This window comes from Diadema setosum, chromosome 19 (assembly GCF_964275005.1).
Source record: "Diadema setosum chromosome 19, eeDiaSeto1, whole genome shotgun sequence".
Classification (NCBI taxonomy): domain Eukaryota; kingdom Metazoa; phylum Echinodermata; class Echinoidea; order Diadematoida; family Diadematidae; genus Diadema; species Diadema setosum.
This window is the reverse complement of record NC_092703.1, coordinates 26719635-26791723: the sequence shown is the minus strand read 5'-3', so window position 1 is coordinate 26791723 and position 72089 is coordinate 26719635. Positions and strand designations below refer to the sequence as shown.

Sequence of the window (72089 nt, the reverse complement as noted above, 5' to 3'; positions counted from 1 at the left end):
TTTCAGACCTGATATTCAGACATCTGATGCACCCTATTGGTGAAATATTAGATTTTTGTTTCCATCAAAAACGGAACAAAAAGATATACAATCATGGAAGTGCGCGGTTATAGGGTTGCCTGCTCCCACACGAGGGAAAATTTCGTATTTTCGGACTAGAAATTCACAGAGCTGTTGCATCCATTTGGTGAAATACCCGATATTTGTTTTCTATTTGAAAACGTTAGGAAAAATATATATTCATGAAAGTGTCGGGGAGGGAGAAGTGTGAGAGGAGAATACTCCTTCCCATACCTCGGAAATTTTTGGATTTTCCAATTTGAAATTCAGAGATTTAGCGCACTCTTTGGTGAAATATCTGAGATTTGTTTTTGTCCTAAAAGTAAGAAAATATGAAGAGTTTGTTCGCAAAAACCGATAAGTCTATATTTGCCAAATGGAGATATTTGCGATTAAAGGTCAAGAAAAATAAAGAGAATAATGAAAAAAAATTGCTTCTTTTTACCATAACTTCAAAAATGTACCTTTATATGTAGTCACCAATATATCATTTAAAAGGTGTTATTTTGTACTTTATTACAGAGACCGTACTTCAAAATCTTCAAAAATTGACTTATCGGTTTTTGCAAACAAACTCTTCATATGTACTTATGGAAATATGCGGGGGAGGTGTATGAGGTGATGCACCTTCCCACAAAATGGAGATTTTTTTTTCAGGTTACGAGTTTCATGGTGCGCTCTGTTGATGAAATACTACATTTTTGTTTCTATTAAAAAGCAAAATTATGAAAAAAAAATCAGGAAATGGCGGCCATTTTGGACGCCATCTTGGATTACGGTACTTGTGAGCTTCAACAACTTTTAATAATGTACTTTATTGAGTTCTTCATCCTTCAAAACATATATGGAGACATTTAAATTTTGTATTTAGGCTACCTGGCTGAAAAGTTATAATAATTTCAGAAAATGGCAGCCATTTTGGACGCCATCTTGGATTTCGGTACTTGCGTGCATCAACATCTCTTGATATGTATTTTATTGAGTTCTTCATGCTTTAAAACATATATTTAGACATTTAAATTTTGTATTTGGGTTCTTTGGTTGAAAAGTTACAAGAATTTCTGGAAATGGCGGCCATTTTGGACGCCATCTTGGATTGCGGAAAACGCTCAAGGTGGATTTATGAGGACTTTTAGTATGTTATTCTAGACAATTTTCTGGACTTATCCTGAAAAAATCAGCTTGTTACCAAAAATGTCCAGGTTAAAACTAATACTCTTGGACTACACATATATACCATTAAGAGGTTCAAGAGATGGAGTTACAACTGGCTGTAATTACTCAAATAGTTGTCAGTTTGCTATAGGCATGATAAGGATGCACGAAACAATGCCACATCAGGTGCATTTGAGCCTTTGATGATCGGGGTTTGATGTCACCACCTTTCTGAGCAATCTGGAGAAAGAACATAAATCGGGTATATTTGGTTTGTTTATTCATTAAACGAAATGAAATGTCCCTTGATGATAAGAAAAAATTAGAGCAAAACGTAACCCCGTCCAGAAGTTGTAATGTGCAAAAGTGTTAATCAGAGCTGTGTTTTGTGTAAGCGTACCCTTTTGCATGGAAAGCTGATTTTATCACTTTTCCTATTGATTTCGTAAAATATAACAGACAGGGTATAATCTTCAAGTACAGTTCTTTATAGAATGGTTACGTTAAATTAGTGTCTGGAGATGTCCAGTCGAATGATTTTGATCTTTACTCTATCAATCTTTGTGCAATTTCTATTCGCGCATCGCCGTGATTACTATTTCGTACGGCTAAATTATTTTTTACATTAAATAGCGATGACGATAAGTAATTACCATCACAAAGATATGTTTTCTTTACCATGTTTACAGAGATCTGCTGGTCACAATGCAATAAGACGTTAATTACCTGTCTGCGTATGAGTGAGGCAGACCATGGGCACATTCAGTTTGGCACATACCTAAGATATATATATATTTTTTTTTTAGTGGCGGCATAAAACATGGATTCAAAGGAAGTAAGATTGCTGTGACTCCATCTCTTGAGCCTCTTAGGTCGGACAGTTCTCGTGAAATCCATGGCTCAGAGGTGAATCACCACTATGAGGGCAGGAAGAAAATTATTCTGCCCTTAGACATGAGTCCTTTCAATATTTCAGAGGAAGAAAAGGAAGCCTTCAAAGAAGAGACACAGAGATAAGTCACAAAATTGATCAGAAAGATTTGACCACAGAAATGAGAGAAAATCCCCGAAGACTCCTGACTGTTTGTCCGTCATGTTTGAAGATTTTGCATGCAAATTGAACACCGATACTTCAGACAGTGCGTCTGGAAATTTGCGGTTGACCCAGAAGTTTGGAGCTTCATGACCAAAATGGCGAATTGTGCACCTATAATGGAATGGAAATTATATACACGACTCTGAATGCATTATTACTGAATCCACATTTCTTTTTTTTTTGTCAGAGACAAACAATGAATAAAAGAAACGTTCCCCTTACATTACAGCACGAGAAGTCGCGAAATATGTGACAGCAAACAGAAGAATCAGTTTCAGTTCAGTTTCAGTTTATTCTATTTAATCACGGCAATTTACTTCAGCAAAGCTGTTCTTCTGCAAATCCGTGAACAACATAAAATAACAGAAATACATACAAACTGCATATACAATAATAAAGAAAGGAACAAGTGTCAGGTAACAACAAAGACAACGAAACATTAAAAAAAAGTACGGCAAAAAAGGAAAACGGAGCAAATACCATAGAATAACTTCATGTTTTAAAGCATATAAAATGCCATTTGAATATATTTTCGTCTATATGGGTACTTCTCTGCTTGTGATGTAGTACTACTCTGAGCAAAGTTCAGCTCACAGTTTAAGCACGCTTCTGCATAAAAAACGTCGACATTGCTTAAAAATATAATTTCTATGATATACATGTAACTAAATTTCTGCTACTTGAGTATATGTTTATAACCGTGACACGTTTGTAAAGTGTAACTCCCATATTACTCCCATTATTTCGTTAGTTTAGATTTCTTCAAGTGGATTAATTTTGATTGCTCGATAACTTCAAAAACAACACTGTGTTTCTCCATGTTTCTCTCTCGCTACCGCCATATTACCCCATGCAGTTATCAAAGTTTTCGTCTGGCCCCACAAAACTTGCAAAATCTTGTGTTAGAATAGGTTCCTTGTAGAAATTCTCGCTATAGTGCTAAACCTATAAACGATTAATAATCCAAAGAACTATCTCAACTCTTGGACAAAAAGCTTTTGTTTCTACAGCCCCGTCTCTCTGGAAAGCTCTTCTGCTGGCATGACTGGGGATCCAATCTGCAGAATCCATAGAAACATTCAAAAATAATTTATAAGGTCATGAATGCATGTTTATCACGTCTTGCTTCAGATGAATATTCTAAGACTAAGTTGTTCATAATATACATATTTATACGTATTATATACATGCGTATTCATCTCTCCCTTCTCGTTTTCAGTTCTAATATTTCATTCGTATGTCAGTATGCGTATCATATTTCACAATAATATTTCATTCACATGTCATAATGAACTCGCTCTAGTTATGTCCTTCTGCGTTTTAGAATAGGTCACAGAATCAAATGCTGTATTTACTATACTATTTGAAATAATAATGACAATAACCGATTTGTGTATTCAACATGCAAACACTATACAGTAGTATACCATACTTCGCCACATTTGTCTTTCTCTCTGGTTAGATACGAAGCGTGTACATATTATACATACTGTGTAGATTATTATGCATTCCAAAAAGAAAATCTGTCGTGATATTAATGATACCGGTACGTAATTTTCTGTATTCAGTGTGATATTGGCCATCATACCATCAGTGCGTGCATTCGCCTAATACTGTAATTAACCGATGGTTAAGTAATGAAGCAGGTTGCTTGATTGTGCGAGATATTCATATGAATCACATATTGAGTGATGAATGAAAACGTTTGAGTACATAATTACAATGAATACGAGTATTCAAAACGGTAAGCACTGACACACACGCGCACACACTCACATATACAACTAATTTCTAAGTAAGTAATGGTGTATAATGTTATTGTGTATTGCATTTGCCCAGAATCTATCATGTATATAATTCATATGAGTAAAAATAAAACACGCTTGGATATTCATTGCCTGTTAAAGGGGAGTTCGCCTCAAACATAATCATAACGAGGATTCTAATGCAAAACTATAACTAACACGAATCAATGAATTTTATGGAAAATCAGAGAATCCATTGCAAAATTATGAATTTTTAAGTTTTTGGTTATATCCATGCATGTATACTGTCGTCGCTGAACTGGATTGTTTTGACTGAGGAGAGTTGCACTTTTTTTTTTTTTTCGTTATGAAAAGCACTGTTTTTTTTTCCCCTCTTTTTTTTTACTGCACCTGCTTTAGTAGGAATAATATTTACAAGGGAGAATGCCATTACGTATACCCTTAACATTTGTCATTATATAAACTTAACGGAAGGTGTAAGTTAACAAAAAATAAAGTTGAAATTCTCTCGTACTCATCTGGCAATGACCAAAGACGGCCTTTAAGCAACATTTTGCAAATTCACCATTTTGGACACATTGCTTTTATTTTCTCAAGATTTCTCAAGCGACGTGTTCTATACTAATTCATCTGCATGCATGAAAGGAATCTGATAAAACATACGTGTTTGAAGCGGGATCCTCTTTAAAAGTTTTTGTCATAGTGTAAAATACTCTAAGTATACAAAGAAATAAAGGATATTTAAATCCTTATTTTTGGGGTGGATGCTCAGGATATTTGGTTTTGTTATCATCAATAATTATTTGTCTTACACAATTCATATAAATACAATGTATGATGTCACATGCGTACAACGCTATAAGGAAAATATAAAGAGAATTTCACAAAATTTTACTTTTTGAAAAAAGTGCACATTAATTTTCCTCGACTCGTCACTGACGTATGTTGAGGCTAACATTATTCCCTCTTGCATACCTTCTGAAAGAGGGATGTCAAGTGTTCTTCTGTTATTCGAGAAAAGTTCAAATATGTTGAATTTTCTTTATATCTTCTTTATATCGTTGTACACATGTGACGTATCACAGGCTGTAGTAGTCTCCTCATCCAGCAGTGACTAAGCAGAAACTTCAAAAATTTATAACTTTGAAACGGATTGTCCGATTTTCCTCAAACTCTTGCCGATGTGTTCTTTTAATATTGCTACATTCATTCAATCCACATGTCTATGAAGGTGAACTTGTCCTTGAAGCATCAAGAAGCGTATTTTAGCTGCAGTCAAAATGTTCGAATGATCATGCTTATTTGTCAAGGTCTGTGTTCATAAATTTGTACAGTTGAGAGTCGCTCATAATTAAATCGTATATAAGGTATAGAGCCCGAGGCAGGCAATTCATGGCGATTGAATTCAGATATAGAGACATATAGAGAGTTCTTACTTCTGTATAAAATGCAGAGTTAATTACAATTCTTACTTCTGTATACAGTGCAGAGTTAATTACACTGTGTAAGTGCACTTCCTTGGATGCCTTGGCGACGAATGAGAATTCAGAAAGTGTGCAGTTATTTTTCTTTTTTACTGTATTTACATGAAACTTGTGAACGTATTCACGTATAACAGAAGATTAATGGTTCCTTAGTCGTAATAAATTATTCATGAAATTCAATTATTCTATATCTATATGTCGACATCTAATTTTCGCATATAAATCCCGAGGTCAAAAGAAAGAATCGTGATTGTGACGCTTGTGTGCGTGTGTGTGTGTGTGTGTGTGTGTGTTTCCGGTGGGGAGCTGAGAGTAGCGCATTATCAATTTTCAAAGGCTGTCCAATGTAGAAACCATATTATTTTGTGATATCAATACCATTAAGTGCATGACTGTTTGGGACGACACTGGATGAGGACGGATCTCAAAGCATCTCGGCCCAGGAATTTTCGGCCTTCGGATTTCTCTAACTTCTGCAGCGATGCCGTCAAACAGATTTTCAATGATTTTGACATCTCAAGAAATCGGGTGTTTATTTTTGTGAAAAAGCTTTTTATACTTGAAGTTATTTAACAAGATTGTGTTCATTATACCTGTATATTTTATCATAATGTATGCATATTCTTTCACTTTCTTTATCAGTTCCTATGACATGTGTTCATCACTTTCAACATACTAATCATTTCGGGAGATCCAGATTAGTCGCAGCGGGCAAAGTTCGATATCACGATTTTCACCACTGATACAGTGTCAACGCGCTAATGATATATGAATCCAACTCTTATGAAATTCAGATGGTCATGATAATGATGTACATAACAAGAAAATGAAATGTAAAAATTCAGTTGAATAGTAAGGAAATACTACATTTTTAACACGGAGTTGTAAGTTTTTCCTTACTACTCTCCACCAAGGAACTGGATTACAATGGCCCGAATTCACGAAGGTGGTACAATTGAAACCATGGTCTAAACCATGGACAAAGACCGTTGTTTTTATGGGGCGCCAAGTGTCGTATGGCCTATTTCGTTACAAAATCAGTAATTTCGTTAATGAAATGATTATTTCGTCGACGAAATGACCATTTCGTTAATGAAATGCTAATTTCTTCGACGTAATGTTAACATTTCGTCAACGAAATCGACGATATAACTGATTTCTTAACGAAATAGGCCATGCGACACTTGGCGCCTCATACAAAACTACGGTCTTTGTCCATGCTTTAAACCATGGTTTCAATTGTACCACCTTTGTGAATTCGGGCCAATGAGTTTAAAATGTACGCTATGGCTTGCATCGATCGGCAGAATGAGATTGATCGAAAGAAACGAGAACAGCTTGAGAGGCAGAGGAGGCGTCGGGAGGCGAAGAGACTCCGCCGGCTCCACGGAGGAGGGACGTGGGCCTGGCTTGGAGCTTGCACAATTCTGTGATCCAGAGACGCGTAATGTCAAGCTCTGATTGAGAGACTCATCGGAACTCTTGGGGATAAACAAAAACAAAAACAAAAACAAAAACAGACAAAAAAAAACACAAACAAACAAACAAACAGTTGCATCGTGACAGTAAAGCACATCGAGCCAGCTCAATGTTGAAAGAAAGCTGTGACAATGAATATGTATGTCGGTCTTCTGAGATGGCATTTGATAACCGCCACTAAGTAATCATTTCAATCAGATTGTTTTAATCCTTGGAAACACTGACCCATTTTAATGTTCCTCTTGCCACATTTTTTTTTTTTTAGTTAGTGTGCGTACTAACTGGGGGCACTTGGTTCGCCGAGGTGTGGTCTTTCTATACACTAGGGCCTATAAAATGAGGAGAGTGCTTAAAAGGACTGTACAGTACTGGTTGAGGTGGGGATTCATGTTTTGAACATTCCTTGGTGAGATAATGAGAAACCTCTTATGAAATATGAAAGAGCATGTCATTTTAAGAAGGATTCAACATTTATTTGATGAAAATTGGTTTTGAAATGGCTGAGATGTCCAAAAAAGTGATAATAATAAAAAGCGACAGGCCACACTTTTATTAGGATCTCTTTGTTTCACCTTGTTTTTGGATATCTCAGCCATTTCAAAACCGATTTTCTTCAAATAAACTTTTGATACCCCTTGGAATTTCATGCTCCTTGACATCTCATAAAGTGGTTTATGAATATCTCGCAAAACGTTAAAAGCTAAATCCTCACCTCAACCAGAACTGTACACACCCTTTAATCTGAAGAGATTACTCTAGGTAATCATAGACAAAACACACACACACACACACACACTTTTTTTTTAACACATGTACAGTTTATTACATATAAAAGTAAACATTTACAACACCTTGGAAATTATCATACACGGGCTACTATGTCTTGTTGCGGACAATGTCACACAACGGCCACTTTATATGCCTCTCCTCCTATCGCGGAATGAGGAGGCAATCCCGCACGGCCACACACACACACACACACACACACACACACACACACACACACACACACACACACACACACACACACACACATACACACACACACACACACACACACACACACACACACACACATGCCTCATATCCAAATATCAGAGCCTATACAAAAGCGATCTCACTCTCTCAATCTCTCTCTCTCCACTATCTATATCATTGTACCTATCTCATTCTATCCATCCATCCATCCATCTATCTATCTATCTATCTACTTATTTATCTATCTAGATCTTTCATACTTGTTATACTTGTTATTGTTCTTTTAGAATCAAGAACCCTTGATAAAGGACAAGCTCCCGAAATTTGTGACAGTGTCAAAATGAACTGTTGGTTTTGACAGCATGGACTTGAAATTTGTTCTATGTCTATACTATGATATAAACATGGATATAATATAACATAATGATATCATATCAATAATATAATAAAACGTAAAGAAATGAAAATAATAGAATGAGATGAGGTTGTATTATTATGATAGAAAGGTATGTTTTGAAACCAAATATATGTATTGCATATTTTGATTTGTTTGTGTATAAATGTATCTTTGATCTTTGATCAATTTGGTTGTATGTAACTGTACTCGTTGAGTGTGTTTTTTACAATGTAAGATGTATCTACATGTTTTTCTGTATTGTCCCATGTCTTTGCCTTGTGCCTCCTGTTCAATACAGGAGACAACCTAGCCCTTTCATGTTACATTGTTTATTGATATAATTATATATGTATGTGTGTATGTATGTATGTATATACATGTATATATATATATATATATATATATATATATATATATATAGGTGGTCGAAAAACGAGTTGATTCCAATTTTGTTGATACTTGCGATTAACTTGCGATTAACTTGCGATTAACTGTCTTTTGGATACTTGCGATTAACCCTGCACGAAGGAATATAATAAGAAAATGTGAGATATTGCTATCGTAACTGCAAGATAATCCTTGTTGTGCAACAAGCATGATGACCTAAGAGGTATCAGTGAATAGATTTCATTTTGCATTAACTGAAGATGAGCTCACTTAAGAATGTTTTAAAATGGCATTAAAATCGCTTTGCGAAGAAAGTCTTCATATTGATCAACAATTCATGTGTTACCGTAAAGAAATTCACGGCAACTATATATTACAATAATATCAATGTACTTGACCTCATACGAGAGAAAAAAAAAATTCTCGAAGTAGATCTGACTCGTCTACTTTCGTTAACCATGTTAACCTAAATTGTTTGCCTACTGTCGGACTCATGGGCCTTATTTGCCTAGTTTAGAGCTAATGATCTGGATGAGCTGTATGACTCATGGACTGTGTGGGTTTAATTTATTTTATTTTATTTTATTTATTTATTCATTTTTTTTATTTTTTTTATTTTTTTATTTTATTTATTTATTTATTTATTTTTTTTTTTTGGGGGGGGACCTTTTTTTTCAACTTCGAGCTCGTGGGGTGACCTCAACTCAATTAAAGCCGGAGTCTTCTCCGGTTTTGAACCACTTTGCGGGTGCATGTGTGTGTGTGTGTGTGGGTATGGGCAGAGATGCCAAGTTCAAAAAACTTTTATGAGTGAGATTTTTATGACTCGGCGTCTTGGCGCTCGTGCGCATGCGCACGCGAACGAGGAGGGTGTCCCCCTCCCATGGTAGGGAGCTTTTTTTAAATCATTAGCTCTTAATGATGCGATCTGGTGCATACTTAAGTGACTATTTTTTACTATATTTTGAAAGGCAAAAGGGAAATATACCTTCAATTGCAACTATCACTCTAATACTTTGAGCTCTGCTCCTTAATTTTGGCCCAAATTGCAGACTTCACCAGATGCGTGAGAAAAATGGGTGCCATGCGTGAGATCGTGAGACAGACCCTAAATGCTTGAGTCTCACGCAGAATGCGTGAGACTTGGTAGCTCTGTATGGGTGTGTGTGCGTGTGTGTGTGTATGTGTGATTGTGTGTTATGTTTGTGCGTTTTGCTTCTATTTGATGCTGGGAAGGGTGCCTACTAAAGCAAAGAAGTAACACAAGCCTATATCAGCACAACTAATCGACAATATTCTCGCAGTCTGTGCCAAGCAGTCCCACAGGGAGGGAAAACTTAGCTCTCGCAGAAGTACCCACCTTCCCGTCTGATGGCACATCCTTCCCAAACCTCACCTCATCAAAAAAAAAAAAAAAAAAAAAAAAAAAAAAAAAAAAAAACACACACAAAAAAAAAAAAAACCCCACCTATTCATGGATAATAGTATGACGACCCAACAATGCCGGACGAAAACAATATACTTCCTGCAAAACCAAGTACTGTATCCGAGGCACATAGAGCTGTACGTCAAAGAGACTTTTCTCCTCACCACACGGAACGTAGGTGGCGTTTATATTCAGCACACAATTTCGACATAGAGTAGACGCCACTATCACTGCACTGCACTGGCAGGTTATTAATCAGTTCTGTGTTCGTTGCATCACTTGCAATAGTTGCATTTATGTACAAAAAGAGCTATGGCAGATGACGAAGACATTGACAAGTGAGTAACTTCTTATTTAATCCGGTGTTTAGATCAGGGAAAAAGTTGAAGTTTCGTATGTACATTGTAGTTCTGCCATAGTTTTCTGGTTCTGCGAAACGCGTGACTTCGACATGGCGTGACAATGAATGGTCCCATGTATTTGATTTTATGTAAGGTTTGTGTGGCACGCTGCACTCAGTTGACCGAAAGATCGGTCTGTATCTGGTCGTCGGGGATATGTTCCGCGGAGACTGCGTCTGGCTTCTCCGGAGGAGAGCGATAACGTGAAATAAATGAATGAATAAATAAATAAATAAATAAAAGACTTCTCCGGACAGACGCCGAGACGGATCTTTCTGTCTAGCTGCACAGCTACACGCCTAGCCCCAGACTAGGCTCCTACTGTAAATTTACTTGCCCCTACTAGTACTACTAGATTCAAAGTACAGTCGGGGACAGTAGGCCTAAAACATCTAACGGAAAGAATGAGAACTTGCCCCTGGCCCTACTTTCAGGTTGTGTACAGCATACTGCATAGGGCCTACTAGTATAGAGCCCAGGGCCAGGCAGCTCAGCAAGGCAGGCAGGGAGGTCTAACATTAGACGTCTATCTTGTATTGTACTCTACATGTGTGTTGTACACACCTCCCTGCTGCATGTACTGTATAACAATGGTATAAATTTACTAGTTCTCCTAGATCGAGCAAATCAACTCTTGCCTTTTCAGCAGCATCACTCACTAGAACTTAGTAGAACTAACCCCTTGCTGAAACTTAAATTTCAATATTCATCCGTTTGACATCGAGCTTCAAGTCCGACAAAAGTCTGCTGAGACAGTGAGACTGAGTTCGAGAGTAGGCATATGAGTACACTCCTGCTGAGTAAGTTTTGCAGTAAGCAAGATCCTGTCTATAATTTTCCACTCTAAAAATCTATAAATTGCTCTAAATGAATTGATTTAGTGATACAAATAATTATCAAAGCATTTTGTGCTGAGAGTGACATCATTACTTTAGTATTCGATAAGCTGGCCTAACTAGATTTGAATTTACAAGTAGATTTCTAGTACTGTAAAAGTGGATATTTTCGCGAGACTAATTTTTCGCGTCCGACCTGGTAAGAAGAGTTTCATGTGTTCTTAATTCCGTGGAATCAAGACAGTAAGTATAGGAACATAATGGCAAGCAAAAATAATCGCGTGTTTTTATTTTCGCACTACAACGCTGTAGTTTCTGGTTGAGCAAAATGCGTGAAAATTTCAACACCGCGAAAACTTCCACTTTTACAGTAGACTAGATCATCCATGAAGTCTGAATTCACCTTGTTCATTTCTCAAGAGCAGCTGAAGAGTTAAAATTTGTGCATTTCATGAAATGTTTTTGATGTGATTTCCACATTTATTTCCCACCAGTTCCATACACACTGTACACCCATAACCTTTTTGAGTTTGATTAGTAATTTGTTTTGTTAATGGAATGGTGAGTATCGATCATGGCCACGGGATGGAAATGTAAGAAAACTGATCTACATGTAGATCATAGCTGTGTTGTAGATCCCCTACTGTGAATTCTATCCTCTACTGTATCAATGTAGGAATTTGACCTTTATACCTGGCCTAGATGATCTTTCATTGCACCATCTACAGTCAAACCACTGATTATCAAAAGCTCCATTTCAGAAAAAGAACAGTGTATGTGGTATCTTGTTTGGCCCAGTCATTGTAACGAAATGTGACACTTTTGTGATACACTATTTTAGATGTAGTATTCCAGTATCTACCAGTATTTAAAAAGTAGTATCTTACACCAAAGGTCATGTACACCTGTAGGTGGTTTCACAATCAACTCCAATCCACTGAGAACTACAAATTAAATAACTTCGTCTTTGGTTATTTTGGCTTTGGTTGTTTTGGCTTGCTGTCATCACTGTGCCAAACGATCAATCCAAAGTAATTCATGTTCTATACCATCGCTGCTTTCTTTCTCATATCTCCCAGCTTTGACGAAGATTTTGATGATGCAGAAGAGCCCTTGGATGGTCTTCAAAATGAAGAGGTATGAATTTGTAAACATCGCAAGACAAACTTTCTTCTGTGCCATCAAGCTGAGTTTCGTTATGTGTACCATTAGGGAAAGGAGTATGCCAACAAAGTTTACTTCAGGATTTTTTTTTTTTTTTTCTGAGAGAGAGAGAGAGAAAAAAAAAGGAGAAAGCTAGGCTAGCGGGACACAACTTAAATCCATATTTGAATCATATCTTATCCAATGCTGCACACTGGCACTGGTCCGACGGTCCCTGACCAGTTACTTTTTCAGGAATGGACCAGTAAAAAATTGAAAAAATGGGCACCTACTGGCCTGAAAAGCAGGTCAGACCAGTAGAAAAATTGGGTTAGTGTGCAGCCCTGTCTTGTCATATGTTGCAAGTGACAGAGATGATGTAACAAAAGTAAAAACACATTCCAAGCTTCCCTATTATTTTTCTATAATCTCTGCTGATTTGCATCCATATGATCTGGGGTCTGATTCATGAAGATGCTTCCAATTGGTGCAAATGGCATCAAGCGCAGCTGCCATGGCGATGATCTTGGTGCCCATAGTGCTCATCCTCGCTTCTGCCATAGCAACAGCAAACCTTTTGATCTTACAAAATTTGTACTTTTTTTTTTTTACAATTCGAATCAATCAAAGTACACAAGCAAAAAAGACTGACTGCTTACAAAGACTTTTTGACTGCTTACAAACGCTTTTTTTTTTGGTCATTTCTTTCCACACAGAATATACAACTGTAATATGATTTATGGATTTATGGGAAAATATTATAATGTGATTAGATTGTTTGTGGTGTGCATTACGAAGTGAGATTCTCAGGATCTCCCTCAAATGAGTTCATTTGATGGTCTGAAAGGGATTCAGGGGCGCTGATTTCAAGACTTTCCTCTGAACTTTGCAGGAGGTGGAGGATGGAGACCATGTGGAGGTCCTGCCCGCTGGCGAGGCTGTCCAGCAGACTGAGCGCATCACAACGCCCTATATGACCAAGTACGAGAGGGCCAGAGTCCTGGGCACCAGAGCGTTGCAGATAGCGTAAGAGACATCTTCCAACCATTAAACAGAGCCCTATGTGGCAATAGTGTTCCTATGTTGGCCTGACCAAGTTCTGTATTTTGTTGTTTGTCACTGTTGTACATGTTTCTGTTGTTATTGTGTTGTTCGCTCAACCACCATGGGATGGTTTCCACAAGATGCATTTGAATGTAATCTACTTTTAGTGCAAGGCTGTTCTTCTTACAAGTAACATACTGTAGTTTTATGGCATAGAGCTGTTTCCACAGTGGTTGATTGAAGGACACTTGAGTGTACAATGTGTATGGAAAATTGGTATGAAAGACACTGTGTTTTTCTTGTTGAGAGAGTGTTCTTTCTTTTACTGTAGAAAATAGTCTGTTTCTTATCCATCTCATTTATTTTATTTATTCAATAATCTTGACCAGATCAACCTTTTTATTTTAGCATGATAAGGACTAAAAGTATACGTAACCTAAGAAACCATGAAACCCTGATGTTATCAGAGAATTGTTTACTGATGTCAGCAAAATTAATGTTTGATGACTTCATCAGGATGTCATGGTGATGGGTCACATGTCAGATACTATCATCCACTTGACATATACCTCCTCAAATCAGCATTTACCAAAAATAAATTCAGAATATGTCCAAATCTGAACCATGAAACAAGTTCTACGACAATTAATTTTTATAAATTATTGTGGAGGTACAATTCCACCTTGTATGAGTTTGCCGCTTACTTAAAATGCAATATGATAAAGTTAACTACGTGGAGTTTCTCTTTCTACTCCACAATGTGGCAGTCAGAGTGAAGCCTGCTCAAAACTTTCAAAAGTTTTTATCAGGCAACCAATTACCTCTGAACTAAAAGCACGGTTCTGTCTTGTTGGTGTTGTTTAATTTCAGAATGAATGCTCCTGTCATGGTGGAACTGGAAGGTGAGACTGATCCATTGCAGATTGCCATGAAAGAGCTCAAGTAAGTTGAGGAGGGAGATTAGGTTTGGGGGGATCGAGAGGAGAAACTTCCATCATTTACATTCAAGAGAAATAATCACCTTAAAAAAAAAGCACACACACAAAAAAAAAGACTCTGCTTTATAAATGTGGAGACTTGGTATAAAGAGATCTGATATGTCCAAATACCATGTACGGGTTCCAATGTAGCAAACCTCTCTGTTTGTAATTGTTTTGAGACACTGAATTCAAAGAATGATGAACAGAATATCCAGGTCCCCAAAATTGACAGTCAAAAGTAAAGCCATTCAATTAGAAGAAAAAAAAAAAGTGTTCCATAAATTTGATAGAATATGTTCTGCAGGGCGGTTATTACCTACCTGGTAACTCATACTTATTACTTTAAAGCAAGAAACATAACAAATTAGACAATATGTGATTTCAGGGAACGAAACTGTCACTTATTACCTACATCTTACAGAAAACCCCATTTGATTTGCTTCCGTGCGTGGTCAGTCACAGAGAAATGGGATCTGTGTAAAGCATGTCAGATATCCTTCCAAGTTTTGTAATGAGATGCATTGTTCATTGTGTTCATGCCTTACAAATACATAGCCGTTCATTGAGTTCTCGCACAAAATTATCTCTTTTGAAAAAGTAACTTTCTTTTCATTTGCAACTAACAGAATGAGTAATGAATTACATAAAAAAGGAAACAGATTTCTGAGTTAATTGTATTGCAAATGTTAGTGTAGTAAGGTGTGAAAATGAAGGATTAACGAAAGATATTGATTTATTAGTTCCTAGAGAGCTGGATTGAGCTCTTTCTCCTTTGTAAATTTCTGTTTTGTGTTTTCTTTTTCTTTTCTTTTTTTTTGTTTTTGCTCTCCTTTTTTTATGAAGGTGATCATGAACAATGATGTTTACATTTATATCTACATAATTGTACTTAGATGTTGATGTTATAGTAGTATTTGAATTCATTGGTTAGTTGCCCAGCCCTGTCAGTTGTGAGCAAAATACTTTCATTCATGTGGATGCCAAGAGCATTTAAATGCTAAACTTGGAAAAAAAAACAAACAAACTCATGACATGCTTTACAAAGATCAACATTTCTCCATGACCACTGAACCAAACTGAATGGGCTTTTCTGCAAGATATACTAGTAGCTAACAAGCTATAGTATCATATCCAGAAACAGCATTTAGATTGTATTATTATTTTTAAAGTTATATGCGGAAAGTCCTATTTTTTTTTCTTGTTTTTTTTTTTTTTTTTTACATACATTGTACTGTACACATCTGTTACTATTCAGTGAAATTACATGAAACTGAATTCCAAAACTCTTTGATCTTATATCCAATTTTGCTGAAATTTGGAGTATTTTCTTCAACTGATTTTATTTTTTCGTTGCTGACTTGAGTCAATTCCACATTTAGATAAAAGGGACCACCATGCTAAAGGAAACTTTCTAAAGGAAAAATTTCTATCACATGACTACAAAGTCCAACCGGGGGCCCGTTTCATAAAACTTGTTATCAGTGACAACTGCCACATTTCTATGACAAATTTGTTCTCAGCCAATCAGATGCAAGGATTTCAGTAGCTTGTCACATCTATGACAACTTGTCACTGATGAGTTTTATGAAACGGGCCCCTGGACTCTGCTTCAGCAGTGTGTCCTTTGAGGTAAATAGATTCACAATGTACAACTGTATGTTACGTCAGTCCCCTTTTCTGTTGACCTGGACCAATTCCAACCATCCATACACCAAGGCTCGACACTAATGGTGGCCTAGTGGCCCAGGGCCACCAAAAACGCACGTCAGGCCACCAAAATTTCAGAAATTGAGAATTTGGTGGCCTGATTGGGCCACCAAAAAAGGTCAGATGTTTGCCTTTGGGCCACCAAAAATAAAAGTTAGTGTGGAGCCCTGCATACACAAATTTGACAAGAGTGAATGCAAAGTACACAAATCATCTTGCCTATACCTTCATTTGATCCATTGTAAACGTATGAAACATAGATTTTTGATCGGTGTAATGTCACAAGGCACAAGGGCATTTTATCAACACTCAGTATGGAAGATTGTCTGCACATTTGATCTCTTATTGCAATATATTATGAGTGCATGGGTTTGTGTGTGTTCATTTGCATGTCTGAAATTTTGATTGCCATGTACATTTACAATTCAACGTAGAGGGGGTTATTCTAATTTGACATTGATATCAATTTTCTCCTTCCTAATCTCAACCAAGAGATGGGAAAAAAAGGATTCTGTGTGGGTTTTTTTTTTTTTTTCCTCTCTGTAATTCCTGGTCTGGCAAAATGTATAATTTGTCAGTGCATTTATGTGTATGCTTTATGATTGATATATCTACATGCATTATGGGAATATTTTTTTGCCCTTCTAATGGGAGTTTAAACACATACAAGATGTCTTGGTCAACATATCAATAACACCTGTGCCAATCGTTTATTTCCTTTTTTTTTTTCTTTTTTTTTTTTTTTCCTGATCTGGTATTTGAGCAGTGGTGTCAGCTGACCATGACACGTTCATATTGGGCTCTGTTAACTGACGGGAGTTTAAAGGCATTATTTACCATTTGCAGGTGAAACAAAAACTCAACTTTAGTGCTTCAAAATACTGTAGTTCTAAAATGTGAGTTTGGGATAGAAACAAGCTATGTAAAAAAAGAGGTAATCAGTGTAAGTGAATAATGTTAAGTAAACTTGTATTGTTAAATATACAAAATATGAACAACAGTTATAATAAAATTGTTTCAAGACTAGACCATCTACACTTACAGTTTTAGTGATATCTCCTTATATTTTACGCTCCATTGCAAAATTTTTGTGTGGTAGGGTGTTTTCTGATACAACTGACCTACACATATTCATCAAATGTGATAACTCGAACATTTTTTTAGATCACTGCTCCCAACGGTAAACAGTACCTTTAATGTAATTGTGATCCGTCTTTCTGTTACATTTCCTATGGCAGAGCCAGGAAGATACCCATCATCATCCGCAGATACTTACCGGACGGGAGTTTTGAGGATTGGGGATGCGACGAGCTGATCATCGACTGAAGGCGTGGAAGCTGGATTGTGGAGGTGTGGCGAGGACCAGACATCTGTGACGGCAGTGCTGGAACATTCTTGACCTTTGTTTGGCTGTGTTTTGTGCCACAGATGCGCCAAACTGCCACAGCTGAAATAGTATGTGTATGTGTCGCATCTGTGGAAGGTTTTCCAAACTGCCATTTCTCCCGCAGTGTTTTCCGGAAGGGAGATTCAGTGGTCTGTATGACCCACGCAGCCAAGTGACAACGGAGGTTGATCGTCTAGAGGATATGTAAATAGATCTTACGCCAAGATCGCAGGTGATGTGATCCTGCCAGAGAACGGATTTAAAAACCTGACCACATCGCTGATGTGTTATAACTATGTACTTTTTACCATTGATGTAATGTATCATTGAACTTCATTGATAAAGTAATGAGGCACCATTACTCTCATTACAGGTTGTAAATTCACTTTAAAAATACAATTTGTTTCCTTTTTTTGCATTTTTTTAATATCATAAAACCGTAAATAAGAGATTGTGCTTTTTTCCTGCTTGTCTTTTTGTATAGAAGATACACATACCAATATTTTGATATCAATACTAAGTGTCATTTCAGGAGTAGGACACAAATAGAAATCAACAATCATTGCTGGTCCTGAAAACAACCGTAAACAGGAATATCTCTATAAGGCTTAGATCCTGTCCCACCCCATGCCACCAACCCCCTTCCCCCCCCCCCCCAAAAAAAAAAAACCCTTTTTTTCCCTCTCTCCCTCTCCTTTTATCGTAGAGAGTACCAGCTCTCATCCAATCTGTTTATATATTTCCGATTTAGGTTTTTTGGAGCGTCCATTTTCATCATCCTGTAGAATGCTGGACGTTGTTTTCATATTGCTAGTCCTTGTGATAAACTCTAGTTGGCCACATTCATTAAAAAAAAATAAATAAAAATAATATATATACATGTATATATATATATATATATATATATATATATATATATATATATTTTTATTTTTTTTTGTGTGTGTGTGTGTGTGTCAAATATTGATGACAGTATGTTTTACCTCACACACAAGAAATTGTACTCCAGATTGAATATTCATGATGCAGTATCTCAGCTCAGCATAAGCTTAACATGTAAAAAAAAAGAAGCAAAAACTAATTTGTTTTTCTATTTACAATATGTGTGAAACCCAGCATTAGATACTGGTTATCTCCCTCCCTCCCCCTTCCCGGTGATTTTGTTGTAACCAGTGAAGGAATACAAAAATGATGTTATGGGAGTTTGATTAGCATTCATGCTGGTTGTGTTCTCTCTTTCCTTTGTCCTCACTAGATCTGAAATAAAACTTTGTGACCTCTTGTATTTGTCTACAGTCTAGATGAAGGAGGTGCATCGGCACATGATGAGCAAACATCTCTCTCCACTCACAATGAACCACAGAATATAGCTCATGTTGCAGTGAGCACATGCTTGCATTCCAACTCACCAAGTGTAGTACTGTGGATACAGTTCTAGCGTAGCTCCCTTGATAAACTGGCTTAAACGCTTGAAAAGCTTGATGTCATAGGGAGAAGACAGTAGACCACAGTGGCCATACCGTTTACCCTGTATAGCTAGCAAGAATGCATACTTGTGAGATTCTAGACCCCCTCTCATACTGCAAATTTAAGTAGGAAGAACCCCCGCCATGTTATGACTTCCAGAATACAAAAATAATATGTGTACATATCCATGTATACTGTAAAACGAGGAATGTTCGCATGCATTTTAATTTCGCGAATTTTGCGAGCGCTGACATTCACGAAATGAAAATGCACATGAAAGTTCTTGCCTGCACAGTATGCAGTGGATGCCAGTTACAATTCGTGAAACTTTCATGCTGAGAGAAAGACCATCAGCTCTAATTCGCGAAATTTTCATGCAAATTTTCAAATTTTCATGGTTTACAGTATGTCTTTGTTGATGAAGTGTACCTTTCTGAACAAATATCATGCCACACCTTGGCTACTTTGCTCATAGATTTGAATGAAAAGTGAGATATTGTCTTGTCTGTAAAGATGCTAATTTTGACAGAAATAAATCAAAGTGATGAATATTGGCAAAAGTGTATGTGTAAAGTACTGTAATGTTGTGACATTAGTACCAGTGCTGTCATGAGGTGAAACAATAATGCGTGTTTAGATGTGATAACTATGTACATTCTGAAATGGTGATATGGATCCTAATCAAATGATTGGCTAAGAGCTATCAGGTAACAGTCTTTTTAGCTCACCTGAACCAAACACTCTTAGTGGCATTGCCTGTGCATTATGAATGAATTGCAATGATGTGTGTGTGCGGTTAAGTTTGTGTGGAGTTGCTAATGGCCCTGGGAATCTTCTGAAAGTTGCTGCCACAGGATTTAAATCATATGGCAGACTTGTACCATTTTATAAAACAAATAATGCACATTACCCGGTCGGATGTTAGTAAATTCATCAATTTATCTGTTATCCTCCATAATTTTCAAACAGTCAAAAGTACACGGCTTCGCCTTGTGTGTTTCCGACTGTTCGAAAGTTACTGTCGGGTGGATAATTCTAACTAACACCGGGTGGAATGTGCATTATTTGTATACTGAATGATAGTACATGTACAGTATTGCAACTGGAAATCATGAGCAGAAACTGTCATAGTGAATTCAATACTGTACATGCTTTGATGAGGTTTGTTTGTGTGTGTGTCTGTGTTTGGGGGGGGGGGGGGGGTGACTACACGTACATACCGGTATTGACAATATAGTATGTTCAATGTAATAACTTAAATACATTGCGGAGAATTAAAAAAGAACACCTTCATTCATCATGCCATGATCAAAGAATGACGCCCCGTATACATTGTACAATGTACATGTATATACAGTTTATAAAAAAAAAAAGTCCACTTGTGTTTAAAAGACACGTATATGGTAATTTATTGCCATCGCTAGTCTTGATAAATATTGTTATACATGTATAAATAATCAACGCTGTCAGCCGGACATCACATAATTGAAATTAAATACAAGTAAATGTTGTTACTCATACGGAAGAATAGCAGCAGGTAATCAATTTAAGTACATGCGATCCTTGTCATTAAAATGCGAACTGTTCAGAAACAGATTCTCATAACAATTTACTGTTGATTGGGCTACAGTCATGAAGCAATTTCGGGCATTGATGCAATTGAAAAGTAGAAAATGCACACAGCATAATTGATGTATGTTGAATTAAGAAGATACACAACAGTTCTGCGTAGTTCATGAAAGTGAATTGGTATAAATGACAAGACACAAATTTTAACTACGATTTCTAGTGTTCTTTGTAATCACATAAGGGGCCCGTTGCATAAAAGTTACTATTATGGTAACTTTGCCATCCAGTGGTATTTTCCATGGAATTCTTGATTTTTATTGGCTGTTGAGTATTGTTGCCATGGTAGTTACCATTGGATGGCAAAGTTACCATAATAGTAACTTTTATGCAACGGGCCCCAGGGATGGTAAAAAAGTGTACTTCTAGAACGGGCAAAGTTAAAGAGATCTAGATATGACACAGCTATTACAGCACTAGCATACTGCCTCAGTAAATATTTCAACAGAGGAAACATTCCAAAAACAAACACGAAAATGGAGTGGAGTTTGCTACTCAGGAAGACAATAACATGAAAAAAACTTTACAGAGGTGATGTTCACAGCAAACAATGACGTAAGAGTCATTGATGTGCGTGAATCTGATATTTTGTGTGCAGAAGGAATTAAACACATGTAGTTCGAAAAGACAAATATATTATGGCACATTGTGTACATGTCCGAAGTCACGCGCTAGGTTCCTATTTGTACAACCGAAAAGAAGTAGATTAAATCATTGAATTCAGCTGCCGTTATGTCCAACTGTGACTACTCGTTGGAATAAGTCTCGCTGGAATTCCTCTCAAAAGTGACATCGATTTTAGCTTGCACATAAGTTGTTTATAGTAATGGAAGAGATAATTAATCGTGGCCTAGCCAATTCCGCTCATAGGCTTCAGTTTGTTTTTATTTTTTGTTTGTTTGTTTGGGTTTGTTTTTTGTTTTTTTTTGTAACGAGGCCAAGCACGGATTTTAAGAGAAATCGAAATGAAGAGTTGGCCGTTAACACTTCTTGAAGATGACAATGATGAAAGCAATTACATTGTACAAAGTAAGACTGTGCGATACAGTTGAAGTAATATAACATTAAAATGCTTTCATCTTTATATGTTACAAATTAGAGGTCTTCATAGGGTTTGGTATTTAGTTAATGATAAATCACATGATTGAGACAGAAGCGATGATAAGCCTGGAAATGTTAAATACAGCGACGGAAGAGGAAGACATTTAAAGAGGTACTGTATGATAGCTTTGAAATCCTTATCTTCGTTAGAATTATGACATGGTCTGTGTAGCCAAACATAATCACACAGATACCCTCACACACTCACACACAAACACACACACACACACGCGCGCGCGCGCGCACACACACTCATACACACATACACACGCACATATGCACCAAGTTAGAGTTGAGAGCTGTAGGATTAAATTCTGTTCTTATGTCGCAGATAAGCTTTAAAGTGAAACTGAGCTAGGAACTGGTATAAGATTCGACAGGTCAATTACCTGACGTCATTTCCTATTTCTGATGACGTTACTCGGTTTATTCTATTTATTTGTTTGTATGTCGGGAACATTAATCAGAATTCAGAATTGTGTATAAAAATTATCTCCAACAATCTATGAAACTGAGCCCTCACACGGTATACCATGGTATACCGTACTAGCCAAGTTTACTGAAAAGCACTGTTTAACATCTAAAAAGGCAGTGCTATTGCTTTCATCTCCGAAGTAAGGCACATTCTGATTAAAAAAACAACAACAAATAAGTTGGAAAACAAATTCTTTTGATTGAATGTGTCATGATGACGTAAAACATATAATGAGCTGCAAGAAGTGCAGGTAAGCACCGAATTCAGACTCTCACATTTCTTCTTTCTACTGCACCTGATAAGGAAGAAGAAAGTAGGCTACATAATTCCACACAATGTTCACGTTGCCCTTAACTAATTGAGTAAATTCAGACATTTCAAATGGTCGACCTTTTACGTGAATCTGAAACGAAATACGAAAGTTTAACAATTTCAAAGCGCACATTGTTCACAGTATCAGTGTCATCGGTCACAAACGGCTTATTATATTAGGTAAGTCTACAGGACCTACCATTTGGTTTGACACCTCTCTATTTGTGAAAGCCCACTTAAACATAGTGTGGAATCATACTTTTAAGTCTGTTGTCCAGTTGATATTCTGTCTTGCTGTGGCTGTTGTTGTAGCTGCTGCTGCTGTTCCTGTTTTACCTGTGCTTGCGTTTCTTGTCCAGTCTGCTGATGCTCTTGAGCCACTACAAATGGACGTTGTTCCGTTCGCCCAGGTCTGGGCTGAGTTTCTTGTCTTTGGCCCACGGGTTGCTGTTGTGAAATGTGTTGCTGCTGTTGTTGTGAACCTTGTATTTGCGCCTGCTGTTGTTCTAGATTTTGTTGTTGCGGCTGCTGTTGCTGTGGAAGGCTCTGTTGCTGCTGCTGCTGCTGTTGCTGTTGTAGCAATTGCTGCAGCTCATTTCTTTGTTGCTGTAGCTCCTGCTGAAGCTGTTGCGTCTCTTGCTCGTAAGTTTGCTGTGCCTCTTGCAGCTTTCTTTGTTCGCTTTGAAGCTCACTCTTAAGCTGTACATTCGGGGAGAACGGAATATATTTCGACAATAAGAATTGTCAGCACAAGTAGACATGTGCCATCAATCTTTGTAAAAAAGATACATCAATACAATTTTCGAATATAGATAAAAAATGCTTACTAGAACACGTAACAAAGTGACAGCCAAATTAGAAATAGACAACTTGAATAAAAAGATAAATTCTTGCACGGATGATAACTTTCGGATTGTCAGTTATATCAAGCAAAATACATTGCATCAAAGGTTTGACGACAACTTCATGATAATCTAGTTTGATAAACATAATACTTCATTGTATAATTAGCAGTTCCGCAAAGAATCCCTTTATGACACTTCATTCGCACGCATTTTGCAGCAATTTGGGGTTTTGTCATCAAAATTTGTCGTAATGTAGTGAATTGCCCTTAGATTTTGAATAATGCTAGAAAAGCGGAAACAAGAAGTAACGCTACAAATATCACTATTGAATAGCGTCACTTGGTTGGTTATATGCATAATCTTGATTTATATATGTATATATATATAATATATAGTCGAGACAATGTAGATGACAAAAGATGTCGCATGAAACCGGCTTTATTATCTGTTAATGCAACGAAATATATGTTTTTGAGCATAGCAAATCTGGAGTCATGAACACAATATAATTTAAACACAAGTTCAGCATGAGTTAATAGCTTCATAGCATACTTGGCAACATTTTTGGCAATTTGCAACACATTCAACAATGTATAACTGTAGATAATAAAGCTGAGGAAGACCAAGGTCGAAAGCTTCGTAACAGCCGGTTTCATGCGACATCTTTTGTCATCTACATTGTCTCGACTATAATCTCCCTAAGATGACAGAGGCGTACGGTTAATGACGGTACGAGTATCAGCATCATCACACACTATATGTATATATATATATAATATATATAGTGTTTGTTTGTGTGTGTGTGTGTGTGTGTGTATATATATATATATATATATATATATATATATATATATATATAGTCAAACCTGCCTTAGCGGCCACCTGTCTATAGCGACCACCTGTCTATAGCGGCCAGTGAAAAATCCCCCGAGAGAAAAACCCTGTGTGTAGTGGCCACCTGTCTAACGCGGCCAGCGGCCACAAATTTTGTTTTCCGTGGTAGATTTTAACCTGTCTATAGCGGCCAAAGAGCTGATAATTCAGCGTGTTTTTCTGCTTTGTAGCCGTGCCAGTCATTCATGGGCAACGTTTCGTGATCGCCATATTTCAAACGCATCATCTATGTTACAGTATATATTATTTGCCGATGATACAAATGTGTTTTACTCACATGCTGACCTAAACCACTTAGTTGCTACTTTGAACAATGAATTACCGAAATTATCTACATGGTTTAAAAGTAATATACTGGCACTTAATTTAAGCAAAACTAATTTCATTCATTTTAAATGTAAAAAAGCTGATCTACCAGAATATGAATTGTATATTGATGGTATATCTCTTGAAAGGAAAATATTAAATAAATTTCTTGGTGTGCATATAAATGAAAACCTAAAATGGGATGATCATGTAAAACACATCATTTTGCCTATATCCCGAAACGTTGGCCTGTTAACTAAGCTTCAGTATTTTTTACCAACTCGTGTATTGTTTACCCTGTATAATGCCTTAATCTTACCATATATATCATATTGCAACATTATCTGGGCAACCCACAAATGTAACACAGACCGTATACTTCTCCTACAGAAAAAAGCAATACGAGTGTGCAGTCGAGCACGATCTCGAGATCACACCGACCCATTGTTTTTCCAGCTTAAATCCCTTAAGATAAATGATATAAATTTTCTCCAAAAAGCTGTATTTATGTTTTGTCTCAAGTCAAACCTCTTGCCTCCAATATTTAACATAATATTTCGGTCAAATTCAGAGATTCACTCTTATCCAACCAGACAATCCACAAATTTACATTTATTTAACCCCAAAACAGCACTCGCGCATCATTCTATCAGACACTCCGGCCCTGACACTTGGAATTCCCTTCCCATTGAAATTAAAAACATGACCACTATGTATTCATTTAAGAAGGCTGTAAAACTTCACCTCCTTAAGCAGTATTCCCCAGGATAACATTCTGATTTCTTTATTGTATTATAATCAAATGTATATGATTATGTACGTGATACATAATGCATGGATGTGTGCATACAATGTATCGATTTATTTATCTATCCATATTATGAATATGAGTATGATGCATAGGATACATCATGTATATATTATGAGCATGCATGTGTACGATGTGCCTTACCATTACTGCGTACATAAAACAAGCACGATATATGTTATTCAATGTCAGATAAGAATACGTATAAGATATTTTGTATTCACATATTATTATTTTCATAGTGCATATTCGGTCATTACTCCGGCAAAGGCAACTGAACGTGTTAACTTTAATATCATTATCATATTGTATTTATCATCATTACTATTATTGTAAAGTAGTTGGAGTGGTACCCATACACTCTGTAACTTTCCCTATTCCCCCTACCCTTCCCTATTTCTCTCTTTCTCTATTCCCTATTCTATTCAGAGTAGGTAAGCATATAGTCTCCATACCGTCAAGCCTCGGCTTATTTAGGAGACCCTTCTGTTTAAGTTCCATAAGCTTGTATGTTTGTATTTGTCTTGTATAATTGTACTAAAAACTATGTGTCGATATACTGTTTGTCATAAATGACATGTACATGATCCTATCTGATGTAACGGAATTAAGCAGAAATAAATCAAATCAAATCAAATCAAATCAAATCAAATCAAATCAAATCAAATCAAATATTCGCCATCGCTGCATTCATTACTCATTAGTCATAATAATGCATTAGTGTTTAGCTTTCTTCACGACTGTACACATGGTGATGTGTAACAATTTCATAAACACCGGCATTGTTCAATGCATGAAACACACGTCGTGTGCATACGCTCACACATACATGTACATGTAAGTACTTATAAACTGATGTATACAACGATGACACATTATGTCGGCAATGCACACAAAGTTGGATGACCTGTCTTTAGCGGCCACTTTTTTCGTCTCCCTTGGGTGGCCGCTATAGACAGGTTTGACTGTTTATAGATATATATGTATGTATATATATATATATATATATATATATATATATAATTATATGTAGGCCTATATATATATTGAAACAAGAAAGGGAAAACTGACCAGAAACAAATAATAGATAGTGAAAACTTTGAGCACCGGTCTAGCATCCCGAATCCCGATAAAAACCCATTTTCTTTGCTCAAAGTTTTCACTACATGTATTTTATTATTTGTTTCTGATCAGTTTTCCCCTTCTTGTGTCAATATTACTAAAAATAAAAAGCTGCATCGCTTCGGCGATCCCTCGCATTTATTCCAAAGTTGATTTACATCCTTTGGGTTTATGTCAGGTTAATGTGTGTGTGTGTTGCACACATGCACACACTATAGCTTCTGACCACACGAGCAAAGAGAGTTAAGGGTTTGGGACGAACACCGATCTAGGGCTTTCAATAGCTCAGTCGGTAGAGCACCGGTCTAGTAATCCGGAGGTCTCGGGTTCGAATCCCGATGAAAACCTAGGAGATAAATAGAGAGATATATACTCTACACAAGGACACACATTTTTCAAACCGGTATAGTGAAGTCATCGGATTCAGGACTAACGTGAAGGTGACAGCAATAGAGGCAATATCTAAACCAACTGATCCGTGAAAAGTTCACTAAAAAGAGCATGCGAATAGATAAAAGCACTATACATTTCCCGGACTCTAAAGTATGAAGTAAAAGTGAATATGATAGATACCCTTTCCACTTGGCTTTGGAGTTCGCTGTTTTCGTTCTGCAACTCGGCGGCCTTGCCCTCCATTGATTCTTTGGTTGCCTTAATGTCGTCGGTTTCTTCTTTCATCACACGTAGCTCCTCACGAACCCCAGCAAGTACTTCCTGTGTCAGAAAAAAAGTGTCAGAAAAAAAAAATAGTAAATAGCCGTCGCTGACAATGCTGCATATTTAAAAGAAAATCATTCCGCTATTTTTCTTCTTAAATCGCAGATTAGTGGTCGAAGGAGTTTAATAAAGAATTGGCTGTACCGTGCTATCCTGGTCGTCTGGAAAAACTAATATCCCAAAAGTAAGCGATTTAGAAGCCAGCATTGCCGCCAATCCAAAGGAAACTCAAAGACCCGAATTCACGAATGTGGTACAAATGAAACCATGGTTTAAACAATGGACAAAAACCATGGAGCGCCAAGTGTCACACGGAACATTTCGTTACGAAATCAGTCGTTTCGTCGATGAAATTATTATTTTGTAACGAAATGACAACATTTTGTAACTAAATGAACATTTCGTCCACGGAATGATAATTTCGTTAACGAAACTGTAATTTTGTCGAAAAAATGTCCAATTTCCTAACGAAATATTCCGTGCGACGCTTGGCGCTCCATGGTTTTTGTCCATGGTTTAAACCATGGTTTCATTCTAAATTTGTACCACCTTCGTGAATTCGGGCCAAAGAGCCTATGGCATCCAGGCTCTCCCGAAATCGAAGAATGTTCAAGAGAAAGGCTGCAGTAGAAATTGTATGTATTGCAGCCTTTCAGCATCGAGGAATCTGCAAATGAGGACACGTTTGCAAACTTACAAATGAGACATCCAGCATTCACACGAGATTGGAGGGAAGACGGCTACTCCAAGAGTATTTCGATTCGCTCTACATGAAAATATAGGCCTCGGGTAAACCGTGGCGCCACCTCAAATGGACCAGGGCCCGGCCCTCGCCAGCTTAAACCAAGGATGTGTAATACAGGTGACAGGCAAGCTATGTCAGCAGTAAAAAATGTCACTGGTTAAAATGTCAGGGATAAAAATGTCAGGGGGGAAATGCAACTAATAAGAATACCACGGGTTAAAAGTGTCGGGGTAAAAATGTCAAGGGCAAAATGTTGCGGAAAAGAAGATGTCGGACGAAAAACAAAAATGTACAGAGTAAATATGCCAGAGGTAGAAAGGTAGAATGGAAAAAAAGTCAGAGGTAAAAATGTAACAAGTCAGGTTACTTTTTACCCTCAACATTCTTACCGCTGGCATGTTGACTCTTGACATTTTTCCTCCGACAATACCGCTGACATTTTTACCCTTGACTTTCTTTCCCCTACACAGTTTTCCCGCAGGTATTTTTTCTTGACGTTATCTCTCATGACATTCTTACCGTTTACAATTTAACCGCTGATATTTTTACCTCGAACCATTTTGATGGGGTATAAACTAAGGCGTGACGAGAAGTTCTCTCTCAATGCCCTCACAGTAGAAAAGACACCTCCAGCTGCAATTCGCTCGCTCTCTTTCAGTGTGTTGGCAACAATATTCTTTGTGTGTGCTTTGAATTAGAGCATGGAAGGAATTAAAAAATGACGTGTGAGAATATCACTTCTTTATATAGTACAGCAAAAGGGAGGAAAAATATGTTAAAATACCCTTTAGGGAATAATATGCCAGATTAAGAGATAGGAACCTAAGATGTGCAAAAGTGCGCCACATGGAAACATATCAAGTTTTGCAAAGATCTAAATCATAAATGTATTTCTGATTGGCGCATTATGTGCAGAACAGAAATGTATAGATATAATAAGTATAGATTTGTAGGTAGATGAGTAATAAATGAATAAATGCAATAAAACAACAATTATTATCCAAATGATTGATATGATATGAATACTGTATGTTAAAAAAGTTAAAATTAGATACCTGTATCTGAGCTTTCTCTTCGAGCTCGGCAGACAACTGATAGTTGCTCTTTTTCAGCTCCTCTTCCTGTTTTTTGCGTCTGGCATCGCACTCATCCCGATACCGGTCGAAGTCTTCGCCCCTCTCCCGAACCATGTTCGTCATCACCTGCTTCTCCTCCACAATGGCCTTGAACTTGTCCGATATCAACTGCATCTCGTTGCCTAGCGACCGCCGCTCCCTGGCGATCTCCTGCAACCGCCCTTGCAGTTCGTCGTTGTACTCGACCAGGGCGTTGGCCTTTCGCTGCGTCTCAATGGTGATCATGACGGAGAGGAGGATGAGGCTCAGCGAAATGCTCAAGACGCATTTGGTCTGCGAGGAATCCTTTATCATCTTTGCCACGTGCTCTGGAGGTCAATAACCCGGCAAAATCTAAATGGACGGGAGCTAATAGATATAGCAAGATCATGATTTATCAAAGAGTGCGTCGTGCAAAATTTTGGTAAATCTTATTATCATAAAACACAATATTTATCGCCCAGTTAGGTTCTACTTTCACATATTTATTGTTATATGACTTAAAGATCAGAGTCCACTTTCTATTTTCAACATAAATAGACTTAAAACTCTTTCAAAATTGTATCATTCAATAGCAGTATCATTACAGGTTCTTGCATATTAGTATCATTGAAATGAACCTAAAGGATCTATATCGAGTCAGTTAAATGATGTCAATATTTTGCTAATGACAGTCATTACCATATGACTGACTGTATGACTGGAGGAGAGAAAAAAGGATGAAAAGAAAGGATATTTTCTTTCGTGTATTTTTGTTGTTATTCTGCTTACAATGCTTTGCAAAATAGGCCCACGATACCGATCTCTCTCTGCAGTTTCTTCACATCAATGCTCCCAACCTCCTCCACCCCCCGATTCCGCTGTCGCATCCCGTCCCAATCCCCTGTCGAACATCCTGTTCTTTAAAGGGATGATACAGTATTGGTGGAGATGAAAATTGGGCTTTAACTTTTTTTGCGAGATACCAAGAAAACACTTCTGAAATAGTACAGAGCATACCATTTTAAGAGGAATTCAAAGTTAATTTGATAAAAATCGGGTTTGGAATAGCTGAAACATCCAAAAACAAAGTAAAACAAAACCATCGTAATAGGATCGCTCTGTTTTGGATATCAGCCATTTCAAAACCAATTATCATCAAATAAACATCGAATCCCTCTTGGAATTACATGCTCTTTCATATTTCATAAGAGGTTTCTCACTATCTCACCAAAAATGATAAAAACCTGAAGTTAGGTTTCAACCAAAACTATACGATCCCGTTGAGGACGGTTTGATTTTGCTACAACACGCATTTCCCATAGACACCTGCCCGAGTATACTCGGGACTCGTCCTCAACGGGTTAAGATCTACCAAAGAGATTTGTGATACCTTACGGTCTACGTTTGCCTACAGTAAGCTCTTCAAAATGAATCGGTAATTTGGTCCAATGATTTGAATTAATTTGATTTGGTCGGGTTGGCGAGTACCCCCTTCCCCCTTTCTTTAAAGTCGATCAAGTGCATTTCACTGTTTACACTGTCGGAAATATATACATTAACAGCAAAAAGTTTCTGCTCAGAGTCTAAGAACACATTGGTTCACAACAGTAGTTAAGGAAACTCCGTGAAAGACGTTGTTTTAACTAATTTTCGCCCATAGGCGAAAATATAATCTGATTACTTAACAAAGCCCTATGCGTGCATGAAAATTCAGTAAAACAACGTTTTTCACGGAGTTTCCTTAATTACAAAATATGTACGATACAATTTATGCTGTCATAATATTTCAGTTTGTCCGAATCACCCTATATAGTGGACTGCACCGCACGGAACCATGGAGCTACTAACCCTGTTAATAGATAGCTCCATGATGGAACATGATCGAGCTGGAATCAAATAGTGTCTGTGTGTGTTCGTGTGTGTCTACCAGAGAGAAGGAGAGAGAGAGGGGGGGGGGGGGAGGGACGGAGAAAAAAAGAAAAAGAGGCTTGGTAATTTGGGGAGACAACATGTGAATCTGGTATGTGCAAACAACCCATCACCGGCCTTCGAGAAGATGTTATACGCAAACCAGTCTCACCACATGCAGCCGAACAAATCCTTCGCTATTCAGAGATTTTTACTGAACTGAAAATTTCAATGTGTGTGCTGTAAACTTACAACAACACATTATGGTTATGAGGGCTTCGGAACAATCTGACAGCCTAAATTGTATTTGTGTTGTTTCTTATCATTTAGTTTGCACATCGCATGCCTGAAGAATAATTCATGTTGAATGCAAAACAGATAACATGTTCACAGTTTTTTGGTGCGTGTATTTTGCACAATATCCTCAAAACGACGAGGCTGCCTTTTCAAGGTGGGCAAGTTATTCGTGAAAGGATAACAAACGTTGTTCTTGATGAAAAGCGTGTTATGTAACACTCATTATTCTTTCGGACGCTGAGCACACAGTCGTGATACCGTTTATTCGCTGGCTGGCTGCTATAAACCTGTAACTACGACCTATATAACGACGCCTCGTACTAATAAGAACTACGGTTCAGCTCCATCGAGGCATGTGCGACAATGTGCAAGGTATCCTTTACAAAGGACCAATCAGATTTAAGGCAAAGAATCAGTGAATCTGACATACAGTGAGGGCAGAATGCGTGACTCGGTGTCATTATATGAGACACAGAAAGGGGTTCATTCATCAAGATTCCCTCAAGAAGGTTCTCATCTTCAAAGCCAAACCACTGGACCTTTAATTTATAGCATGAAGCTACGTTAGCTCCAAGAATGTATTTTTATTCTTTCCAAAACATTTGTGTTCATGCAATAACCTTCCGACACGTGGTTAAATTCTATTTTCAATCTGATTTGTTCATCTCTCTATACATAGGAATTATAGGATTAGACGGCCATATGACACGATGTTTATATAATTTGTGTGCCTATTTCAACAGGACGTGTTAACTGGTAAACGCCCTGCCGTGTGCTTTGTTAAAGGGTGTGTACAGTTCTGGTTGAGGTGAGGATCTAGGTTTTAACTTTTTGCGAGATATTCAGAAACCACTCTATAAGATGTCAAAGCTCATGCAATTCTAAGAGGTATCAAAGTTTCGTTTTGTTTTTTTTTTTAATGAAAATCGGTTTTGAAATGGCTGAGATATCCAATTAAGGTGAAACAAAGAGATCCTAATAAAAGGCGTGGCCTGTCGCCTTTTATTATTATCATCACTTTTTTGGATATCTCAGCCATTTGAAAACCAATTTTCATCAAATAAATGTTGAATCCTTCTTCAAATTACATGCTCTTTCATATTTCATAAGAGGTTTCTCATTATCTCACTTAGGAATGCTCAAAACATGAATCCCCACCTCAACCAGTACTGTACAGTCCCTTTAAAGAATGAAGCGTAGTGTGTAATCGTACACTGTAAAAACATGGGTGTTAGATTTAACACCACGGGTGTTAAATCTAACACCGATCAAACTTCAATAAAGGACCACACCCACAGGTGTTAAAAATGCACTGTGATGGTGTTGAAAAGTGTTTACCTGACACTTCGTGGTGTTAATTTGACACTGTACCAGGTGTTATTTTGACACTGTACTGGTGTTAATTAAAAAAATGACACCACATGGTGTTGATTTGATACTTGTTGGTGTTAACATCAATGGTTTAACACCCGTCCAGCTTCAATAAGGGACCACATCAGCTGGTGTTACTTTGGTGTAAAATTATTTTCACATTTTTTTCAAAAATCTAGTATTTCAACGTAAAATTCTTGATCGTCTTGTTTGAATTAAAAATCAACAAGAAGTGCAGTTACTAAGAAACTCTTCAAAAAACAGTTTAGAATTTGGAAATGACACCCGGGGGTGTTAATTTAACACCATAAATGAGCACCGAAAATTTAACACCAGCTCGGTGTTCACTATTTAACACCGGACTTTTTGCAGTGTAATGATGCAAGAGAAGCTGCACTCCGACTCTACGGCTGTTATCTGTCATGAAAATCAGTTAGAAGGAATCGTTTTAACATTTCCAACTATTACATCAAACTATGTTATACTGATTAGATGTAAGAGTAATGTTTACCCAATTACATTTACGCATCATGATCTGGTATTGTTGCTGAAGTTACTCATCGCTTTTTTTTTCTTAATTTCTTCTCCTATCTATGATTTCGTATCTCTTTTTATATAACATTCTAAAATTATATAATTGTATCTTTGTTTCTGTTTTTTTTTTTTTTTTTTTTTTTTTTTTGTGCACGGACATGCTGAAGAACGTCCGGCCCTGAATGAAGCTTGCGCCGTGCTGAAATAACATGAATGAATAAATGAATGAACGAATGAACAATATTTGAAGAAACACATTGTTGAGTATCGCACCTTGAGGATTCAGGCAAAAGCATAGTTATTCGTAAATCAGAACTACAATAACGAGAATCAGCTTATTGTCAGATGTAACACAGCATAATGAATGTTTGGGGTCATGATTTTACATGATCAATAAAACGTTGATATAAAAAAAAAATCAATGGAATTGACTTTCCTATTGTTTAAACGACAGAAATAGCAGAAGACAGTATAGACAGTTGTTCTAGGAGGTGACGTAATCACGTCATCTCCAGCTCGTATGGAAGCTCTGCGATTGTACACCGTGTATGAAAACATACAAAGCATATAAAAGTATTATAGGCTTATACACATCAGTTCGACTCTAGGCCCTATACATGTATTATGTTTCTTTACGACTGAACTCTCTCTTTGCTTGTTTCTAGCAAACGTGTTTTATTCCCACGCGTAGAGCAAAAATGAACGCTTCATTAGAATACCAGAACCAGTTGTCAATTTCAGGATGTCATACTGGCCATTAACCTTCCTGTTTATCATCTTCAGTAGATGCCATTTATATCATTAAAGAGGTGCTGAATTTCAACGTAAGGATTAAAACAATTGCATCAATGAAAGTGATGATAATGACAATGAAAAAATGATAAATATAACACCATTGACACTAAAATGGATAAATCGCTCTCTATGGCCGCCTCAGCAATGTTATCACTTCTCCTTTCCTGGGCTCTACCAATTACATGAAAGCATAGCCAGGAATTCAGTTTTTTGTTTTTGTTTTTTTCACGAGGGTCCAAGGATGACCACACTGCAGTGAAAACTGAACCCAGGAACCCTAGTGTAGTAGTCCAAAACATACTTAAACCTTACTTAACTGCGCTTGACTAATTTATTCTGATAGGAGATAAAGACAGCCTGAATACCTTCCGATAACTGCCAACGTGGAATAAGGACGACGAATCACTTTCATTCACAGGCACCTAGATCGTTTTCTCTAAAAATATGGGGAATCTTTACTTACCGCAGCTGGATCCGTACATAGCATTGTCGAAGGGAAGAGGAAATATCTCAGTTTCCTTGTTTTTATGAAGCTCGTGAAAAGAGTGTGATTATACGCAAAACGTGTATTTCAACACCGAGTATCTTCATACTTCCAATGGTATACGTGGCATCGCTGGTTCATTTGGGTGCTCCCTTCTCGTTTCGGTGTTTTTGTGTGCCGATGCCTTTCTGATGTTTGCCCCGTCCGTCTGTGCCACATGGGAATCATAGCTCGGACAAGGGCGGGGTATTGGTGCCTATCTTTTCCCCCCTCCCCCCACCCACCCCCTCCCCGCTTCATTCTAGCAGCTTTCTCGTCACCATTCACGGTACTTACCTGGACGGTCTGACTCTTTATGCACACCTATTGTAGATCCAAATGTGGTCCTCGTTGCCAGGATTGCGAAGGGATTAGCTCTGCTTTTCCGCTTCGTGGGCACTTCAAAAGATTGTAAGAGAAGATATACAGGAAAAGTTTGTGGACAGGAAGACTTTCGTTCATCATGGCCAGGTCCAAAGTGCTGGTGCCGAAAACGCGGAGGTCCAATCCCAGCGATATCTGCCGAGTGGAATGATCGCCGCGCCAAATACCTAGAGCAGTTCACAAAATCTCAGGCAACCCAGCGCAAATACACATTACGCAAAGTTTAGCAGACTGTAGGTGCGCTGCACTAAGGATTAATTCTTCCTCAAGATGCAGTACGAGCAAATTAAGCGCTTTTAATACATTTACTACTAGTGAGATTCTCAACATAAGGATGGTAATACCAGCTAGCCATCCATACTATTATGTAATGTACCAATTATTGTTACACGACAAGGCTCATAGCTGTTTTTTTTTTTTTAACAAGGGCATGTGTAGTGTCTGTGTGTGCGTGTGTATGTGTGTACGCTCTCATTGTGTTTACATTGTAAGTGTGGATTTTATGTGCAGTGTTTTATATAGCATGTGCATGTGTGCGTATGTAAGCAGACATAACATGTATGATCGATTGTATTTTGTCATACGCATGCATTCTGTATAGATGACTGTTATTATCATATTAATGAAAACATGTTCGAAAAAAAGAAGTGCATGTTGTTCTAGACCTCATTTGGGAAAACGATACATTAAAGGCCAAAGCATTTACATTAAAATGGATTGGGTGTTATACGGTTTAGAGCCAATGGTATCTTTTGGCTTGTACAACGTTCTCTTATTTATTTTTTTTTTACTTTAAATCCCATGGGTTTTTTTTTTATAATTTTGAACAGACCATTATATTGATACAAGCTGCTTTTTTGGTGATAATTGAGAAATAATAATAACTTCTTCAACAAATCGACAAACTGAAATCACCTGCCTGAAAGGAAGAGCGTGTTAGATTATTTATGAAGAATTTTACATTCCTTGAAATGTAAAATCAATTTCATTTCAATGAAAGCTCCTTTTGAACAATTTTGTTACATCATACATAATATAGGGGAGTTCATCAAACCCAGTGATTTGTATTCATTGAATGAATAATCCATGTTAGCAGAACACATTTCTATTTTCACTTTAAATTTCTGGCTGTCAAAACTTTGTGCCTATCAGAATGTTGTACATACGTCAAAGTACTAGTCCATTACAAACAGAATCAGAAAATTCAACAAGAGCATTTAAGAGATAAAAATTCAGTCCCTCTATCAACTCGTCACTGAACAATGGTGATTATTCCCATACCTCCTTAAGGAGGTTGTAAGTGTTCTTAAAACTGAAAATGTGTGAAAAAGACGAATACCAACACGAGCTTCTGTATCCACCATTAACAGCACCACGTGATGGATTTAACCAACATTTGACAAATTGTGATGGTATTGTCCAATCTTTCTCAAATTTCACTGACATGTGTTCTGCTAATATTTGTAAATTTACTGAATTTTCATGATATCGGGCATATTTCCCTTTAAACCAAAGTACGGGCCGGAGATAATTATGAAGTGGCCCATTAAAACGTAAAATGGAGTGTTATCTTGAAATCCCGTAGAGCGAGCCATTGTAGTCAAACAAACACCTTTGACCATCGATTCGAGAGAGCGTTTAATGAGTGAGTACATAAAGCTATTTGCGGACATCTCCACATCTGTTTGATGTGAAAATAGAAATAATTGATCCGTCGTGGTATAGGAGGGGGGGGGGTGGGTAGATGAGAAATACATGATAAGAAAAATGAAACAGATTGCAGCCTCACCGCACATGAGCATTTCCCACGCAAACAATAGACAGATCTTGATAAACACGTTTCACTCGTCATTGTTGTTGTTGTTGTTGTTGTTGTTTTTTTTTTTTTGGGGGGGGGCAGTTGTATTCATTTCTTACTTATATGCCTAAGACGTAAAACAATATTCAATTTTGGTCAGATTTCATCGTAATTTCGGTTAATATGACCAGATGCAACCGTCGTCATGCCAGGAAAAAAAAAAACACTTTTTTTTTTCTTTTTCTTGTTGAAAATTGATTTGTCGAGAAGTTGAAGGAACAAATTACGGTGAATTGATAGTGCTGCTTGTATTTGCATGTTGAATGGATTTGAGCGTGTTCATGTGTGTATGTTTGTGTGCGTGTGTGTGTGTGTGTGCGTGTGTGAGTGTATGTGTGTACCAGTGATTCAACAACTGCGTTAACCAATGCAAATCATAAATAATTAGCTCGCTATCATATTATAGCAGGGCCGGCGGAGCGTTTTCAAAAGTGGGGGGGGGGAGGTATCTTCGGGTTTCATGAGTTAACGAGCAAAAAAAAAAATAAATAAATAAATAAAATAATAAAAAACGCGCTCACACTTCAAGATCTCTTTCTATTTCTTTTTAGTGCCATTTACGTTCTTCCGGGTTAAAAAAAAAGGTGGGGGGCCCAAAGTGATGACACCTTATGTATTCCTTTGTATGGTGCACAAAAAGTGGGGGCCCGAGTGCCCCCCCCCCCCCTTGGTTCCGCCGGCCATGTATAGTAAATACCATCCCTCTCCAAACACACAGAGACGACAGACGGGGTGACAGGACGGGTCAGAGAGAGGGCTAGATACAGAGATAAAGAGAGATGGCGCTAGAGAGCTAGAAAGAAGGACAGAGAACTACAGGGAGAGAGAGAAAAAAAATATATATATGTATGTATAAAACAAGTATATAGAGAGATTGTGACTGAAGGAGAGAGAGAGAGAGAGAGAGAGAGAGAGAGAGAGAGATTGGTAGCAGAAGGTCACAAACATGACAAAGAATGTGAGAAAGAGAATGATGTACAGACCTGTAAGATAAAGGAAGACAATGACAATTTGATTAAGGAAACAATCCGTTTTTATACCTATTTGTGAATCAATTCAAGGTAGGCCTACACTAAATTTGCCAGGCGTCAACACATTAATACCGTAATTTAAATCGGCAAAACTGCATATAAAATGATTCGGAGGAAATATATATCGACTATTATTTGGTTATTTGTCGAAAATCGTACACTATTTCAAAAGTTCGGCATCTTCTTCCGGCAATCTATGTCTTGATTGTTGTTGTTGTTGTTTGTGTGCGTGGTTACTATGCAACACTTTATTATGGCGCTCTGAAATAAGTAATTGTGTTTAAACTGCATCTTTTGATACACACTCTGTGACTACGCTTCGAAATTACGAGCCAATTTTTCTCTTATTTGTATTAATAATCATATAGGCTGGCTTCCAATGAATACAGTATAGATTATGACGAATAACGTTGGTCAAGTTTATATATATACATACATATGTATATATACATATATTCTTATCATTCTTATATCTACACAATTTATATAGGCCTATATACAATGTATACTTATGTGTGTATGTAAATGTAGCTTATATATATATATATATATATATATATATATATATACGCATTTGCACTGATCACAAATTCTGTGACTTCATTGATTAATCATCCATACAATATTTCCCATGTTTCGTGAATATTAAGGTCATCTGCATACAGTACCATACTGTATTTCACGTTCATGCATTGCTGTTGGTGATACTTGCGCAGTTTAAAAACAAAACAAAAACAAAGTAAAATTGACTAGTAGCACGGCAACGGTTATATGAAAGGAAGACAAGAAAACACAGGTGAGTAGACCAAAGTACTTGAAGCATTGAATCATGTATTGTTGTTGTTGTCGTTTAATATCGAAAATCTACCAATGAGATTACTCTACAGAATTCATCTATCTAAATCTACACACTAAAAGAATAAATCGTCAATTCCTGCTTGTTATCGCCAAGTACGAGAAATATCTACGGCCTGGTGCCGTATTTCATTATGCCTCCTGCCTCGTAGGGACTACGGCACTATGCCGTATACATATTTGACCATATTTTGTGAAAAAAAAAAAAAACAGGTCCTGGGACCGGTTGCATTAAACGTTTAACCTGAGAAAAACACCGGTAAGAACTGAAAACTCTGATTTTAGACAGGTTGATTGACTTTAACCATGTTAACACAGGAAAAATTCTGTTAAAAATCAATCTGAGATTTTCTCAAGTAAAAGGTTTTATGCAACAGGCCCCTGGATTAACTTATGATATCAATGGTAAGCTGACGTAATGTCTGCTGACTCATGCCAAGATCTATATTTAAAATAGGGAAAAAATGCTTAACGCCATTAGCAGACTTTGACGGCAAAAGTTTGCATTTCCTATCCTACTCTGAAAGGGGAAAAATGTACGGGATCGGTTTACTGATAATTGACTACCGCATCATTCTCAAGCTCTTCTTTCCTTGTTCTTGTTCTTGTTTTTTTTTTCTGTTTTGTCGTTCTATTCCTGGCGTTTTCTGTAAGTTTGTCAGGTGACCTGGGATTTCATTATTTTCACGTTAAAATATTAACCGCTTTCGCACTCCATATTCATCCCTCTCCCATACGATCAATCCACTTTAAGATTGCGCGGTGGTTGATTATTCCTGTCTGGTATTGTTGTCGTTTTCTTCTCCTTGTCTGCATTCTTCGCCGTCAGTGAAAAGGGAAATCAAAAGAACCAACATTGATAGTATTTTTCCTGCGGTCATCAGCCGCCGATGTTACCACTTTGATAAAATATCTGGCAAGAAGATGAACACACAGTATTTGGGTAAGTCGGCGATTCCAGCCTCGCGTTACTTACAATATTTAAGTCCATGTTGCTCTCACAGTGTTGCGAATGCTCATCTATAATTAAAATGTCTACCTGTGAACTAATTGGATTGCCTTCCATTGGGAGCCCGTGGGAAATAACAGTAACATTAATAGCTAAGTGTGAAAATGTAAAACATGTGGAGCTTTTTTTGTGTGTGTCAATCTTTTTTTTTTTCTCCTGAATTCCTGATTTTGGGTCCCTGGGACAACCAGCTCATCTAAATAATCAAGCGGAGGAGATATGATGAGAAATGAATGCATAAGTGATGAAAGAGAAAGAAAGATTAAACCAAGGAAGACAATCGAGAAAATGTGAAAAAAGATAGTGAGATGTATAGCTTTGATTTATCGCACAGCAAATTGCGCCAGCATACATGTCGTCCGGTCGAATTTGGATCAGGTCACAATCAGCCTACAAGAATCAGCAAACACTACATTTCAAAGTTACCCATCCGATTGAAAAAAAAAATCCATTAAGGTTGCTGGCTCTTAATTTGTAGAAGAATCTTCCCTTTACATTCGGTGGAATAAAAGGTCATTTGATTTTACCTAATAAGAAAAAAGAAAAAGACAAAAAGGGAATAAAGGTTTTGTAGCGTACTAGAGATATATAAACACACACAAAGGCACATGTACACACTTATATATGATAATAATAGTAGCATGAATAATGATAGAGAAACACAGGCTCCATCCAATACACAATCTTGAAACACGCGCATTCAAACTTTTACTTTAAAGCTATGAAACTGCATAGTCCTTGCGAAACTCCAAAGAAAAGGAAACTCAATAAATACTTCAATATCTTATTACGAGAACAATACTTGTTTAATTTAAAGGATATTGTGAAGCATGTTATCGCTTTTATAATCACAATACCCAAATAAAATTCCGCTGATAGGACCTGTACAGCCGTGGGCCCTCTCGTAATACACGAAGAGTCAATTTGATTTCTCATACTTCAAGAATACCGGAGGCGATATGATGGGAAAGACTGATGCTGTGCGAACGTCAAACTGACATCAACATATATTATTCATGCACCTGCTCTGCGATGTGCTTTCTTGGCGAGCACGACTTTCATTACCTGCCCATATAATCAACGTCCCCCTGGAGGGTGTGTGTAAAGGAAATTCTTGGTCCGCGGAGTCTCCTTTCATCTCGGGCATGGAGATACACAGGATTCTTGTATATGGTCTTCCAGACTGCCACAAAGCTACCGCTTGAACTCTTCCCATTATTGACGTTCCAGAGTTTGACAGAAATTCTATATTCATAGTCATAATATTCACGGACTTTTTTATATCACCCGCGCGCGCAGGCTGCGATGATGAATGTACAGTCCGTTGCACAAGATGTGACCGTTTGGATCGTATTAAAGTCGGACCAGTAGTCCTGTAACCAGTCGCATCACGGAGGTTTATACATGAGGAACACTGATGTTTAATAGGAGCGGATTTGGATTTCCGCGCTGAGCGGAATAGCAATCTATGAGAGACCAGCCTGATTATCATGACCACCACCAGCAGCTACCGACTCCAGTCCGCAACAACTGGGCAAAAATTTCGCCTCCTTGCAGTGCGACTGCTTTGGTTGGCATGGCTGATTGCTATCGATCTGTCAATATCTACCGCTGATGGTGAGTTCATTTATCATGTTTATGTTTATGTATGTAAACTGTATGCCCAGGGCAGTGCGAATCGTATTTCATTTACGTTTCATGGACTACACATTCTAAGTTGTAAGACAGAAATGCAACTAGGATTTGCGTTAAGTAAACAAGAACATATTTTCGATGGGAAGGGGGGGGGGGGGGGTTTACCGAGATATGGGAAGGACCATCTCACTCTCCATCCCCCTCATTGATTTTTACTGCATTACGATGCCTAAAAATGTCTACAGGACTGAACAAATGTTAATCTTGCTGTGTGCAATGGTTTAAGTATAGGCCTACACACAAAAATGAATGCAGAAATATTAGTATTATAGCTGATGTAGGCTTTCTTATTAGTAAATTAAGAGACAAATCAAGCCTTAATTATATATTACATGTGTATAGATATCTGATTACATGAAAAAAAAAAAACATCACCAGTAAAGGACATTAGGCCAAAAAGAAAATGGTTTGTTTGCCCTTCGCGACCGACCGAAAATCACGGAAATTTCGGGTCGCGTTTTTTTTTTTTTTTTTTTTTTTTTTTTTTTTTTTTTTTTTTTTTTTTTTGCTCTTTCAAGTTTATGTTTTTTCCGCAAATTTCATCTTCTACAAATTTGTGAATGATTTTAAACCCAAAATTATCCATTTTAAGCTAGAGAAAGAATTACAAAAAGTCTAAAAATGTTTGTTTTTTTCATCTCATCGACCCGTCGTAATTGTGTTCGGGCCGCGCGGGTCCACAGGCTACGTTTTATAGCATGCATTGCATGCTACAATGTAGCTACCTTTTTGGCTCACATGCGTGCACGCACACGAAATCCAATCAATGCATATATGCACCAAAATATGCACTTAGTACAGGGCTGCACACTGGCGACCAGTTATTCGCGCTAGCTTGCGCATTGGCGCTGCTCACGCACTGCCATGCCATGCAATACATGCAAAGCATGTACAGAGTAACTGCTTTTCGTTTGCTTGCAATCGGCGGTCATGCCAGACAAGAAGCATTGATAAAATTAGAAGCGCACGCATTTCTGGGTCATTTTACTCACGATCCGATCCCGGCTTCGCAGCAGCGTGGCAGTTGACATGTTAGAACTAATTTACTTGTGTCGATTTTTAGAAAAGTAAAAACGTATTCGATATTCAGCGATACAGTAAATGGATCTGATTGCGTTCAGTTTCATTTTACACAGTCATTTCACAAATGAATATTTTCATTCGTTCAGAATGATCTCACAATGAAGATAGGCGCAAAAAGGATCACGAAATCGGCCCTTCCGTGTACTTTTTAAGAACGCATGCACAAAATGTGAAGAGATAATACTAGGGAGAAAAAAAAAAATCATGAAATCATCGCAGTCCCGCTTACATAATTTGAGGTAGAAATCGTCCCAAAAAGGATCATGAATTCGGCCGGCCGCGTCGTACACCTTTCAAAAGCTCATGTACGAAATGCGAAGAGATTATAGAGGAGAGAAAAAAAAAATAAAGGACACATTTGGTACGTGCATCATAAAAGATTACAGCCGAATAAAAATTCATGAAATCAACGCAATCCCGTTGAAATTTGAGGAAATGATAGGCGCAAAAAGGATCTTGAATTCAGTCCTGCATGCCGTGTTGGTTATCAAAACGCATGCACAAATGCGACGAGATTATCGGGAGAAAAATAAAAAACACATTTTTACCCTTCTGGTGCGTGCATTACAAAAGATTACATCCGAAGTAATTAATGAAATCGCCACAAACCCGCTGATATTTGAGGTAGAAATAGGCGCAAAAAGGAATGTGAATTCGGCCGTGTCGTATACCTTTTAAGCACGCATGTACGAAATGGGAAGAGATTAGCGGGAGAAAAATAAAGGACACATTTTCATCCCCTTTCGGCGCTTGCATCATATAGATTACAGCCGAGTAGTAATTCATGAAAATATCGAAATCCCGTTAAAATTTGAGTAAACAATAATAGACGCAAAAAGATTATCGAATTCGGCCCTGCATGCAGTGTATAGTTTTGAAAACGCATGCACAAATGCGAAGAGATTAACGGGGAGAAATATAAAGAACGCATTTTCAACCCTTCTGGTGCATGTATCACAAGAGATTACAGCCGGAATAATTAACGAAATATCGCAATCCCGCTGATATTTGATGTAGAAATAGGCGCTAAAAGGATCGTAAATTCGGCCGTGTCGTATACGCATGTACGAAATGCGAAGAGATTATAGGGAGAAAAATACAGGACACATTTTCAACCCCTTTTGGCCCGTGCATCATAAAGATTACAGCCGAATAATAATTCATAAAATCATCGCAATCCCGTTGAAGTTTGAGGAAACAATAGGCGCAAAAAGAATCATGATTTTTGGTCGTGTCGTATATCTTTTAAGAACGCATTTACGGAATGCGAAGAGATTATGGGGAGAAAAATAAAGAACGCATTTTCAACCATTCTAGCTGGTGCGTGCATCACAAAAGATTACATCCGAAGTAATTTATGAAATCGTCACAATCCCGCTGACATTTGAGGAAGAAATAGGCGCAAAAAAGCATTATGAATTCGGCCGTGTGGTACACCTTTTAAGAACGCACTTACGAAATTCGGAGAGTTTATCGGGAAAAAATAAAGGACGCATTTTCAACCCCTTTTGGCGCGTGCATCGTAAAATATTACAGCCGAATTAATTCATGAAATCGTCACAATCCCGCTAATATTTGAGGTGGAAATGGGCGCAAAAAGGATTGCGAATTCGGCCCTGCATGTCGTGTACCTTTCAAGAACGCATGCACAAATGCGAAGAGATTATCGGGAGAAAAATAAAGAACCCCTTGTATCGCGTGCATCAGAAAATATCACAGCTAAAATAATTCATTAAATCATCGCAATCCAACTGACCACCAAGAGCAGGTTACGCAGCAAGTTCGTGCGCTGATGTTTAGAAAAAAGTCACAAACGCATTTGATACAATCTGATTTTGTTCATTATCATTTTACACTACATGTAATTCACAAACAAACATTCTAATTTTTCCTGTCTTTATTTTCAAATTTCTTGTGCAATAATTATAATGCAAGTTAAAAAAAAATATTAATCTGTATAATATACACGAGGGGGGGGGGTACATCCATAAAAAACAAGAAAATAAGTTTGCAAGTCATTTAATGTTTTTTATGTTGTTGTTGTTGACCGGTAAATTTTCTGTTCGGACCTGTAAAAATGGTAAAACGGGGCATTTACCGGTCCCACAGAGACAGGTCGGACCGGCAGAAAAAAATGGGTTAGTGTGCAGCCCTTCACAAGATGGCTACTTTTGCAGCATCCGTTACCAGCTGTCATGGCACCAAAACTGTTTGGAGTTCAGTTGCCAGCATCTCACTGGAAGGTACTTTTTTGGAGCTGTTTGCAAAATTTAACAAAGATGAACGTTATAAGTGTTTGTCAGCTGCCTCGCGTACCGGGCCCTGGCAAGACGTAAATTTGAATGAATCCCTTGGAGTTTTGAGTGCATTGACATGGAAAAAAGGGTACCCTGTATTAAAAAAAAAAAAAAAAAACCAAAAAAAAAAAAAACCGACCGACCGACCCTCTTGGCTTTTGACAATTAAGGGCAAACAAACAATTTTTTTTTTGGCCTTACCTTGATAAATCCATCAAGTCATGATAGATATTCCTGATATATACCACACGTCCAAGAACTCTTTCTGAAAGCACACTGTCAATAATTTTCTTCCTCAAATAATTGTTTTGTCTTGACGTGTGGTGTTAACAGTCTACGGTGAGACGATTTGCTTGGATGAGTGTGTAAACTGGATCAGACATTGCTCTATATTGGTAGGACCACTGATGAATGGACATAGGTTTATGTCGTGCTTGAAGTGTGCCCTTGGCAAAGACCGCATAATTGAAGAGGTTCCGGGATCAAGGGGAAGGGGCTGGCTCGTCAGGATGGTTAGAAGTAGCTCCATTTCAGTACTTCGATTTTTAGGTGGCTGGTGCAGTGTACAGATATCCAACGCAACTTTAAAAACTTATGAAATGAAATTAGAAATTTAACGATAAAAGATGCAATACTAATGAGCAACAACACCCCGCCTCTTTCTTATCTACAGGCCCACATAAAGGAAAGAGATACTAATCAAACAAAAGATGAGAGCTTAATTTTTTCATTCATCAGTGATCCTGACGTTGATAATTAGAAAGCTTAAAGAACAGATTTCTTGTGGGGTTCGATATTACAATTTATTTGGCATCAGTTGAGGAAATACTTAAGGGTAGTTTCTCTCAAGATGACGGGTACTTTTGGTTACTAAAGACGACAAAGTTTTCATTCTGACACGGAGCTTACGTTCTATTATTATTGTCTTGCGGGTTTCGAGAATTTGAGATTACTAATCAAGTGATGATCTTTGTATATATCTATCACTGATTGAAGAGGTGACAAAAGATTCGTACATGTAAACCATTTAGATTATCTGAATGTATGCATAGAAAAGTATCATACAACGTATGATGGACCTACTAATCTTCTCGCCTGCTGTGCTGTTATGGCTTATTTATCTCATGTAATGTATATTTTCTTCAGAAAGCCAACATATTTTACATTGACTATCTCTATTAAAATCACCCGAATATACATCTTACAAGTGTAATGATCTTAGGCAAGTGGCTCGTCTGTTTTTACATCAAAACATTGCTTATCAAGCCTATAGCCAAACTAAAGCACTTCCAAATATAAAAATATATCAGTCTCAATAGCATACGGATTAATGTCTGACCAATGGGTTGAATTTACACCTATTTTTTTTTGTTTAATTTCAACTTACATTCAAAGTATATTCTAATTGCAAGATCATTGTACTGTCAGGATTTGAAAATCAAATGGGTAGTCATTTTAGACAATTTCTCCTGTAAAATGATAACCAAAGCTCACACGCAATGAGAAAACTTGAGCAACTTCCAACGTAATTAGAATAAAAGATGCCGCGCAAACAGTAGCAAGCCAAAGGATCCGCCTAAACTGACTCGAGAAAACGCCATGGACAGATATTTTGGCACTAATGACCACCGCACTGGAAGATTCATATTAGTAAACGTTCTGACGGAAATTGCGAATTGAATTACATCTTAAGCTTTTCTGCCAAATAAATCAACACGATAAACTTTATGGACCAAAATAACCCATGATACAATGTTCGTTAGTTTGTCAGTAGCCAGACTTCATACTTTACCCTATACACGCGACTTAAAAAGCAACAAAAGGTTTACGGTAACATTTTCAAAGAAAAAAAAAATGAGCATCGTATTCCCTGTAAAAATGCTTGAATTTCGAAGCTTGTTTTGTTGTTGGTACACTTCAGTTGTATTTGGTTCTTCTTCACGTAGTTTATTGAATTTACAGGAACATGCGAGGTATTTCTTTTGCCTTGATCAGTAGACCAAACATGCACGATATTTCTTGTTCGTTGTATAGTTTTGTTTTGTTTTTTAATGCTTTCTTTTAAAGCGTTAATACTTTGAAGAGGGAAAATGAGCATGAAAGGAGATAAATTTCATAACATTCTATTTGCAAGTGCCGCGGGGCCACCGTGTTTTTTCCCCTAAACTCAAGATCGTCTCCGCCCCATCTCTCTTGTAACTCTTTTGGCTCTATTTTCTATTCCAATTTCCCTTCTCCTTTACCCGTCAATCAGTTCTCCCTCTTCCTCGTCTTCTGCTGTTCCTTTTATCCCTGCTCTCCATTCAAGGAAACGAAGCATTGATTCGTCTCTCTCTCTCTCTCTCCCTATATATATATATATATATATATATATATATATATATATCTTGATTCAAACTTAACAAGCATGCTACACTCTCCTCTCGTAACTAGCATGACTTCAAGACTAATGGATATTGACTCACAATCATGCGTGAATCATCCATAATTTAGGGAGAGGAGTTGACGATTTAGTTCAGTTAACCGTACCTTGTTAAGATCGTAACAGAGAAAGCATCGTTCATTCCTCTGTGAGTAATCAGTTACACCGGACTGCCTCTGTCACTTCCATCCATTGATATATATATAGTACCTTTCGTGGCAGTGTGTACCTTGTTGAACTTGGCCAATCATGCACTCTTGTAAGAAGCCCCTCTCCTCGTATCTATATATATGATATATATATATATACACACACACATATATATACATATATATATATATATATATATATATATATATATATATATATCAGTATATATAAAATCAAGGCAATTAACATTTAATGCATTCCTCTATTATGACATATTGCTATTTCTAGTACGAGGAGCAATTACAACAATTATACATAATTATGTGTATTATGTATATTATAATACACACACACACACACATAAATATATATATATATGTATATATATATATATATGTATATATATATATATATATATATATATATATATATACAATGTAATGTATATAATGCTTTATGCATATGTGTATATCCATTATATTGTTGAGTTTATGGCAATATTGAAAACACACAATAGTTTGAAGTTGAGGTTAGCTTACTTGCGACTCGATCTGGTCAATGAATTCTCTTTGCAGTTTTGCTCGGCACTTCAAATAATCATTGTTTACGCTGCCATAACGATTTATGTAGGAGCCTACTTAGGTACTTAATTGTTAAACCAGCCAAGTTACTGTATCAACAATTAGAAAATCCGTCAAACGTTGGTCTATCCGATAAAGTCAGCAATGTCATTCAGTGGGAGTGTGCATCAGTCCAAGTGAAATGCGATGGTGACACAATATAGACTAGGTGGATAAGGCAGTCGCTATTCATTGACAATTTGTATCAAGCATACTCTAGCTTTGCCAGAGACTATTCAAGGCTTCATTATTAGGCATGCTGATTGACGAATAAAGCACACGAGTGGCATGCATACATTGCCTCATTTTTGAAAATCCATCGTAATCGCATTTGACTTCCGAGACATTAGAATAGATAAGAAACTGGGACGGTGAGGGAAGTTCAATATTCGTTTTAGTTCTATATTTCATAATTGCAATGATTTCCTCCGTGACATTCTTAAATTGCAAAGGGATTGATGAATTGGGAAGGAATCAGTAATATTGGCAAGGAAGAGAGATGGTGACTCTGAAACAGGCTTGTTGTCATTATCCAGAGGCAGGAAGAAATTTCCTCGATAATTATTTCATTCTGAGGTACTTTCCGATGTTTATCTTGATATTGTCTGCACACTGTGACTGTTCACTTGAACTAGCTCATTCGGATGAAACATTATGTAAATTTTAATTAATGAGCATGAGCACCACCAGCCAGGAAGACGGGGGGGGGGGGGGGCTGTTTGCTCTCTAATCATGTTCAACTCGCAATCAGGTAGGACATCTAATGTAAGATGGCATTTAAATGAAAGTATCCGAGCACCATGATCATGTGCTCTCTTTTAGCATTTGTCTCTGCATAGCATTTAATATTTCTAATCCTTTTGTTTTAATTACTTTTTCTGTTATGTTGGTATTTTTGATACAACAAATGAAGAGTTTGTTTGCAAAAACCGATAAGTCCATTTTTGAAGATTTTGAAGTACGGTCTCTGTCATAAAGTACAAAATAATACCTTTTAAATGATATATTGGTCACTACATATAAAGGTATATTTTTGAAGTTATGGTCAAAAGAAGCAAAAATTTTGTTATCATTCTCTTTATTTTTCTTGACATTTAATCGCAAATATCTACATTTGACAAATATGGACTTATCGGTTTTTGCAAACAAACTCTTCAAATGGTACCCCTATAAACAGAATGCAGAAACCTATCAATAAACATTGATGATAACGTGATTTTTTTAAAACCAATTTCACCTATTAAAGGTAGGGAATCCCATTTGCATGCCTTAAATGAAGAGTTGTATAAATACAGTGGTATGTTGAAGAGAGTATCATTTTAGAAACTCCCATAAAGTATTGAAAGTGGAAGGTAACATCTAGTACATTTTTATTGACCGTTAGATTTTGAATTGAATTTTTTGCGGGGCTCACCGTAAATTCCAGTACATTGCTAGGCTACCTTTGCAGACCCATGCACTGCATGTGTGTCCATCATGTATATTTTGTGAAGAAAGTTCATCAAAACTTACAAACATTTCTATATACATTCTTGCCACACACTCTATTATGCTATTACATCAGCTCTTATACTTTTAGATTTGTGTTTATAGATAAAAAAATACAGAAGACTGCAACAAAAAGGCTTAAGTGTGGCTGACACACAGAACTACTGAGTAGTTGAGTTTTGTGCATTATTCAAATTGTAGATAACTGTTGACTTCCAAATTTCTCAGCAGTGGCCTAAACAAGTCCCCTGAGGTTCATATTTAATGTTTTGCTGCATTTTGGGAGGTCTGTAAAAGGTATCCCCTACCTTTAAAAGTGATGAATAATAATAATCGTCCCTGAAGTATTGATTGTTATTCAACATGTTTCAGTGAATTTCACGTACATTGTACTATGATGTTAACATCTTAGATTGTATGTTCATCTTACGGAAATTCAAGCAGCAAAAACAACAATATGAAATTCAGAATTGATTAGAGTAATTTATGGAAAAATAACGTTATCTATCTTCATTATGACTTTTTCTAGATATAATTTGCATTCATCTTTTTTGATTATTGTTAACTGAGTCATTCATTGATTTCGGCCTATACTTATGTGTCTCTTTCTTTGACTTCATATAAGGTGAAATTAATATGACATAAGACACACAGACAGACACACACACACACACACACACAAAGCAAACACATCGAATTCAATTCATGGAATTACAACCTTACAAATCACTGTTGTCTGTCTATCTAAACATAAACCATTGTAGAGATTGCTTTCAAAATATAATTTTTCAAGGTCATTTTTGCACTTACACTCAATTTATTTACCAACAAGAGAATGAAGGAAATCCCCCAATTTTGTCGGCATGTGGAGCGTGCAATTACAGAGCCACGGTAACACGTAAATTATGAGACAGTCAAAATCTTTTCTATGTTCTTTTTTTTTTATGCACTCGCCAATTTTCGTCGCTGCTCGTCTGTAACGTCTGAAGAGGGCTATGAGAAGACCTTGGTCGCTCACCTTTTGGATAATTATGGGCCCCGCTCCGTCAGACCAGTCAAGAATTTCAGCCATCCATCCAACGTGTACTTCCGACTCCTTCCGGTTGAGCTCCTTGATTTTGTGAGTGAGATGAGCTGTACATTCATGTCTCTAGATTGGATTTTTATTTCTCGTTTCACCCACAAACCCTCTCCCCCCCCCACAACACTTGCCAATTCTAACAAAAATCTCAACGAAATTACGTCACAGATACCCTTTAATACACTCCTGTTTTTAAATACCAAAAAAGTTGCTTGTTCTATAAGTTTATCAGATTCTGCCTGAAATCTCTCTTATTAAAATTATTTTTCTACCAGGAAAATACAACTGCATAATTCAAGATTTCTTTGAAGATTATTTTTCACAAATTACATGTCATTTCATGTAAAAATACATGCATTATTATGAAAAGTACAATAAGAGAACATACGTTCTAGAATTAAAACCTAGAATTACTGCGATTTCTTTTCAAAACTATGATACTTTCTGGATTTAAGGTTGTTTTTAATACGCTTCAATGAAGATAAAAACGAATTGAAAGTGGTATTTTCTTTTACATGAAAAGAAAAAGTATTTCAGACGATTTTCGAAGCCAATTTCCGTGCCGATAAAAGAGTGCATGCACTATTCAATTCAATTCAATTCAATTCATTTAGCAACTAGACTGAGTCCAGATAAACTCGTCTACTCTCTTTATTTCTTAATTTCTCGTCCTTTTCCCTTTCTAACAAACAGAGCTTCAGTTCTTTATTTTTGTACTTAGGGCGCCTAAGGAATAAATGCTGTGTTCATAATTTACGAGCCCCCAAGACATTTGCTCTACGAAGTTATATATCCGTATTACCATTTGTTGCTAAAGTATGCAAGCTGACTATCATTTCATTCAGGAAAAAAAAAAATTATTGTATTGTACTGATCATTGCAATTGTTTTTTTGTTTTTGTTTTTTTGTGAACAGATAAATTCAAATCAGTCCATGAGTAAATCAATCAATCGGTCGATCGATTAATCAATCAATCAATCAATCAATCAATCAATCAATCAATCAGTCAGTCAATCAAAGACGAGTGACAAATCAGTGTTTTGTAACTGAGGAAAAAATTGTGTAATTGTCATAGTTTGTCCCCTTTGTGACTGATGTCACTATGTCAAAAAAAAAAGAAGAATGTTGATCTCCTATCTATCACAGCTCTAATATCATTTCGATTGCATTGAAACCTATATTGTTACTTGAATTTCACTCTATTTGTTGAAGCAACTGTGAACATACAAATAAATACAAATAAATACAAATAAACCCTCCATTGTAAGACGTTTATAATATCAATAATATCAGCTTGCGTGAGGAAGGGCGGCGGGTGTGATCAGAGAGAAGAATTTCTTCTACGTTTCTTGTAATTTTTGATTGTCATCCTTTGCTTCCTCATCTCAGAATGAAGCGAACCAACAACTCACTCTTCTAGCGTACATGAGAATGGTAAGTACATCTTGGGGTAAAATGTTCATGTATAAACTCAAATGTATGCAGAATTATATATATATATATATATATATATATATATATATATATATATATATATACCTATATATATACATGTATATATAAATATATATATACATGTATATATATATATATAAAATATATATTATATATTGTTTATACTGTGTGTGTGTGTGGCATTTGAGTGTGTAATTACATAATTCAGTCTAAATATATAGAGAGACAGGAAAAGTGAAAAAGCTAGCGTTCTACAATGTATTCTTTTTCTGTTGTCGCTTTATCATTGTAGTATTGTGTATCACGATGATTCCTTGATTTAGATGAACATCCAAATAACTCTTCAGTGGTGATGAACTGCTAGTTGGTTGTTAGTAACGACTCGTTTAAAGTGCTTCCAGTGCTTCTGTCTTTACAAAGTTTTCGATACTGCTGTTATAAAAAAGTACTACACTCTTAGAAAAAAAGGTTCTTTTGAGCACCATTAAATGGTTCTCAGCACTGTCACAATAGCGACACCCTTTTTGGTGCTCGTGAGAACCTTTTTTAAATGGTGCTTGTCGGCACCTTTTGCAAAAGGTGCCCATCAGAACCTTTTTCCCGATGAAATGGTGCTCGTGAGTACCATTTGAAAGGTGCCCATGGGCACCTTTTTGACTAAAGATGGGCACCTTTTTGACTCTTTTCAAAAGGTGCTCATGAGAACCATTTCATTGGAAAAGGTTCTAATGGGCACCAATGTTAAAAGGTGCTGACAGGCACCATTTAAAAAGGTTCTCACAGGCTCCAAAAAAGGTGTCGCTATTGTGACAGTGCTGAGAACCATTTAATGGTGCTCAAAAGAACCTTTTTTTTTTTTCTTAGAATGTAGTATGTGAATTGATGTCTGTGTATTTTCTGTGTGTTTCACACGCAGTGCTGGTAAGTTGCTTCACTGGCACCATTCTTAAAGGTACTGAGTACATTTGTACATATCTGCATTGAAAATGTGCATCACAAACTCATTTGAAATGAAATGAATTGAACTGAATTTCATCTCATCAGTCAAACATTCGTACAAAACCTACATATTAGCAATACATAAGCATGTCATACATTATCGTTGACACTGAAAAAAAAAAAGCAAGGATAACACACCCATGCACACACAGTTTCACAAGCATGAATACAAACGTGTACATGATGAGTTTGTTCGCAAAAACCGATAAGTCCATATTTGCCAAATGGAGATATTTGCGATTAAAGGTCAAGAAAAATAAAGAGAATAATAAGAAAATGTTTGCTTCTTTTGACCATCAAAACCAATATATCATTTAAAAGGTACATGTATTATTTTTGTACTTTATGACAGAGACCGTTCTTCAAAATCTTCAAAAATGGACTTATCGGACTTGGCAAACAAACTTTCACATGTACATGAAATTCACCAATATTTTTTCATGAAACATCACTCAATAACTGAAAACCATAGAAATTTGCTCTTTCACAAATTCGCAGAAATGTATTTATTCACCTTAACTTTTACAATCTAAAGGTGAGGTTTGTATTTGTCATGTTATAATCTGTCAAATATTCTTAACAAAATATTTTCATTTGTTCACTAATTTTTTTTTTCCACAATATGTGTCATTTGTGTACCAAGCACTTCTTGAAACACCATCACACATCTCTGTACAGATGATATGAAACAGCAAGAGGTGCATCAGGCTTTTGAAATACATAACAAAATTTCTAATTCTCTGTGAAATAATTCCTGCATGGATGAGATACAGTAATTGTGTCAGTCTTAAGATAGGCAGTAGTCAAGTACATTACTTATAAGTAGTATGAGGAACTTTTTCCACATATTTGCTAGTTTGTTTGGTGTCTTTTTTTGGTTTCTTTTAAAGCATATTTGTCCTAAAAGCAACTACAAAGGGCAGGAAAACAATTCCATTAAACAGGACCTTTGGTATTGTCACAGAAAACACACATTATATTGCTGGTATGACACTTGGGAGAGGATAAGCTTTACACTTCTCCACTTCACTTCACTTCACATTTATAACGTCGAGTACTTGAATTAACTTATCTTTGTTTGCATACGAGTGCCTTTTTTTTGTTCTGCAATTTGAAAGCACCATAGACACATCTATACAACTGCAAATACAAGAAGAGTATCAATTCGGGTTAATCATGACCTCTGACAATTTACAGCATGTCCTAGGAAACACACACACACACACAAAAGAACACATTGTTTTATAATGTGAAGGATAATAAGGGGAAAAGAGCTAGGATACCACACCCACATAGTTTCACAAGCATGAATGAACAAAATTCCTCAACCATTATCTAAAATGTATAACATTGGGAATCAATAAATATTTACACTTTTTTAAAAGCAGAGCCATAAATTCATTAGAGTAAACTACAATGCAGACCTAAAGCTGAGGTTAGAATTTGCTGTCCTATAACCTGCCTATGACAATGATATGTTGTTAGCAATTTGGCAGCAGTCTTTTAAACACCACCACCACGTACATGTACATGTACATTTTGTATTTCTGCAAAAACAGCATAAACTGGTGACAAGAGGTGCATCAGTGCTTTGAAATAAATTACATAATATTCAATTCTCTACACAATACGTTATTCCTGCATGGGTATAAATGCAATAAGTTTTACCAGTCTAGGTGCAAACTTTGAAAGTGTGCAGAAATCGACCACACAGTGACTGGAGAAGTATAAAGAGCATTTTCCGTTTGTGCTTTTAAAGTTTAAAACTATAAATGACTCCACTTCTCAGATTGGCATCCAGTCTGATCTCATTACGTCTACCCCCCTCCCCCCCCCCAATACAGTTGATTCAAAGCTGTTAAATGCGAATTATAGTGAAACATTATCACTGATACATTGTAAATTGCAAATACTGTATTGGGATCATAACAAAACATATGTGACCCTCCATCACACAAACCAACAAAAAGTCGCCAGACATGAATTTTTGGTTGACGGCAGATTCTGAAAGAGCAGCTATAAAATACACTATAGAAGTCAATGCAAACGGACTTACCTACCCTATCTACATATTTCTAAAAGGTTTTCCCTGGCAGCATCAGTGTTTTCTCTTTAACTCAGCTCCTTCTTGGCTAGCCTAGGTTTCTGGTCGATGCTGTCAACGGGCTATCCGGGCTAAAATTGTCATTCTGATCGATGTATTCTTTTGGGCACCTAGCTCATTCTTGACTATAGCCCAGGGTTCTGTCTGATGCTGTCAACGGGCTATCACGGGCTGTCATTCTGATCGATGTATTGTCTTAGCCACACAGCTCATTCTCGACTAGCCCGCCGGTTCTGTGGATGGGCTATCCCGGGCTCTTATTCTGATCGATGAATTCTTGTGGCCGCCCAGCTCATTCTTGGCTAGTGTTAAGCCTACGGTTCTGGCCGATGTTGTCAACGGTCTGTCACGGGCTGTCTCTCTGATCAATGTAGAGTCTACCTTGTTCCCTAACCGCACCAGCGACCCAAACACGTCCGTACTGGTTATCGTCCCGGCCGGAGTTACTTGTTCCCTGGTTTCTGTGCATGTCGGTGTGTCCACTTCCCTGACATATGAATTGAAAGATACAATAGACCTACACCGCGTTAATAAAACAAAGTCATTGCTATAATTCGATAAACATAACACAGCATTACATCATACATGACGTGACTCCTTAAGAACAAGCCTGAAATTAAAACATACTGAAGAGATTTTGACCTAGGCCTACTGGGCTGTACGACCTCTAGTAATTGGCTCCGAACGTTAACACTATAACAACAATTATAACTTATAGGACCCTATAGAACAAATTTCCTTATTGCATGTACCGGTGCATTACCCCGGGGCGCTCCTTATACACAGTTATATCTTTGCGTTCGGCGTTCGGGCTGTGTTTCGGAGTTTGTAGACTCTACTTTTAATAGGCATAAACGTTACATGCAGGCCTAACTAAGCAACTTAGCCCGGCCCAGTCGCTATAAAAACGTGACAGCCATATGCTCCGCATAAACACGGCGTCTGTTCGGGCTAGCCCATTATTGCTATGCCAAATTTCTAATTGTAAAGTATTAACGTTAACGTTAGGCCTAACATGTTATTGTTAGATCTTGATCGTACTGTACCTGGTAAACATTACACAAGATAACAGCTTCGATCAAATTAGATCTAACATTAGGATCTAACCGTTATCGCCACAGGTTAATCACTGAGCCTGACTGAAAACTGAGTGATGAATCTAACTTGATTTTGTACCAACGAATGTCATCTAAAAATGAGATGAAACCACATTAAAACTAAAAATCTTACCTATTCTCCTAAATTGTGATGACTGCCATGGCGAAAATGGAATTGACAGTGACACGTTTCCAGTCCACTTTGACAAAATTAATGTCTAACGTTACCGGGTGCCGTTCGTTATGGTACCGGGTGCCTGTGATGCATACAGACCTACCTACTGTACGTATTATGTGTGTCCACTCTAGCCGCAGCGTGGTGGTAGGTTTGCATAGCTAGCTAGGCGGGTGGCAGGCGCTAGGCAGGCAGCACAGGGCTACATAGCCGCGGCGCGCGCGATGGCTACATACACAAGATTCCCATGCGGTGGTGCAACAGTGCAGTACTAGTATGTGTGCGTTTACGCGTACGCATATCTGATCGAGCGCTAAATTGGATGGTGGCAGCTGTCAGTTGGCACGCAGCCAAGAGAAGTCATTAGTCTACGATAGAAACAATATGTACTTTTTATTATCACAGCAGTAGAAGCAAATGCAATATTTTTGTACCAATACCACATTTTTTGGTGATTCTTACATCTGACATTCGAATATACAGCAAGGGGAAAAATGAAAGTGGACCTAAAGATATTGTTTGACCTGCAGGAGTACCACAAATAACACTCGGGGACTGGGTCGCATACTAGCAAATGGTGACGAACGGAACCATTTCGATTGGGAACCATTTATAGGTGCTCATCGGAACCATTTTGCGAGAACCATCTGATGAGAACCATTTTGGAGCCGACGAGAACCATTTGAGAACCTTTTTTTCTTAGAGTGTAGTACTTCAATTATTATGACCGGACACTGTGACAAGGTAGGCCTTCCGGAAATAAATAAGTCATATAGTAGATCTACTTGTTTATTTAGTCGATGTGTCTTCGTCTAATGAGACTGGATATGGCAATTTTGTGAGATCGTCCATCCGATAATACACATACACACAGAATGCAACTTCATAGCTAAAGGTCATTTTTGAAAGAATCGTTGTAGCAGGGTGCGTTGATGCCGCTTTGCAAAAGCCATTTCAGTGATTGAATTCAATGATTCATGGCTGAATAACTGTTCAACATCATGTTCAGCAACAATGTCATGCATATTTATGAGCGCGCGTACAGTAGACCAAAGATCACCGACGCGTGAACAGACTTTCAACGAAATTTCATTTTGATATCTATCTCATTACCTGCAACTCAATTTGCCACGAAAGTCCTCCCATCCCCCTTATATCGCTCTCTCTCCCTCTCTTTCCCTTCACTTTCTTCCTTTTTTTCCTCTCTCTGTGACATAGTTTGATAACATCAAGTCGACTAATACTTTGTGACATAAACTAAAATGTACCGTGGAGTTATAATCTGCAAACATGCACGTGAATGCAGGTCTCTTGTTTATTTCTAGTTTTTTACTGTGTAAGTGTGTGTGTGTGTGGGGGGGGGGGGGGGTAGGGACTGTAGGCCAAAACCAAAACGTCAGTGGTATCCCTATTTACCTGGGAATATCTCTGGCCAAAGTCATTGGTTTTGTGTAATCATTTTTTTTTTAAATGTAGAACCAAAAAATATTGGTCATGTTTGGGCTGTATTTAAGTATTTATCTATCCATTTCACTACCTATCTACTTTGCCCCTTATCTATCTATATAACTATATCAATCTACCTACAATATGTGCGTATGTATCCATCTACTAGTTCTTATATTCCACAAGTCTTTACCTACTATGCAGCAAGCTATGCTGTACTAGAATATGCTGCATAATGATATCAGATAATGGGTATTATACTCGTGTGCAACACGATACACGACTTCTTTCACTGATTAAATGGCTAAAGCCTGCACTTGCTGCCTTGCAAATAATGATTCATTCATATAGTCCAGCTAAAAAAAAAGCAGGAGAGCTCGCAGTGTGTGGTTCCCGGTAATGAAGAGCATGCATACTATCTAATCAAGGGTGACGTAGCAGTTCCACTACAACAGGACAGTATAGCATTACACAAGCTCCCTGGACAGCAGTGTAAAAACCACATTGGTAATGTACGTCACGGATAGCTTTGCCCTATAGGAAGTGCAGGGTTAACACTGTAATCAACAGTTCGCCGGCCATCAGCTACGAATGTTCCCTTTCGATGTCTATTCTATTAAAAAGAGAGAGAGAGAGAAAAAAGAAAAGAAAAAAGAGTATCCAAAGCAATAAATGTACTTTTGATTATATACGGAGCTGCCGGTTAATATGTTTTAGCGATGTGCGATACAGTAATGTTATGTCAAAACTATCTATAACATACATCGCTGTAACATTAAATTCAGAATGCTTTTCATATGCAATTTTCCTACATTTAAAAAAAAAAGCAAAATCAATCATTTTCATTCAAAATAATGTTGATAATTGTTGTTGTTGACGTTTTGTTTTGTTTTTGCTGGGCAACCGCTTATCTATTCTTTTTCTGCAGTGTTTGTCAATCCTGTAGGTGTGTGAGTGCTTGTGTGCATGTGTCAGGTGTTAAACAAACAAAGATAAATGAATAAAGAAAAGTGAAACAAAAACCTTTCACATATATGGCCCAAAATCAGATCTGGACAGACGAATATCTGCAGTGGGATCCAGCCGACTACGGCGGTCTGACACTGACCACAGTTAGGCCAAGTGATATCTGGACACCGGATGTCAACCTCTACGAAAAGTAAGTCATTTTCTTTTGTTTCTTGGATTGGGTGTGAAAAGGAAATTAGAAGGCACAAAGTCTATGATGATGCTATGCATAATATCATGTAAATAAAAATAACCATGTAGGAAGTTGCGTTATGATTTTTGTTTGTATGATTGTTAAAATTTTGCTTGTAAGCTGATTAGGCCCGGAAGTGGCACCAATAATATTTTTTTTTTTTTTGCCCCCCGCCCCCTACGGAATTCCTGGATCCGCCCCTGGCTATAATGTTGTTTGCCTGTCGGTGATGATAAAAAGAACTGTGTGATTTATTGTTTATTCATGATACCCTCAACATCACTTTCATCAGCTGTTCATGTGGCCATATCATAACATTTAGATACGTGCCATATTACAGGTGATATATGTTTCCATGTTACATACTTGACAGTTGGAAGACAATGCAGGAAAACAGGCAAGTTATGCTCGGTCCATAGGGGAAGGACAAAAAGTGCAATATTCAAATGTCTTTTTGTTCATTAGTAGGCCCTACTTTAGCATTTATTGAATATGATGTCACTGGCAGAATCGTAATTTGGTTGGAAGGTTTTCTGTAGGCGTATCCAAGTGCAATCTGAAGAAAAATAGAAATATCATTATAAAGACGTAGTAAATGACACATAATTTTATTTAGATATCATTTTAGCCACATAAGGAATGATGTACAGGATATTATGAATCAAGTTAAAGGTATTAGCTCACATTTGTAAACCTGCAGCAATTGGTCTCATAGTTAGCATGGAGTTTGGGTATGATTGCAGTAACACCTGTGCAAAATTTCGTTCCAATTAGTCCATTACTTTCATAAAAATAAATGAAAATGCACCGTATGCATGCGTATATAAACGCTCGCTAGCTCCGGTCCACGCGCGTACTACATGCATGCGATACATGTGTAAGTTAATGTACGTAGCTAGCCCGCGCTCGCAATTCGATTTTGGGTCGGGTTGACCCGGTTTGAAAATTGATTTTAAAACGATGATTTTTCTCTCTTTTATCGAATGGTATAGACAAAGAGCAACAGGTGAGGTATGTTAGTGTTATAACTTGTACTTGAAGTCATATTGGACCTGTTTTATGCAGTTTTGATTTTCGTGGGTTTGCAAATGTGGGCTAGTACCTTTAAGTCAACAGGCATTTGCCTTGCCTAGTCCCTTTAATTCGTGATAAGTTGCACACGTCCTATTGTATTCATCAGCGCTCAAAAAGATTTCGTCAGTATCGTGGACACGTACGTGCTGGTCAACTCCAACGGCACCCTCGATTGGTATTTTCCCGCCTACGTAATTGCAGCCTGCACCATCGATATCACGTTTTTCCCCTACGATGTTCAGATGTGCAACTTGTCGTTCGGGCCCTGGACCTTGATGAAGAGTATGGTAAGCCAAACCTGCAGAAGTACATTAATGACCCGACGTTACAATCGAAGTTATTGGGGTGATGTGTGCGTATGTGTGTGTGTGTGCGCGCGCGCGCAAGCGCGCACGTGCGTGCTCAAGTGGGCGGAGATGCAATGACGTAGATTTTAAAATATCAAAATTTGTGGTCATTAATATTATTTTGTCTCAATAAATCATATTTTGCGATACAATAACGATAATAAGGTGCTAAAACCGTTGAACAACTGGACCTGGACTGATACATTGCGTCCACTCAAGGCTCATTAGCAATCTCTCTAAAATGAAATGAAATGTGGCGTACAACTCTTAAGATTTCTTTTCAAATTTGCCTGTTCATGTGCAAAATGAAGTATTGATCCTTCGGATGTGTTCATTAGTAACAATTATTACGTGAACGTGAAACGTGCCATAAATTTCTTATTCTTTGTCCGATTCTGTTCGGCATATACTGTAGGCACCCTACTCCTATTAAAACAGCTTGAACATGGTGTCGAATTGAATAGAGTTCATTGAGCTTTAGACCCTTCATCTTCCAGGTGGATTTCAGACTCTCTCTTCAAGGGGACACGACCCTTGACCTCTTCAACAGGAACGGGGTCTGGATTCTGGAGAAGTCCCAAGGTTTCAACGTGGACAAAGCACTGTGCTGTGACAATCGCACCTGGTCCATTGTGACCTTTCAACTCACCGTACGACGCGAATCGCAGTTCTACACGCGGACGGTCGTAGTTCCGTCTGTCCTGCTCACTTCGTTGATGGCGCTTGTCTGTTGGCTGCATCCGGCTTCCGGTGAGAAGGTCACCCTGGCGGTCAGCAACCTTTTGGCGCTGATTCTCTTCCAGCAGCTTGTGGCGGATCGGATGCCTCCCAGTGGAGAGTCTACATCGATTATAGGTAAAACAGACGTCATGAAAATATGTAATTTTTCTTATAGGACATGTAGCGCGAGAGCTCAGCATATGGTCTGTACGGGTGCTGTTCGTTATTCCGAAGGTTCGATATTCCGAAGGTTCATTATTCCGAAGGTTCGTTAATCCGAAACACACAAATTCCCTATACCTAGAGGTTCGTTAATCCGAAAATGAAAAAGGGTTCGTTAATCCGAACATTTGTGGCGTTATTCCGAAGGTTCGTTATTCCGAAGATTTGTTAATCCGAAAATGAAATTCGGAAAAACGAACCTTCGGAATAGAGAATCTTCGGACTGAAGAGCCTTCGGAATAACGAACCTTCGGAATAACGAGCTGTAACCGGTTTGTACATTGCTCTATTTTGCATTGTTGTTGTTTTTTCTGCTGTCAAAACAAATAATGAGGGGGTTGTTAACCCTTTGTGTGCTTTGAATGTCGATTGGTACAGTAAACTCAGTAACACTGTACACACTGTCCAAAGGGCATGGCACAGAAAATACATAACATAACTACAGCAAAGACGTCAACCAGTACATGTCATTTATACGGTGAAAATAGATCAACCGTCAAAACAGATTGCATCCTCACTCCTTTCGACCTCCATGAATATGAAACCATGTGATGTTTAACACTTTTCTCAGTTCTTTTGTATAACAAGCCTTGATACACCTAAAAGCTCTTACATATCTCCAAACACTTTTTTGGAAGTATACGTGTATAATAGGAGGCTGTTTTACACACCTCGCTGTTTTACTTTTAGAACATGTGATTAGTTGGTCGTAATACAATGTAGGCATATAGCTTCAATTTCTACATCTAAATTCTGTATGTTAAACACTTATCAAAACTACAGAAGTTAATTCATTAAGAAGACCTCCATGAGCCCCACAACAATCACTTACACACAAACACAAACGCACACACGCACACGCAGACAAACACATGGACACACACACAAACACACACACACACACGCATACAAATCTGCTGCCCCTGCCTTTTAAGGCTTTCTGCGTGGATCAAATAGTTTGAAAAGCCAAGTTGGTATGCCCTATATACGTGAGATGCCAGCTTCGGTAAAAAAAAAAAAAAAAAAAATATATATATATATATATATATATATATATATATATATATTGTCATTTCCTTATCCTGACTTCTTTTTTTTAAATCTCCGTCCCTATACCTCACCAAACCACTCTTTGTGTTTGCCGTTGTTGTCGTTCCAGTCAACTTTTTCGTCCTCATGATCGCCATGTGTTGCGTGGAAGTCGTCTGTTCAATAATAGTCCTGAGGGTTTACCACACCGGCGCTGAAAGGGTTATCCCGTCTTTCCTACGACGGTTGATGCTTAGTTCACACGTCCTCCCACTCTACGCCAGCCCTGAATGCAAGAGTATGTTACTCTCAGAGCATAGAAGGTAGGTTTTATGCTAGCCTTTGAAAAAAAGAAGAAGAAGAAGAAATATTTGTTTCATGGTAGAGCAGATCGAGGGTGTGGAATTTGTCACGAGGTATGATTACTTGTAACTACAGGATTGAAGTGGAAAATCATTCACCCAAAACATAAATTAATAATATTTTCGCGTAGAAACTGATTGGATGGGAGTATTGCATGCTGATAGCATCATCAGCTTGGCAGATTCACGTATGTGGTTGCGACTGTACCTTTACCTTAAAACATTCTTTGACTTTATCATTTTTTTAAAATCAAAATGCAGAATCGTACTTCAACTGATTTTTTTGCTTGATTGTACTCAGATGTATTAAAATCAACTTAAGGACAAGTCCATCAGTGATAGTTTGGGGGAAATCTGACAAGCTGTTTAAAAGTTATGAATTTTAAAAGTATGTGCGCAGTCAGTGCTGGATGAGAAGACTACTACAGTGTATGATATCACATGCGTAGAACGATATATGGAAAATATATAGAGAGTTTCACAAATTTCATTCTTTAGAAAACAAGCACATTTCCTTGAGTTGTCACTGACGTATGTTGAGGATAAGTTTATTAGTAGTTTTTATTGATATTGTTGTTCCAGATTTTCATAATGATGACATGTCAATATTTTGTTTGTATGTGTTGTATCAGCCTTTTGTTATTCAAATTCATGAAATTCTTCCGTCGAGATGTTTTCATTGCAACTGATTGACAAATTGCCCTACATCGACGTAAATAAGCACTGAATTGATCAGTGTTTTAGTAGTAGCCATGATAAAAATCATGGGCGTACATACTCGAGCAGGATTCGAACCTACGACCTCCTGATCACCGGACAGGCGTCATCTCCACTAGACCACCGAGCTTTCGCCCGACAGCAAGTGTTGGTTCTAATCCTTATAGCATGCAGCGGGTACTGCTTTGTTATTCAAATTCATGAAATTCTTCCGTCGAGATGTTTTCATTGCAACTGATTGACAAATTGCCCTACATCGACGTAAATAAGCACTGAATTGATCAGTGTTTTAGTAGTAGCCATGATAAAAATCATGGGCGTACATACTCGAGCAGGATTCGAACCTACGACCTCCTGATCACCGGACAGGCGTCATCTCCACTAGACCACCGAGCTTTCGCCCGACAGCAAGTGTTGGTTCTAATCCTTATAGCATGCAGCGGGTACTGCTTTGTTATTCAAATTCATGAAATTCTTCCGTCGAGATGTTTTCATTGCAACTGATTGACAAATTGCCCTACATCGACGTAAATAAGCACTGAATTGATCAGTGTTTTAGTAGTAGCCATGATAAAAATCATGGGCGTACATACTCGAGCAGGATTCGAACCTACGACCTCCTGATCACCGGACAGGCGTCATCTCCACTAGACCACCGAGCTTTCGCCCGACAGCAAGTGTTGGTTCTAATCCTTATAGCATGCAGCGGGTACTGCTTTGTTATTTGAATCCTGCTCGAGTATGTACGCCCATGATTTTTATCATGGCTACTACTAAAACACTGATCAATTCAGTGCTTATTTACGTCGATGTAGGGCAATTTGTCAATCAGTTGCAATGAAAACATCTCGACGGAAGAATTTCATGAATTTGAATAACAAAGCAGTACCCGCTGCATGCTATAAGGATTAGAACCAACACTTGCTGTCGGGCGAAAGCTCGGTGGTCTAGTGGAGATGACGCCTGTCCGGTGATCAGGAGGTCGTAGGTTCGAATCCTGCTCGAGTATGTACGCCCATGATTTTTATCATGGCTACTACTAAAACACTGATCAATTCAGTGCTTATTTACGTCGATGTAGGGCAATTTGTCAATCAGTTGCAATGAAAACATCTCGACGGAAGAATTTCATGAATTTGAATAACAAAGCAGTACCCGCTGCATGCTATAAGGATTAGAACCAACACTTGCTGTCGGGCGAAAGCTCGGTGGTCTAGTGGAGATGACGCCTGTCCGGTGATCAGGAGGTCGTAGGTTCGAATCCTGCTCGAGTATGTACGCCCATGATTTTTATCATGGCTACTACTAAAACACTGATCAATTCAGTGCTTATTTACGTCGATGTAGGGCAATTTGTCAATCAGTTGCAATGAAAACATCTCGACGGAAGAATTTCATGAATTTGAATAACAAAGCAGTACCCGCTGCATGCTATAAGGATTAGAACCAACACTTGCTGTCGGGCGAAAGCTCGGTGGTCTAGTGGAGATGACGCCTGTCCGGTGATCAGGAGGTCGTAGGTTCGAATCCTGCTCGAGTATGTACGCCCATGATTTTTATCATGGCTACTACTAAAACACTGATCAATTCAGTGCTTATTTACGTCGATGTAGGGCAATTTGTCAATCAGTTGCAATGAAAACATCTCGACGGAAGAATTTCATGAATTTGAATAACAAAGCAGTACCCGCTGCATGCTATAAGGATTAGAACCAACACTTGCTGTCGGGCGAAAGCTCGGTGGTCTAGTGGAGATGACGCCTGTCCGGTGATCAGGAGGTCGTAGGTTCGAATCCTGCTCGAGTATGTACGCCCATGATTTTTATCATGGCTACTACTAAAACACTGATCAATTCAGTGCTTATTTACGTCGATGTAGGGCAATTTGTCAATCAGTTGCAATGAAAACATCTCGACGGAAGAATTTCATGAATTTGAATAACAAAGCAGTACCCGCTGCATGCTATAAGGATTAGAACCAACACTTGCTGTCGGGCGAAAGCTCGGTGGTCTAGTGGAGATGACGCCTGTCCGGTGATCAGGAGGTCGTAGGTTCGAATCCTGCTCGAGTATGTACGCCCATGATTTTTATCATGGCTACTACTAAAACACTGATCAATTCAGTGCTTATTTACGTCGATGTAGGGCAATTTGTCAATCAGTTGCAGCCTTTTGTTGTTGTTGTATTTCATTGTATTTTGCAAGTGTTTATATACTTAGGATAGATATAGAAGAAACAGGTGCAATATTGGATGTCATTTTGTTATTGAGTGTTAAGTTTCTCTGTGTTATTTTATATAAATTAATGACGTGTGTTGTTATTTTCTGTGTTTCATTTTGAAATGTGTGTTTTATGTATGTGTGTATTTATGTATGCTGCTTGAATCATAAAAACTTTTCATTTTATGGACAATAAAATAGATGAATGAATGAAATGAATGAATGAATTTCCCCTCCCTTCTGAAAAAGGAAAGTCAAGTGCTCTTTTATTATGCGAGAAAAGTGAAAACATGTTGGATTTTTTTTTCTTTATATCGCTCTACACATGTGACATCACAAGCTGTAGTAGTCTTCTCCTCCAGCAGTAACTGAGTAGAAACTTCAAAAATTCATAACTTTTGAACGGATTGTCCGATTTTCCTAAAACTCTCACCAATGTGTTCTATCGATGTTGCTGCATTCACTAAATCCACATGTCTCAAAATTATAGTTTAATATCTGGTATTTGACAGAATGTCAACGTTGGTAGGACGGGATCGTTGCCGTTCCAACGAGGCTGACTACGAACCGGTGGAAAGAGCTCCAATTAACTCCCTGCAGAATCAAGACCAAGAACCAGCTCAAGATCATGAACATCAGCTACACGGTCCCTGCCCGGGCGCGGAAAAACAGACTGGACTCAGAAAATTGAGTCTGTCTCGGCGGAAAAGCGGTGAAGAGCTCCCTCAGGCGTCTCAGGAGAGAGAACTAATTGCCCAAACTTGGCGCGAAGTTGCGATCGTACTGGACAAGATTTTCTTCTCTCTTATCATGGTAGTTACCATCACTTCTTGGATGTACATAATGTTGTGTTTTGCATTCAACTGGTAATTCTGTTTTCTCTGGAAAACTGAAAATCAGAGGAGGTAAGCCGGCTTCGATTTTTGCCTTTTGAAAGAACGCGCTTGCTTGTGGTACTCTTCGTAACACAGAAAAATCACAGAAAAGAAAATCTTCTTTTAGATGTATCCTCACTGCTTACGGTTACGTCTCATTTCTTGTTCATTAAACAATTTTGAATCCATTTTTTTTTTTAGCATCTTAGATTGATGAAGCACATTTCATTCTAAAACGGCTCCAATCGGCATTGATTATCAATTAATTTTGTTTAACTTCACCTACAAGGATACGATGGATACGGGGTGATTAACGAGATTATCCTACGTAACTCCTGATTGTGGCTCATTGAAGAGCAGCTTGTAACTGAATGCAGGTTTTTAATCGTGATTAAATATAAGCTAAACTCAAACTGAAACTAAAACCTCCACCACCCTCTGAAAAATTTCTTTCTCGAGTCTACAAGAAATCATTGCTCACCATCCTTTCTTTCCAGCACAAAATGTTTTATAGATACATCAAAAATAGTGAATATAAATGTATCTCATTCGTTGTGTTAACGCCTTGAGCATCTCGAATAGACACATGCAAAGCGAGCTCTGACTTTTTGTAAAATAATTTCACAAAGTCTTACTATTCTTCATCGTCGATGGCTACGGTCTCTTCCACTTGCTTGACTTTGAATTTGATAAAATCGTGACAGTGCAGGCAACAAAAGGGTGAGGAAAGACAGAGCTAATGGTGCGTGATCTCAAACACATTCTCCGACTATTTTTGACCCAGCGTTTTCACATCAGCCCGATGTTTCGAAATAGCGCGCTATTTTCTGACTTGGGCAATTTTCCCCATAGCGAAATAGCGCGCTATTTGATAATGTGAACACAAATTAACGCGCTAGTTGTATCGCTCTGAAAATTTCTCGAGTCCAACTCGGGAAATTTCTGAAATAGCGGGATAGTAGCGCGCTATTATTTTGATAATGTGAAAACGACTCGAGAAATTAGCGCGATGAATCCCATCATGCCTAGCGTGTGTGACCCGATCGACCGAGGCAAACTGCACACAAATCATGAGGAATTTTTGAGAGGGCACACACATTACTGATGCTGTTTGCACATACTCAGCTGTCGAATTAGCTATTTTAAAATTTTTAACTATTCGGGCTACCCCCTCTTCGGGCTGATGTGAATAAGAAATTAAATAGCGCTCTAATTCGCAATCGCGGAAAATATGTCGAGCTTGGATTTTTATCGGGCTGATGTGAAAACGCCTAATTTAAACATGAAGTTAGTCGCACAAACGTCATTTCAAAAACAAAAACTGTCTTTGGTTTATTCACTGAATTCCACAGACAAATCACCAATTCAATTTCATTATCAATAATGAAAAACATGTTTATTACCCAAAAATCTGTTCTGAATCTGCAAATGCAAAATACAATTTTTTTGGGTTTTTTTGTTTTTGTTGTTGTTGTAAATGACAACTCATACTTCTATTTCGTTTCCGCAATAATACAGTATGGGATACGATACGATATTTGTGAGGGGCCCCGTTTTGCCCATGAAAACATATCTAAAAACATAATAGACTTTTGCTCCTTCTTTCTTGGACAAAAAGGAACAATATTCTGTTTCATAAACATTTTCTGATGTGATTACATTTAATGCAGTACCTAACATTTCCTGTACCGACAAATCAAACACTCTTGCATAAACTTGTCAAGACATAATATGCGTGGTAATAGTACTTGTGGTAAAACTGTCGTTACACGACATGCGTGTGAAAAAAAAAAGGCCACGTCGGCTCAATTACACAATGCCTTAAAATCCGCATGGAACAAGCGCACAGTGACACTGTTTATCATGATGTGCGGATTCTGTGAAATATCCCAGTAGGCCTACCACAGCATAGTTACTATGTCACATTGAGCCATTTTCATTTCGCATAAGTCACACTGTGTGACTGTGTTTATGTTGTACAGAAAAAAAGTGAGAATAAGGAAGATTGAAAGTGATTGCCGAGCTTAAACAAATGCAATCTAAAAGCTCTGACACAAAAATATTAATGTTAAATTATTGGTGGATACCAGTGCTTTTATATTGCTTCCTACATTTACTGTGCTTTAAAAGTATATATTTTATATTTTGTAACATTACACATTTCATATCAAATCTTTTAGATCAAAATTGTGTTTCTTTTTTCTACCAGAAATGATTCATTTTATAAGGCTCTGCTCGATTGTGTTGATATGACTTAATCATCCATGTCAATAGTGCGTAACGGCTTTTGATTGTAATATAATGCCCTGAAACGTTTACCACATCATGAAAGGTAAATCAACTCCGCGCAGTAAAAGGCACGAATATGCCATGAGAAACGTACCCGAAAGCATTTTTTTTTTTTTTTTTTTTGCATGGTACTGCAACTTGTACAATGTCACGTACATAAAGCGGAAAAGTGATTACCGGTACTTCCAATTGTAGATTGCGCCTGCCCGAAACCATGTTGGCCTTGTGAATGTAGGAAGAGTTTTGCTGTTGTATAAGCCAGTTCACAATTCGTTCATGTGCAGAATGACCCTTTTATTTTCTGCTTGTTTGACACTTCACTCGTTTTAAAAGCGGCATAATGCATAAGCTTGTCCGACGTAACAATGTCATGGAATACGCGTTCAAAGAACGAACTTGCAAATAGACCAGGGTGACCAGAATGATCAGTCAATAGACACTTCGGCAGTCGTCCATTTCTTGTACGTATGTTTTGTATTGAATGAATCATCGACCTTTTTGTATTAATATTGCCAAATGCCAGGCTTGGTGCCAGGTAGATGTGATGGCAAGCTATATCTACAAAGATTACATAAAATATTCATTACATCAAGGATGCTGACCTCATTGAATTTACAACCAACATGATGACTGCACAAATTGACCTTTTTCTACTCATGCGCAGAGCGGAACTGTGAACTGGCTTATTTTGGCGCCTCCAACAACGTAGTGGGCGCACCGATCTTAAAGGACAAGTTCACTTTCATTAACATAAGGATTGAGAGAATGTAGCAATATAAGCAGAACACATCATTAAAAGTTTGAGGAAAATCGGACAATCCCTTCAAAAGTTATGCATTTTTGAAGTTTTTGTGCAGTCACCGCTGGATGAGAAGACTACTGCAGTGTATGATGTCACATGCGTACAACAATATAAGGGAAATATAAAGAGAATTTCACAAAATTTCATCTTTTGAAAAAAGTACACATTCCCTCGACTCGTTACTATATGTTATGGGTAATATTATTCCCATTGCCTTTAGAAAGAGGCGTTATTACGCGAAAAAAGTGAAAATATGTTGAATTTTCTTTACATTTTCTTTATACTGTTGTACTCATATGACATCACGAGCCTTAGTAGTCTCCTCATCCAGCGGCTTAAACACAAACATTTTAAAAATTCATAACTTTTGCATCGATTGTCCAATCTTCCTCAAACTTTCACTGATGTGTTCTACTAATATTGCTGCATTCTCTCAATCCTCATGTTTATGAAGGTGAACTTGTCCTTTAAGCAGTATAAGAATTGAAGTCTGTTGAACAAACGCAGATGGCACGCACATGGTTTTACGGACTGGTCTCTCACTTCTTTTCGCTTTGTTTCACACGTTTATCTTTGCTAAGTCCGAATTTTCTTAAATTTGTTACATTCGCACCTCTTTCTTCACACGACTATCGACACCACATCGACACCACATCTTTCCACTATAAACCAAAGCTTGTAAATGATCATTCGTGAATAATACGACATATAAGCAAAGTTAGAGTTTACGCGTATATTCATGCATGAAGCTACGTGTGTATAACAGATCACTACGGATAGATGCGTGGATTGTGAATGAACATTTATAATAAAGTCCAACACAGTTATTAAGCAACACTTTCTTGGTGTATGATTTTGTGCGACATTTGTGTTGAACTTATAAATATAGCAGAAACACACCCAACAAGATAATTAAGTAATCTTTGAATGTTATTACAGTGTAGTAGCGCTGCAACATTGACAGGTTGTTTAAGCGCACTGGGTTTTTTTTTTTCATATCTCGAAATTTGCAATTTTCACTCACAAATTCGCAATAGAATAATAAGATGAGACTTCGGGTCATGCCAGATGAAAATAAAGTGGTTGCATTCACTGCTTCGACCTTAGATAATTATTAAGTACCTTGCCCGTTTAATGAACTGAAGGTAATGTAATGAAAGAATACAATAAATTATGATGCACATTTAAACGTAATTTCACACCACATTCTTCTCAAGAGTTCTGAGATGCCAACTCAAACTGAAGTGTAGTAAAAAAAAAAAAAAAAAAAAAAAGGGGGGGGGGATCGACAGCATTGCACAGCGACCTATAAGCACTGAAACGTGGCTGAAGACACAATCGAACCAAATAGACCAAGAGAAATCACTAGAGATGCAATTCCCACATCTCCTACGAATGCATATATCTGGGATTATTATTGTATACACTGGTCAAAAATTCTAAAATCAACGTCTCAGAACTTTCTACCTGAGCTAATCAACGTCTCAGGGTGGGGTGTTCTATTGAGCTGTGAGAATACAAACGTCAAATAGTGCAAAAAAAAAAAAAAACAAAAAAAAAAAACAACACATTACTTTTGAAGATTGCACGATCCTCCCTGACTGCATGCGTCTAGAGCGGCTGCCTTCTTCGTAAAAGCTATAGTGACATGTAGGACGGATCCAACCGGACACAATAATTAAGAAGGCCCTATGTGACAGGTATTTAAACATTATTTGTAAGAAGTAAGCATCTCTATTACAGCTTATCCTAACATCAACTCCTCGCGAACATCAAGACAGTGTTATCATGGATACAACGACTGGATGTATAGATACAAATTTACCCTGAATTAAACAGTCACAAAACATTTCCTAAATTCAGCATTTGCAAAATCGGTTTCTAAAGCAGCAATGATAAATTATTATCGATTCCAGAGTATAAAATTGTAAAATTAGTACATATGCCATTCGTTTATTAAATGTAAGAGATGACGTTCTAAGACTACAACGTTTAAGAGATGTCCACAAGTATAGCAAAATAATGATCATATGTCTTATAGCGTTTTTAAAACTAGAGTTTTTTGACACCCGTGAATTATTGCTTGTTACGGCTTCTTTGTTACATATTGCTATGAATTTAACTGGTAACAGTACTACAATGAACATCATAGGTGCATCGTTTTAAAAGAGTTTAAAATTGTAAAATCAGTACATATGCCATTCGTTTATTAAATGCAAGAGATGACGTTCTAAGACTACAATGTTGGTGAGATGTCCACACGTATAGCAAATGAACATAGGTCCTGTACCGTTTTTAAAACTATAGTTTTTT

The 72089-nt window shown here is 37.5% G+C and overlaps 3 protein-coding genes across 3 annotated transcripts; 2 read left to right on the top strand and 1 right to left on the bottom strand.

Annotated features, from left to right (window-relative positions):
- The first annotated feature begins 10454 nt into the window (after positions 1–10454).
- On the top strand, positions 10455–18573 carry LOC140242664 (DNA-directed RNA polymerases I, II, and III subunit RPABC2-like). Its single transcript, XM_072322422.1, has 5 exons — positions 10455–10566; positions 12545–12602; positions 13501–13634; positions 14523–14594; positions 17578–18573. Exons 1-5 carry the CDS (start codon positions 10541–10543, stop codon positions 17663–17665), a joined length of 378 nt encoding a protein of 125 aa, XP_072178523.1. The 5' UTR covers positions 10455–10540; the 3' UTR covers positions 17666–18573.
- Positions 18574–22968: 4395 nt separating this feature from the next.
- LOC140242218 (uncharacterized) lies at positions 22969–29574 on the bottom strand. Its single transcript, XM_072321962.1, has 3 exons — positions 29200–29574; positions 27256–27396; positions 22969–23406 (listed from the first exon to the last, which is right to left on the bottom strand). Exons 1-3 carry the CDS (start codon positions 29572–29574, stop codon positions 22969–22971), a joined length of 954 nt encoding a protein of 317 aa, XP_072178063.1.
- An 11722-nt stretch (positions 29575–41296) lies between these two features.
- On the top strand, positions 41297–66501 carry LOC140242388 (neuronal acetylcholine receptor subunit alpha-7-like). Its single transcript, XM_072322124.1, has 8 exons — positions 41297–41423; positions 50551–50681; positions 52032–52076; positions 58968–59077; positions 60300–60480; positions 61038–61395; positions 62642–62834; positions 66411–66501. Exons 1-8 carry the CDS (start codon positions 41297–41299, stop codon positions 66499–66501), a joined length of 1236 nt encoding a protein of 411 aa, XP_072178225.1.
- Positions 66502–72089: the final 5588 nt, after the last annotated feature.

Excerpts from the sequence above, each read along its gene's own strand:
- LOC140242664 (XM_072322422.1), top strand. The coding sequence starts at position 10,541 with ATGGCAGATGACGAAGACATTGACAA. Across the intron at positions 10,567-12,544 it reads GATGACGAAGACATTGACAA|CTTTGACGAAGATTTTGATG; the intron begins GTGAGTAACTTC and ends CATATCTCCCAG. Across the intron at positions 14,595-17,577 it reads ATTGCCATGAAAGAGCTCAA|AGCCAGGAAGATACCCATCA; the intron begins GTAAGTTGAGGA and ends TTCCTATGGCAG.
- LOC140242218 (XM_072321962.1), bottom strand. The coding sequence starts at position 29,574 with ATGATAAAGGATTCCTCGCAGACCAAATGCGTCTTGAGCATTTCGCTG. Across the intron at positions 27,397-29,199 it reads AAGAGAAAGCTCAGATACAG|GAAGTACTTGCTGGGGTTCG; the intron begins GTATCTAATTTT and ends TTTCTGACACAG. Across the intron at positions 23,407-27,255 it reads TCCAAAGCCAAGTGGAAAGG|CTTAAGAGTGAGCTTCAAAG; the intron begins GTATCTATCATA and ends CCGAATGTACAG.
- LOC140242388 (XM_072322124.1), top strand. The coding sequence starts at position 41,297 with ATGACCACCACCAGCAGCTACCGACTCCAGTCCGCAACAACTGGGCAA. Across the intron at positions 60,481-61,037 it reads GGACCTTGATGAAGAGTATG|GTGGATTTCAGACTCTCTCT; the intron begins GTAAGCCAAACC and ends TTCATCTTCCAG. Across the intron at positions 62,835-66,410 it reads TTACTCTCAGAGCATAGAAG|AATCAAGACCAAGAACCAGC; the intron begins GTAGGTTTTATG and ends AACTCCCTGCAG.